General features: G+C 32.1%; 2 protein-coding genes across 2 annotated transcripts in view; both read right to left on the bottom strand.

Annotated features, from left to right (window-relative positions):
* LOC123262418 (ionotropic receptor 25a-like) overlaps positions 1-1,253 on the bottom strand; it is a 71,492-nt gene extending 70,239 nt beyond the window's left edge. The window contains exon 1 of the mRNA XM_044724611.1: positions 984-1,253. Coding sequence (XP_044580546.1) covers positions 984-1,095 — 112 coding nt within the window. The 5' untranslated portion in view covers positions 1,096-1,253. The remainder of the gene's footprint in view (positions 1-983) is intronic.
* A 26,369-nt stretch (positions 1,254-27,622) lies between these two features.
* Positions 27,623-71,757, bottom strand: LOC123262415 (ionotropic receptor 25a). The gene is made up of 5 exons (XM_044724606.1): positions 71,457-71,757; positions 51,939-53,098; positions 42,590-43,431; positions 35,582-35,920; positions 27,623-28,709 (listed from the first exon to the last, which is right to left on the bottom strand). Exons 1-5 carry the CDS (start codon positions 71,566-71,568, stop codon positions 28,349-28,351), a joined length of 2,814 nt encoding a protein of 937 aa, XP_044580541.1. The 5' UTR covers positions 71,569-71,757; the 3' UTR covers positions 27,623-28,348.
* Between the last annotated feature and the right edge of the window lie 332 nt (positions 71,758-72,089).

Genomic DNA, 72,089 nt, shown 5'->3' with positions numbered 1-72,089 from the left:
AAAAAAATTTTTTTTAGTTACAATTTTTTTCTCGAGTGGTCCATTATGCCCCACATATCACATATTGGCCCAAAATATCATAAAAACATTATAGAGGTCATAACTTGAGTGAAATTGAAAAAAAAAATTTTCACCTAATTTTTGAGGGGGGCCTTCGTGCCCCAGGTTCCCCTACTTAATTTCAAAGCTCAAAGTTGGAAATTATTTTTCACATTAGATTCGGTCGAACCTCTTTAACGTAATTATAAACTTTTAGAAGTTAAATCAATTTTATAGTGATTCGTCAATAATTTAAAGATAAATAAAAATATTTCTTCGTCCATTTGTCTGTTTTGATGCTGAGAATGAGGGAAATGACGTACATAGATGGCACATAAAGAAGGCGTGTGATTTGAAATTTAATTTTGGCAATATGGAAGATGGGCATCGTAATAAAATACCCAAACATAATTTGAAATTTAATGCTTGTTATTTAATCATGTTCAAAAAAATTTTTTTTCAATAATTACTACATAAAAATCAAATAAATATTTTTTTTACTTGTCTCTTAAGTTCTGATCGATAATTTTCTATAGATGAAAATAAAATTTCTCATATTTTCTTGAGAATTTATTAAATTCTTATTCAGAAATCGAGTAATTTAAGAGAAATTCCAAAAATGTATTATTTAAAAAAAAAATTTAATTTTCTTTATATAAAAAATTTTTAATTAAAAAATTAAATTTTTAAATAAAAAATTAAATATTTAAACAAAAAATTGAATTAAAAAAAAAAATTAAATTTTTAAATAAAAAATTAAATATTTAAGTAAAAAATTAAAAATTCGATTTCTTTTTAAATCTTATATGAACATTAAAATCCCATTAAATATTTTAATTTTTTAATTTGTTCAGAAGAAAAAAATCCGATGATAAATAATAAAAATTGGATCGCAAAAAAAAAAAATTTAACACAAAATACCAAAAATTCTAAAAAATACATACACAGATTTACTGGCCTGAGACCGGTTGACTGCTGGACAACTTGTTCGGTGAAAACGGAGCATGGCCAAAAGACCAAAGCTCCGAAAATGGCCCACCAGTGGAAATTATTCATGATGTTGGACGGATGAGTACATCAGGATGTTGTTCGTAGCACTTGGTAATACTAAATAGCTGTAGCAAAAGTCCTGGGTAACCAGATACCCGGGAAAATGGTGTTTGTACGTCGGTTGCCGCGGGGATGACCCTACGGATCCACCACATTACCTCCTATTTCCTTTGCCCGGGCGCATTTTACGACCGTCAAGCCTATCAGCGATAGTCCTTCCGTTGACGTGTCTGTTGCAATTGTTTTTACTTACCCGGTTATTGTTATTGATATATGACTTTGACGCATTATTGAACGACACGTATGCCTCCTCTGTTGCGCGTTCCGCAGGAAAAATGTCAAATGAACAGGGGAGCGCGTCAGGGGAACAAATTGATACTTTTCAAGGTTGTCAAAGCTTTGAAAGATTTTTTAAAATTTCAATAGTGAAATTAAGGGAAATTTTAGTATGTCGCGTTTCAAATGGCAAAAGTACGTATGTCTTAAATTGTATACCTTTTTGGGTTTAGAAATTAAAAAGTTTGGAAAATCCAAAAGTGCACGCCTCATAACGCTCATTCATTTTTTAAGAAAAAATAAATTGTGTAACTGATAAAAAAAATTAGGAAAACGGTTGACCCTGAAGGCCATCCCTGCAACTTCCCGCTAATTCCATACTTAGGCGCTTAAAATTGCACTCTTCGAGCTCAAAAATACAATTTATGGATTATTTTGAGCTCTCCGAGCTCAGAGATTGCTTTCTTATGCTTTAAAGCTCTTCGAGCTCAAAAGTCTGATAGAGATTTGATGACACTATTTTTTGAATTTTTAAACCGCAATAACTTTTAAATGAATAAACCGATTTTTACGCGGTTAGAAGCATTCGACGCAGTTTTTTAAGCCTCACAAAGAATCTTAAATTTTGAATTGATCGCGCTAGGAATTTTGGAGTTATTCCGAAAAAACACTTTTTTCGGTTTTCTTTCGTTCACGATATCTCTCGAACGAATCAACCGATTTTGACCGGACTGGTGGCGATCGACGTGGTTTTTTGAGGTTAAAAGCTGATTAGTTTTTGGAATTGAACCTTTAAGCCGTTTAAAAGTTTTTCCAAAAAAACCACATTTGGAAAACATTTTTTTTCAGTTTTTTGAAGATTTCTCAAAATCTATTGATCTGAATCGGTCCAAATTGTTTTCTAAATCTAAGTTTGGTCAAGCCCTTTCGAATGGCACCAACCGCGATGAAATCGGTCAAGCCGTTCAAAAGTTATAAGCGGTTCACATACTTTCACACACACACACACACACACACACACACACACACACACACACACACACACACACACACATACAGACACCGTGACAATGATCATCATCATTATCATCATCACCATCATCATAATCACCATCACCATTATCATTATCATCATCATCACCATCACCATCATCATCATCATCAGTATGCCACATTACATTCATATGTAACATCACTCATTTTTCAACTAGGGGGTTTCGCCCCCCAACCGCCACCGGGGCTCCACCCCTGGACCCTCTCGAAAAATATCATCAAAATCATCGTAACGTCAACATCATCATCAGCGTCATAACGTCGCGGATCTAATGGCACAAAGATATTATGGCATGGATATAACGCCAAGGATTTCATGTCGCGCGGATATAATGTTGCAGATACAGTATCGCGGATATAATGGCCTCGGATCTTATGGTATGTTTCCATAATGACCATGGATCTAATGACGTAGAACCAATGAATCTGATTTAAAAATGGTGTAAATTAGAAAAAATGTATTTTATTTTAAAAAATGTGTTGGATGCTTTTTAAGATATTAGTAAAATGATAATTCTTCTACTCATATCTATCAATAAAATATTTTCAACTATTGACACCATGAGGCCCAGGCTTTTTTAAAAATAAAATACATTTTTTTCTAATTTATACTATTATCAATTTATATTCATTAAAATTTATTTTCTATCATTTAGTTTGGTTTTCTATAAAAAGCCTGTTTTTTGTTTTTCTTATACTATTATTTTCATAAAAAACTGAATACCGCTCGTTTATGTTATTTTTGATAAAAAATACTTGTTATTTAAAAAAATTCCTGCGTATAGACGATACTTATGAGTATAAGTACTAAATATTTCAAAAATATTTTAAGAAAACGGGTTTTTCTCGGAACGTCCTTAAGTTATTCTAAGGAAAATTTTGGTTTCTTCAATTAAGAAACAAATTTGTTGAAAATTTTCAACAAATTAATCTCGTGTCACATGTTTTTCGAAAGAATTTTTTCTCTTAGTGTATAATAGAAGAAATATTTTTGTCAAATTCTATTCTTCTTTGACATAGAAAGCTCTGGATGCCATTTATTAACAGTTAATAAATCATTTGTTAAACACAATTTATTAAAAGTTAATATAGCTACCTATAGCTTTGATGTAAATCGAAAATTTAGTCTATTTATAAGCTTGAAATAATCTTACGTTGTGAAAAATTTGCGGCCTTGAAAAAGGCCATTTGAATTATATTAAAGTAGAACCACTGGTTCACTCTTCTAAGGACTCCATTTTATCGATGATGAACTTCAAGAGGGCGTCTTTGATGATCGCAAATTCCTCAAGTGATAATAGCGATATAATTTTCTCGAGATCGTCCAGTGTAATGTGGTCTTCTGGAGTTTGGTTTTCTTTTTTTGCCAAGTATTTTCGAACAGCAGCTGACGTCATTCTTGATGGGTGTTGATATGGTAATCGTTGAAGGGAAAACGTAGAGAATAAATTTGGTGAAGTTTTGAGTCGGGTTATCAACTCGCGCGGACCATGAAGAGAGCTTGTCCGAAAATACACAATTATTCACGTGTACTTAGAATTTTGTCTACTTATGATATAACGAAAATTAGTTTATATTAATTAGTTTGTTTTGACCGAGGTTTATAAAAAAAATATGTAAATTATTAAATAAACAAACTCTTAACAAATAAAAAGATTATGATCCTGATGATCCGGCATTACGTCGAGTAATATTTTGTCACTGGGATATTTTGTCATAGGATGGTTCATCTTGGGGATCTTTTTTCGGGGATTTTTGATTGTAAAATAAAAATCTACGGAATCGTGTGTGAAATAAGCCTTCCACAATATTCAAAAAAATTTTACAAATCAGTCAACTATGTATGGTGAGATGTATGATAAAATGTATAGCTACGCAGAATGTGCAATTTTTGTAACCTGGTGTAATGGACATACTGCATTAATATAATTTTTTTTAAACTCTGCCATTGGCCTTCTGGCTGTTGGGTCGATAATTGAGTAAATAAATAAATAAATAGAATAATTGATTTTAATAGAACAGTTGATTTAAATATTGTTATTTCATTATTTCATTCATTGCATTTATTAATATTGATAATACCGGTGTTATAGTAGAGTCCAGATGGACTCTAGGGGCAAAACCCTTATGGGAGTTGGAGGGCAAAGTCCCTCACTCTCGATAAATAAATTCTTTAAAGCAAATGATGAATTGATACTACTCTGATGAATTATAGGGTTGAATTTTCATTCGTTAAAATTACTATACCGGAGGGTGAATTTTTCGGAGATGAATCGACCTGGACCCTTAATAATTTATAATATTTCACGTTGAATTTAGGTTAAGTACCCAGTACTTGAACTCTTATAAAAATGGGACCAGTACTTGAACAGACTTTTCGAACTTGAACAGACTTTTGTTGTAATACAAAATCCGTATATTTATTATGAGCAATATGCGCATGTCATTATAATTATTCAGTAATACAGTAATTGATTTCTGTAAGTTTTTTCGGTTATAAATCAAAAAAATTATATTTTTTTAATTAAAAGTTGACATGTCGAGAATAGCCGATTGAATAATTACTGAAAGAGCGGAAAAGCGGGGATCAGGTTTAGGTCTGGATATCTCAATTAAAACGCGTAAATAATTATCAAAATTAACACTATAAATTTATTTACACTAAATACAAGTTATATTTAATATGTTAAATAGCGGATTGTTTAAATAAAAGCGGATTTATAATACACAGCGTGGTTAGCACAAGCGATACCGGTTGACACGTGGGTGAACACTCTGCCGGCACTATAAAAGCGGTGAAATAAATGCACAAATAACACAATTTATCTGTAACAAATTAGAGCGAATTATTAGCGGTTAATTTAAGCAATTTAAATTATAAAAATAGCGAAATGCGGTTAATTAACAATAAGCGAAAGTAAAGCGGAATTAATGGCGACTTGTTGCAACGAAAGCGTGGAAGCGAAAGATAATAACAATAGTTCGTCTTCTTCCTCGTTGAGTTGGGGAAGAAGGCTATTGCGCATGTCTAGCGGGAGCGATCAGCCAATAAAGCGGTCGATTCATGGCGTGATCGAGAGGCTGATTTTCTATTGGCGGTTCGATTTTGCGGGAACTAGCGGTGGACAGGTGCGTCTCTTGAATTTGGGAGTCCCCCAGGAGCGAGTTAATCGCTACTGGGCCTTGTTCACCGAACACCGATAGATGCTATTTTTTTCATGAAAAAGATACTAAACCGTTAACTAGGTTTATAGACTAGTGATCAGCATTGTGATTTGTATTAATTACTGTAACTCAAATAAGTTTTTTAGCTAAAAATTAGTGTAGTAAAGAATTATTGAACGTATTGAATTGAGTTTTTTTGATTTATAATTGAAAATTTGCTTTGTCTTTCATAAAAAATGTAATTGAAAAATTAAATACAAATATTTCTCATTTTTAACTTTCCGCTAAGAAAATTGAAAATTTTCAAAAATCGGGAAGTTCTCATCAGATCTTGACGTTTTGAGGTCCTACGAAGCTTCCCTAAATGTTTTCGCGAAGATGTCAGTATGTCTGTATGTATGTATGTGTGTATGTATGTATGTGACCCTCTTATAACTTTAGAACGGCTTGACCGATTTCATCGCGATTGACGCCATTCGAAAGGGCTTGAACAAACTTAGATTTTGAATACTCTCTCAAAAGAAATCAGTGGAATTTCACTGGTTCACCTGTGGAGGTCACTGATTTCAACCAGTGAATGCAATTTCACTGGTGAATCAGTGAAATCCACTGATTGAATCAGTGAACAACACATCTGCGCGCATGCATGCTGGTTTGTCCACTGGTTGAATCAGTGAAATCCACTGATTCACCAGTGACATTGTATTCACTGGTTGGAATCAGTGAACTTCCACTGGCGAACCAGTGAAATTCTACTGATTTTTATTAAGAGAGTACACTTCGGACCGATTCAAACCAGTAGATTTTGAGAAATCTCAAAAAAACTGTCAAAAAAAATTTTTTGAATTGTGGTTTTTTTGGAATTACTTTTAAATGGCTTCACCGATCAATTCCTAAATCTAATTAGTTCTTAAGATCAAAAAACCACGTCGATTACCGCAAACCCGGTCAAAATCGGTTGATTCGTTCGTGAGTTATCGTTGTCGAAAGAAAACCAAAAAAAGTATTTTTTCGGAATTCCTTCGAAATTCCTGGCTTGATCGATTTAAACTTGAAGGTTCTTTATAAAACTTCAAAAACTGCGTCGAATGCCGCCAACCACGTGAAAATCGGTTCATTCATTCAAAAGTTATTGCCGTTTGAAAATTCAAAAAATTGCGTTTTATTAAACTGCTATTTTAGAGTTTTGAGTAAGAATAAATATAGTAAAAAATGCTTTGACTATACTAATTCTTACTTAGTTCACTTAGAACTTAGTTCAACTGAACAGAACCATTGAATTTCGAACATAAAATCAACAAATTTTATTTAAATAAAACAAATTAAAAATTGAATGTCATAAAATCAGGCAGATGCACACAATTTCACAGGTGTAATCACTGATTTTTGAGTAAAAAAACGTTACTTGATGAATAAAAATTATAAGAAGGCACGTCTCTCACAAATTGAAAAAACAAGTAATATTTCCGGTTTTTTTAATAATTTTTAACAGGCAGTATTTCGTATGGAATGACCTACATATATTGTTTACTTATATGAATAAACATTATTGAATAATAAAATTTTAAAAGCATATGAATAATTGCTTAAACAATTATTGTACAATTTAATGTTTATTATATTGACCATTGACGAAGACAGATGGCGCCACAGTAGAACTTTCTCGCAAGTGCTTATGCACAGGGTAGTTTGAATATATAAAAATTGACAACGGGGACTCTCAAGGCGGTCCAACAAGTCATGGTTGGAAACCTGTAAGGGCTCGACGATGCGATTGACGTCTTCAGTTACGAGTGAATGGAGTACTCTAATGAATTGAACTCAACAGCCTCGGGGAGATGGGCCCTTACCGGGGAAGAAATAATGCATCTTCCATACCGTTAAGGGGTGTGCTTTGAATGGCTTTACAGTGATGTATCGCCGTCAACACATAAGTAATTACCGTCTCGTTCCTCGTCCCGTGAGGAATCCTTTTGTCATTTTCAATCATTTACTTAATCATTAACTTTTTTCTTAATTAATAAATTCTTCTTTGAGCAGTAGCGTACCTACTTTAGTGTTAAACAATTATAGGATTTGACAACGCTTTAAGTGGAAAATGTTTTTAAACGGGGAACCAACAGAACCCATTTTATAGCTGTTAGACAGTACTGACCTAGGACGAGTCCTGTAAACTCAGGTAGTGGGGACAATATGCTTTATGCCAGGATGCTTTACCAGTTAAGCTACCGGGTCATTCTCCACTTACTTTCTCTCAGTATACACTTAACTCTCAGTAGTTGTCAATATTACGCTACCTCCTACATGTAATCGGGGAGATCCAGGTTCGATTCCTGGCTTGGTTAATTTTTCATGGATTTTTTCAAAGTTGCCCTTTATTCTCAGTAGCTTTCCATCGTTAATACTTAACATATAGTCGAACAGATACTAGAATTCACCAGCTAACTAGTGTTCAAGTTCAATGGTTGCCCATCGACCTAACTATCCGAAGACGAATTGTCTCAAATTGTTAGTGAAGATGGAAATTTCCATCCACTTGAAATTAGATTTATACTAGCATGAAAATGACCGAATAGGTGATAACGGGTTAGAAGAATTATAATAAAATCACAGTTGATATAATTAATAAAAATTCTAGCTAATATTTATTGTAACTTTCAATATGCAATCACTATAACATTCCCGTGGCTATTTTCCAAAAATGAATAATAATTGACATGAAGAAAAAAATATTTAAATCGGTTGACCTTGAAGACCATCCTTGTAATTTCCCGTTTGAAATCTGTAGGAACTGTACTTGAAAAATATTTTGACAATTATTACTCCCGCTCTCCTATGTTGGGGAGGAATTTTGTAAGATCCTATTCGAGATGATTTCTACATTATAAATGAAAGGTTCCAACAAAACTTCGAGTGCATAGAAACTATTGTTTAAAAATGAGAGATTTTCATTGTTAACGCCCCTGCAATCCCTTTTGGGGTTAGAATTCGAAAAAATCCATTCTCAGCTGAACTTCACACTATCCACGAAGATTCCTACTAAATTTGGAGACTGTAGAAGTTACAGTTTGGAAATTAAAATTTTAGATTTTAACACACCTACTTCCGCAATCCCTATAGGTAGTAGAATTTTTTGAAATCCATTTTGAGATGATCTCCTCGTAAAAAATAAAAAATTCCTACCAAATTTACAGCTTTTAGAAGCTATATTTTAGAAATTAAGATTTTTTATTGTTAACCCACCCACGCGATCCTCATTAGGGATGATTGGTCGTAAATCCGCTCTTAGATCATTTCTGTATCACATATAGAAAAGAGAAAACTCCTACCAAATTTGGCGACAATAGGAGCTATAGCTTGGAAATTAAAAATTGCAATAGTTAACACCCACCCCCGCAAACCCCTGTAAGGTGAGCTATCGTAAAATTCTTTCCTATATTATTTCTACATCTCTCACAGAAAATTCCTATCCAATTTGTAGCCTATAGAGCTATAGTTTAAGATCGAGAATTTTTAACTTCCCGCTACGAAAATCGAAGATTTTCAAAAATCGGGAAGTTATTGTTTTCACCCCGTTTTGCAAAAACCGAGTTTTCATCAGATCTCGACGTTTGAAGGTCACAGGAAGCTTCCCTGACTATCCCCGCGAGGTTGTCACGGCGTCTGTATGTATGTGTGTGTGTGTGTGTGTGTGTGAAAGTATGTGAACCGCTTATAACTTTTGAACGGCTTGACCAATTTCATCGCGGTTGATGCCATTTGAAAGGGTTTGACTAAACTTAGATTTTGAAAACTATTTGGACCGATTCAGATCAATAGATTTTGAGAAATCTTCAAAAATCTGATAAAAAAAAATTTTTCAAATGTGGTTTTTTTGGAATAACTTTTAAACGGCTTAATAGTTCAATTCCAAAAACTAATCAGCTCTTAACCTCAAAAAACCACGTCGATCGCTACCAGTCCGGTCAAAATCGGTTGATTCGTTCGAGAGATATCGTGAACGAAAGAAAACCGAAAAAAGTGTTTTTTCGGAATAACTCCAAAATTCTTAGCGCGATCAATTCGAAATTTGAGATTCTATGTGAGGCTTAAAAACTGCGTTAAATGCTGCCAACCCCGTGAAAATCGGTTTATTCATTCAAGAATTATTGCGGTTTAAAAACTCAAAAAATAGTGTTTTATCAACCTTCTATAAAACTTTTGAGCTTGAAAAGCTCAAAAGCATAGAAAAGTTATCTTTTTGAGCTCGAAGAGCTTAAAACAACATATAAATTGTATTTTTGAGCTCGAAAAGCTCAAAAACGCCATTGGTGCAATTTTAAGCGCCTAAGTATGGAATTAGCGGGAAGTTGCAGGGATGGCCTTCAGGGTCAACCGTTTTCCTAATTTTTCATTGTTAACGCCCCCGCAATCATTTTCGGGATGGGATATCGTAAAATTCGTTCATGAATTATTTCTACATCACATATAGAAGATAGCTACCAAATTTGGAGCATGTAGGACCTATAGATTGGAAATTTAAAATTTTCATTGTTAACACCCACCCCCGCAACCCATATTGGAAATAGGTTATCATAAAATCCGCTCTTATAAGTGATCTATAGATCATTTCTACCTCACATATAGCAGATTCTTACCAAATTTGGAACCTATAGGAGCTATAGTTTGGAAATTTAAAATTTTCATTGTTAACACCCACCCCCGTAACCCCCTGTGGGTGTGAGATATTGTAAAATTCGTTTATAGATTATTTCTACATCTCTTACAGAAGATCCTTACCAAATTTGGAGTCGATGGGAGCTATAGTTTAGAAACGGAAATTTCATTCTTAACGCCCCCGCAAATCCCTTTGGAGGTGGAATTTCTTAAAATCCGTTCTTAGCTAACCTCTACATGGCAAAAGTAATATTCCTACCAAATTTAAAGTTTCTAGGTCCTATGACCCAGATTTTACTTTTTGTATTTGAGTATTTTGGTTTATTTTTTATTAATGACTTAAAAATTAATAGAAACAATTATTGTTATTAGTGCGGCGATTATTATTTAATTATTGTATTTATTTAGTTAATAATTTTATATTATTGTTACCGAAGGTATGATTAAATTAAGAAATTAAGCGTGTGAGAAATTATTACGAAGCCGAGCGAATTAATTGTAAAAGAAATTAAAAGACTGGGAAAATTATTCTAAGTTCCGAACAAGATTTAGTATGGGAAAGCGATGAATGGATATATAATGAAAGAAATTGCGATTAAAATAATGAAGAATTGTGAATTTGACGAAACGAATGGATAGAAAATGAAGGAAATTACGATTAAAATAATAAAGAATTGAGTTTCGAAAATAAAAACTTAGAATTTGGCGAGACGAATGGATAGAAAATGAAGGAAATTACGATTAAAATAATAAATAATTATTTTTGAATGCTAGTTCGAGGACACCGGACAGGTGTCTAAAACGACCCTTCCGGTTCGTTACAAGAGAGTTAGGGGAAAAATGATAAACGCCAAAATTTGGCTCGATAAGGCAAGCAGTTCTTTCTCGGAAGAATTACTCGGACGAATACTCTTCACCAAGTAATTCTAGAGGATGATACTCTACCTGGAGTCTGACCAAGGCCCAGGTAAGTATCGTGAACCGACCGGATGAAAGTGCTGACTTGACCATGTGGGGGAAATTTGGCCACCGCGTAGCTGGAAAGGGTTGCTTTTCAAGCACCCGAACGGGATTAGGGGTAAGTAGGGCCGGAAAGGGTTGCTTTCCAAGCCCCCAAACGGGATTAGGGGAAAGTAGGGCCGGAAAGGGTTGCTTTCCAAGCATCCGAACGGGATTAGGGGTAAGTAGGGCCGCGATTTAGGGTGTAACCGTCGGTAGGAATACTACTTTGTAAAGGTAGTAGACAGAGTTTAGCCACCAGGTGGCACCGAAAACGGAAAAACAAATGGTGTGTGCGGGTTATGTTCGAATATTGACATAAAGTTTGTACATATTATCACTTAAGCTTTTGATATTTGTTGAAAAGAGTGTTCTAATGTATTGTTTATATTGTTTAATTTGCTTATATTGATTATATCGTTTATTAATATGATCAGGCCAATAAAGAGGTTTCCTTTTTTTTGATTTATTTAAAATGAAGTGTTTTGTTTATATTTTGTTATTGATAATGTGATCCCCGTTTATGACTCTGGACTCCGGCGAGCAAATTTCGAACCGGGGACAAGTTAGAAATTTATATTTTGGAAAACGTGGACGTTACAGTCCAATGGTTCCCGAGATATCGTGATGAGTCAATCTATCTATATAACAGCTCCTATATATATATACAGAATAAACAATATCAAATAATAAATCGCACCGAAATCAATAATCAATAACTTTCTATTTTTTAAAGCTATTAATTTTCGAAACGAGAAGTTAAAAAAAAAATATAATAATTTAGTAGCAGTTGCTGAGAATTATAAATTTCAATTAAAAAAAAAAAAAAACTTTTGCTTGATGATTTTCCGATATTTTTAATCCCAAATACACACAGCAGAGTGTTTTTTTACGACTATTTTCTTTTTCGCTCCCGACTGAATATTTTGTTTGAAATGACAAAAAAAAAAAACCCTGAAAATTTGATCGCAATATTAACATTTAGTAGTTTTCAAGATCGTGGAAAGATTTCCTATTTAAAATACACGTAATCTTTGATTCTTTTTAGTGTTTTTTTGAGTATATATAACCCAGCAGCTTTTTATTCTATCATATTGTACGAAAGTGCAATTTGCTCAGGATTAAATGTTCTACAAAAGTACCCATTATGAGGTAGCTGTAATCCACACGTGTAAATGTGCACGGGTCACTAAACCTGAATTTTATATAAAAATTCTTATTTTTTCTACGATATTTTATAAACGACTGTATTTACAGAAAAAAGTTAACAACAAACTTGTAGAACATTTATTTTCCTATAAAAAAAGTCCTTTAAAACAAAATGCTAATATTGATATTTCTCTCAAATATAAAACGTTAACCTTTCATGAGATGAAATTTTTTCAGAATTATTTTTTTATTTATTCAAAGCTTATTGAAAGGAATTTTATCCTTACAGTCGTTAAAAACAATATTTTTGCAAGATACATTGTACCCAGTAAAAGCGAATAAAAGTCTGTGAGAAAGGCATCACTAGCAAGTAAAAAAAAAAAGAAAAAGAAATAGTACAAACTATCTGTCGTGAATGAACTACTTTAAACAGAAAGTACAATAGTATATTGTGCCACAAGGGACGAAAGTACTACATTCTGTCCCGCGTGTGTGATTGCCACCGAGCCGAAGGCGAGGGTGCAGTGAGGATGTAGTACTTTCGTCCCGTGTCCCCATACTATTTTTCTCCTGCCAAGCCGAAAGTTCGCGAATCTTTTAATGCAATAGCATCGTAGGTAATCATGGAAGGGGTCCAGGGGCGAAGCCCCTGAAGGGGGGCGGAGCCCCAGTCAAAAAATACAATTTAAAATTATTATTTAAGTAAAGATATTAAAAATAATTAGTGTTATGAAAATAACAGAATAATTTTATTATAACTTTAAATAATCATTTTGATAAATTTTAATAGTAATTATATGCATTCATTTAATAATAATTATGGATAATCTTAATGATAATATTAGATGATAATTTTAATATAAGAATAATTTTAGTGACTTAATTTAAAATTATCATAACTAATAATTTAAAATTATTATTTAAGTAAAGATATTAAAAATTAATTTTGTGTTATAACTTCAAATATTCATATTGATAAATATTAATAGTAATTATAAGTATTCATTTCATAATAATTATGGATAATCTTAATAATAATATTAGATGATAATTTTAATAAAAGAATAATTCTAGTGACTTGGTGATTTAACATATTTTATGTAAATCAACCTTTTATGGTACAATATGATAATTTTGAAATTTTCAAACTATACATTATCACTAAATTATCACTAAACATTATCATAAATCACATTATCACTAAATTACATTATTTTTATTATAATTATAGTATATTGCACTAATGACGCAACGTGAAGTGCTGACGGAAAAAAGTATGTGTTAAAGAGAAGAACGTACAATGCGTGAGAGCCGATGTAGGCACTATTGCGCGTGCGCGTTCATTTATTCCGAGGATAGAAACTGCTGCTTTATTCCGGCTGCAAGCGGAAGGTATTTGAACTTTCGGCAGGCAGGGAGAAAAATTTATTTTTTATTTCTCATGCGGGATAACTAGTATCTTAGCGCTCGCTGCTGCGGTTGAAAAAGAGCTGTTTGCCCATTTTAAAATTACGCGTGAGTTTTTTCGTAAATGAAACTGTTATTTGAGTGCGAAAAGTTTACTTGGCACACGAAAATTGACTGTGAAAACTGCTAAAATTAAAATAAATAACAAAAAAAAATTGAAAAAAATTAGGAAAACGGTTGACCCTGAAGGCCATCCCTACAACTTCCCGCTAATTCCATACCTAGGCGCTTAAAATTGCACTAATGACGTTTTTAAGCTTTTCGAGCTCAAAAATACAATTTATGTGTCATTTCGAGCTTTCCGAGCTCAAAGAAATGGCTTTCTTATGCTTTTGAATTCTTCGAGCTCAAAAATTTTATCAAAGTTCGATGAAACACGATTTTTCTTATTTTCAAACTGCTATAACTTTTGAATGAATCAACCGACTTTCACGCAGTTGGCGGCGATCGATGTAGTTTTTTGAGCTTTATAAATAATTCAGAATAAAAACATTAAAAAAACAGTGGACCCTGAAGGCCATCCCTGCAACTTCCCGCTAATTCCATACTTAGGCGCTTAAAATTGCACCAATGGCGTTTTTGAGCTCTTCGAGCTCAAAAATACAATTTATGGGTTATTTTGAGCTCTCCAAGCTCAAAGAGATTGTTTTCCTATGCTTTTGAGCTCTTCGAGCTCAAAAGTCTGATAGAGATTTGATGACACTATTTTTTGAATTTTTAAACCGCAATAACTTTTGAATGAATAAACCGATTTTTACGAGGTTGGCAGTATTCGACGCAGTTTCTTAAGCCTCATAAAGAATCTCAAACTTTGAATTGATCGCGCTAGGAATTTTGGAGTTATTCCGAAAAAACACTTTTTTCGGTTTTCTTTTGTTCACGATATCTCTCGAACGAATCAACCGATTTTGACCGGACTGGTGGCGATCGACGTAGTTTTTTGAGGTTAAGAGCTGATTAGTTTTTGGAATTGAACTATTAAGCCATTTAAAAGTTATTCCAAAAACACCACATTTGAAAAAAAATTTTTTTTCAGTTTTTTGAAGATTTCTCAAAATCTATTGATCTGAATCGGTTCAAATAGTTTTCAAAATCTAAGTTTGGTCAAGCCCTTTCGAATGGCACCAACTGCGATGAAATCGGTCAAGCCGTTCAAAAGTTATAAGCGGTTCACATACTTTCACACACACACACACACACACACACACACACACACACACACACACACACATACATACAGACATAGTGACACCCTCGCGGGAATAGTCAGGAAAGCTTCCTTTGACCTTCAAACGTTGAGATCTGATGAAAACTCGATTTTTGCAAAACGGGGTGAAAACAATAACTTCCCGATTTTTGAAAATCTTCGATTTTCTTAGCGGGAAGTTAAAAAAAGGTCTGTAGAATGAATAAAATTTTGCAACCTGAAAATATCGTTCTGCTTACGGTAAACACACTCGGTAGTCTGGCGCTCCGTTTACAACGGATTTGAACGGAACTTGGCGCCAGATTCTACCGAATCTGTGGATTACTTCTGGTTAGTATACATTTCAAGAAAATAACAAAATTACATATTCTTTCAAAATAATTTATTAATACATCAACTTTTTACAACGCATCACACAAAAATACATAATTTTTAATATTTATGATATTTTATCCTTTATTCAATATATCAATTGAAATCTACAACCTAATCCAAACAATTCTTTATATCTTATTCTTCAGCATATTCATCATCCATCATAATCATTATTACAATATACATTTCAATTACTCAATTATTAACAATTCCCTCGCTCGTTTCACTCTCACAAAAATCTCAATAGTATAAATTAAAACAATAAATTGTTTATTGAAACACTTTGCCAATAAAATAGTAATTTTTAATAAAGAATAATAACAAACCTATTAATTATTTTTATAACAATAAACATTTTTAATAAATTCACAAAGTTTGTGTTTTACTATAAATAACTATAATTATCATCGGATAATCCGTGCAACGGATTAGTCACGCCTGAAGAAATTTATTTATTCAAATATTTAGTATTCAACTATTCATGTTTATTATGAATAATAATTTCTGTTATAAAACTAGATTTAATGTCGGAAAAGGATCAGCTGGAAAACATAATATTGTGATTATTTGTTTGCAAATTAAATCTCTGTTAAATCTATCATAAAAGAGAATAACAAATTAAGTACTATTAAATTATGATATTAATACAGTAAAAAACTTCCCTAGTAAAAATGAAATCAATTTTTTGGCTAGTAACTGGCCAGTTCAACTAGACTCCCTAGTATTAGAAACTAAGAATACTCAAAGATTCTAATTGTAAATTCTTGGACTAAAATATGTTTAGTATCGATTAATTTATATGTGATAGTCCAAATCAAATACCGATATGATTTAAGTGCACTTTATTTGCTGTTGTTGTTTTTACTTGCTCAACTATGAGCGATTTGATGCTCATTGAAGTATTTTTGTGATGAAAATATTGTTTGAAAAAAAATTTTTACAAGCCATATTAAAGCAAATTTTAAGGGAGCTGGGAAAGAACGGATAGGGGAAAGGGGGGACCTACTCAGTGGGAATTTTTCCGTAATTGAAAAAATAATCAGACAGCCCAGACTGGGAATCGAACCCAGATCTCTCGGTTACGCGCCAAGGGCTCTACCAGTTAAGCTATCCGAGACAAGTACTGACTACTTTATTCAGTCACGTATATAATTTACAAGGCTACAAACAAACATGCATTAATTCTTTTTTATAGCTTAATTTTAAATTTTCTCCAATTCTGATAAGTAAATTTTTTGAAAATGAATATTCTCTTTTTTTTACTGTAAAACTGAATAAGTCTTATCAACTTTCAATAACCCGTTGGGAAAGTCCCAAATTGGAGGGGAAATTGACTTTTTAAGAGTTTTTTCAGAGAATTATTTCCACAAGGATTCTTAAAAGAAATTTTAATAACTCTGAATAACTCATCTGGCACACGGAAAGAAAATTGAAGGAATTTTTAGTATTTTACTATGGTAATTTTTATTGAATAAATTAGTAACGGTGGACTATACTTCTCATTTAGTAATTTTGCACGCCTCATAAGCGAAGCGTTATGCTCTAGTCTTGACATTTCGAAGAAAGCAGTTTTCTTGAAACTGAAATTGATTTTTTGTCATTTATATCGCACTTACAGGTTAATATGAGTACACTTATATCAAGTCAAATAATTTGTCAGGCACATAAAATATATTTCAATAACAATTTTTTTTTTAACATAGTAAATAATAACATTAAACATAATCTTTTCTGGACGTCCGTGAATAAATGGGTGTTTTCTTCACCTTAGAGTTATGGCGCCCCTAAACCATAGCAGTTTTCTGTTTTTTATCATTTTGCTTTTTATATTTTATCATAATCAATTTTATTGTAAAAAATGAGATTATGAGGCGTGCACTTTTGGATTTTCCAAACTTTTTACGATTTCCCGAGAAAAAATGTTTTTATATAATCATATATAATTGTATATAATCATATATGACTATATATGATTATATATGGAATCACATATATAATTATATACAATTATATATAATTATATATAATTATACATGATTATATATGGAATTGTATATAAGATTATATATAATTATATATGACTATATATGGAGCAATATACAGCCATGCATGATTATATATAGTTCCATATACAATTATATATAAGTATATATAATTATATATAATCATACATGATTATATACCGAATTGTATATGAGGTTATATATAATCATATATAATTATGTATGACTATATATGGAGCAATATAAAACCAAGCAAGATTATATAGTTCCATATATAATTATATACAACCATACATGATTATAAATGGAATTGTATTTGAGGTCATATATAATCATATATAATTATATATGACTATATATGGAGCAATATACAGCCAAGCAAGATTATATATAGTTCCATATATAGTTATATATAATCATACATGATTATAGACGGAATTGTATATGAGGTCATATATAATCATATATAATTATAAATGACTATATATGGAGCAATATATAGCCATCCAAGATTATATATAATCCTATATATAATTATATATAATTATATATGCTTATATATAATTAACATATATAAAAATTTTTTCTTTGAAAAAAAATTTTTTTTTGGTAATCACGAAAAGTGTAAAATAATGTTTATAATTACGTTTAAATAATTCTGAAATACAAAATTTGTTACATTTCCTATGAGATGTTTTGGTCTGCTCTGCTACTACCTAATAGTAAAATCATTATTTATTTTATTATTTAAATAAGTGTTATATTATAATGAAATTCGGTCAAATAAATAAATTATGAATTATGACTATCCAAATATATTATAAAATCAATTTTTATATTATATTTATGATAAACCCATATGATACATTATGTAGATCATAGAATCATTGTCATCTAAGACAGCAGCACAGCAGACAGAAACTTCAAGACGCACGGAGATCACTAAAGTTAAGCAGCATTGAGCAGGGTTAATAGTTGGAAGGGTGACCGCTGGTGTTATAGCCGTAAAATTATAGCTAGATATTTTTTTTTGCATTATAATTGGTTACAGAGAATTGCGTAGGACCATATTAAATACTATATCCATAAAATTAACCCAATAATTAATTAGATGTAATAAATATATAATTAAATATTGTTATATATAATTATATATGATTAGATATGATTATATTTGGCCATTTTTCATATATAATCATATATAACCAATTTATATATAAATATATATAAATATTTTTTCTCGGGTTACTATTGTAAATTTTATCTAACAAACATGACAAGCGAGAGACTTACAAAGTCGAATACTATATATAGAGCAAATTATACAATATGTGTTTGTGAACTTTACAATTCAACTATTGTAAAAATTGATAGTCGGTTTTGTTAAAAGAAATTTTAGGGAGGGGGAAGATAGGAGATTGGTAACTTTGCAGTAACCGAAAATACAAATCGGAATTTCGTCCGGGTAAAAAGGTTGGCAATAGCCTAGTCGGCTCGGTGCCCGCTTTTCGAAAGAGCGGGACCCGGGTTCGATCCCGGCACGCACCAATATTTTTCAGTGATTATAGATAAAAATATGTGCGTTACGTTGCCAGCCTCTGAACGTGGCAGAGATAGCCGGGCGGCACACGTCTGACTTGAGCGAACAACCCATTTTAAGCAACAACTTGAATGAGTGACCGCTCTAGTCAGCGTTGGCTAGCGCGAGGGATCTCTGTACACTAGGAGAAGGGCCTAATGCTTCAGTGGTCGATAAAGAAGAGTTTCTTATCAATCACTGTAGACTTAGCCCAGCTCCGACTGTACTATCATGGGTTTTCTCTGTGGTTTCCCCATGATTCTGTTCCAACAGCCTGAGAGGCAAGGTGCAGGGTAAATACGGTACAGAAAGCACAAGTCGGACCACAGCCGCAAAAATAAAAAGCAGAAAATTCGATAATAAAGCAGGAAATACAGGTTGAGGATATAAACAATTGTAAAATGTAACAGAGTTATTAAAAATAACTGTACATCTGGAAACAATAAAAAAAAAAAAAAAAAAAAAAAAAAAAATTTCGTCCGGGAATCGAACCTACACGGAAAGAAAAATATGGGAACTATTCCCATAATTTTATGGAAACAGTTCCCAGGGAATTATAGGAACTGTTCCCATGAATTGTGGGAACTGTTCCCAAAATTATAGGAAATTTTCCCAGAATTATGAGAACATTTCCCATAACGATAGGAATGGTTCCCATAATGGTATAGGAATGGTTTCTATAATTATAGGAATGATTCCTATACAATTATAGGAACCATTCCTATAATATTATAGGAATCATTCCTATAATATTATGGAAAAAATTCTCATAATGATATAGTAATGGTTCCTATATCATTATGGGAACTATTCCCATAATGGTATAGGAAGAATTCCTAGAAGATTATAGGAATTAAATAATAATAATAATAATAATAATAATAATAATAATAATAATTATAATAATAATAATAATAATAATAATAAAAATAATAATAATAATAATAATAATAATAATAATAATAATAATCTATATTATTAACAGAATAAGGAAAATTTTGTGGCCAGTGTATTTATGTGATAAAATGGGTTTTTGCTTGGAGTTGTGCCTTTTCAAGGTTTCATATCATTCTCACCGATAGTTAATTTATTATACTAAGAATTTAGGCTGCATTCAAAAATGCTCTGTGTCTAGATACATAATGAAGAAATTACCTTGTATCTGGTAAACTATTGACATTTTTGAATATATGAGCTCATCCGGATGTTACACTCATCAAGAGCTTTCATTTGAGTACCCACATGCATTTTGATATATATTTCATATTTACATATATATAATATATATAAATATATAAAATATATGAAAAATTGATGTGGGTACTCAAATGAAAGGTCTCAATGAGTGTAACATCGAGATGAGCTTATATCTTTAAAAATGTCAATAGTTCTGGAGATACAAAGTCATTTCTCAATTATATGTTTAGAGATAGAGCATCTTCGAATGCAACCTAAATATCTATTATAAGTTGACTATCATCATAAATTGACTGTGATTCTTATTTATCGAAACTTATTATTAAGTAATCAATATTATTAAAGTTTATTAATAATAATTTCCATAAATGATTAATTACTATTAAAAATGTAGAAATTAATTTATTGAATGAGAAGAGTTCAAACTCTTACAGTAAATTTTTTAGGTTAAAGTAAAAAAAGGCGTCATAGCGCTGTCGACTGGATGTCAATATGAGATTCAACTTAAAAATTATCAACTAGTTATTGACACCCATTGTTTAAATATTATAAAGCATATAAGTGATTTCGATTATTCAATTTAAAAAATTTTTCATATATTGCCCGAGGCAAGAATTTGAAGCTTGAATTGAAGCTGTTGAGACTGATTTCAAGCTTAGGTTAAACTGTTCAAGCTGAATTGAACTTAATATGAAACTGACTAAGCTGAATTGATACTGAAATCAAACTGTTCAGCCTGATATAAGCATTAAGGTTCAAACTGATTTGAAACTGAATGGAACCAGAGTATTATTTAGGCTTTCCAGTTTCAAACCAGCATCAACTTTTTGAGCTTTTTTGACACTGAACGACCTTCTGTACAATAAAATATGAACCTGAATTGATGCTGACCAAATTATTTGTTCGAGTCAGTCTGATAAAGTTGAAATCAAGCTCATTTCTTTTATCCTATCAAATTGAATATTCTGTTTTTGAACTGGAGAACCTGATTTTCTAAGTCAGATATCTTTGAGTCTTAAAAGTGAAGAATAATGGAAGTTTTTTAAATCTGAGAGCAGCCTTGTGGTTAACGTTCCAGACTTCGAATCCTGAGGTTCCACGATCGAGTCCCGTCCAGAATAAATTTCTTCTATTTGATTTTTCAGCTTTATTAATTAATTGTCTATAAATGGAATGTTCATACGTACAGTTCACAATTAAGTTCATTGATTATCGTTGTGATTTCAATTCATTAAAAAAAAAAAAAAAATTAATAAAAAAAATGTAAGCAGATATATAATATTTTTAGAAAATTTATTATAGAAGTTGCCATTCAATTTTCTAAATTCATTAATTAAAACTACGACATCAATAGAATACATCTCATTGATATCACAACCGCGAACACAATCAACTACACCAAATTATTATTAACGAAAATCGTTCTCCGACTGCCTAAATTATCAACCTGTTTTAAAACTGAATGACTTTTTTTTTATCATCAAAATGAACTTAAGTTCAACCTGATGCTCCTGAATCGTCGAATATTCGGAACTAGAAGGTTCAACTCAGTTTTATCTTCAAATACAGTTTTCTATACTAATTTTAAAACTGCAAAAATAGTAATCGATAGTTTTGGCAGTTTCATTCCAGTCTTCAAATTTTTGCCTCGGGTGTTAATTAAAAAAATTAGGATGACGGTTGACCCTAAAGGGAAGAATTACCGAGTGACATTGTAAACTCTAATAGTCTAGAAGTCTTCAAAAGTAAAGTGTTTGACTATTTCTTAAATGTAGATAATTAGTTGATCTTTTCTGCTCAAGGTTGAGCCTCTTTATTTACTTACTTATTTAATTATTATTAATTACTATCTTATTATTATTAGTTGAATCAAAATGAATATAAATCAAATCGAATCAAATCAGATCTTCACACTGTATTTCTTCGTTTATACCTTTTAGCTTTTCTTTTTACATTATCTTTCACTTTAAATGCATTTTAATTTTTATTGTATCATCAAAAGCAAAAAAAAAAAAAAAAAAATTTATATATTATGTATTCATGTTTATCACCTCATATATTCAATCATATGTAATATATCTGTATTTGAAATTGCCATTTGGCCTGTGCCTTGGCATAAAATAAACAAAATCTAAAAATCTAAATCTAAAGGCCATCCCTGCAACTTTCCGCTCATTTTGTTCTTAAGCGCTCAAAACTATACATTACGTTTTTGAGTTCTTCGAGCTCAAAATTATTATTTTTGTGTCAATTTGAGCTCATCAAGTTTAAAACTCTAATAGCAGTTTAATAAAACACAATTTTTTGAATTATCAAACGGCAATAACTTTTGAATGAATGAACCGATTTTCACGCGGTTGGCAGCATTCGACGCAGTTTTTGAAGCTTTATGAAAAATTTTCAAGTTTAAATCGATCGAGCCAGGAATTTTGAAGTAATTCCGAAAAAAAACACACACACACACACATACATACAGACATACGGACATCATCGCAAAAACAATCAGGGAAGCTTCCTTCCAGATAGCAAAATGACGTATTAAGTTATTCCGAATGAGCTCAGATTTCTGATTTTGACGTCAGAGTCTACGTCTAAAAGACGCCTTTAAAACCTTCTGAAGAGGTCGAATGCGCCGCTTATTGTAGACTTTAAGAACTCATCAAAACGAGCTCTTAAAGAGCTCTTTTTTCTGAACTCGCACAAATGAATGATTTTTTATCTCTATACGCTATTATAATGATAACAATAATAAGAACACAACAAAAATAATATTAATAATAATAATAATAATAAAAGTAAATTATGAAAAATAATTCAGAGTTTCATGAAGCACCGATGCTGATTTCGAATGTTTATTATTTTAGTTAGACCTAATATTGTCGGTTTAAAGAGAGAAAGTGAAAGTCGCAATTGCCGTAACTAAGATTCGAACCCGAGTCGCGCGCGTGCTAGATCGATACCTAACCCCCTACGCTGTTCAAACGATATGTCGTTACAAATCTCATTATTCTTATAAGCTAAGTTTATATAGTGATGAAATGTCCCGATCATTGTCTGTATTATTTATTCTATTTGATACTAGGTATCGATAGAGAAAAAGTAACTTTTACGAATATTTATATACTAAAAAATAATAGTTTAAAAAAACTAAAAACACGCTTTTTATAGAAAACCAAACTAAAAAATAGAAAATAAATTTAAATTAAGAATAGTGTTAAAAATTTCAATAAATATAAATTAATAATAGTGTAAATAAAAAAAATGTATTTTATTTTTAAAAAAGCGTGAGGTGCATGGTGTCAATAGTTATAAATATTTTATTGACAGATATGAGTAGAGTGATTATCATTTTGATAATATCTTAAAAAGCACCCCACGCTTTTTTTAAAATAAAATACATTTTTTTTTTATTTACACTATTATTAATTTATATTTATTGAAATTTTTAACACTATTCTTAATTTAAATTTATTTTCTATTTTTAGTTTGGTTTTCTATAAAAGCGTGTTTTTAGTTTTTTAAACTATTATTTATTTTTACTTTTTAGTTTGGTTTATTTATAAAAGCGTGATTTTTAGTTTTTAAACTATTATTTGTTGATTATCAAAAATATTCAGGCGCGCAAATTACCCACGGAGAGTTACATACTGACATACTGACATACTGACATACAAGTGAAGCTAATAAAAAATAATTATTTATAAATATTATAAATACGGGGAATCAGAGTTCGATTTCAGAGAGCGAGCCTGAGAAACGGCTACCAGAACCAAGGAAGGCCGCAGGCGCGCAGATTACCCACGGAGAGTTACTGACATACTGACAAACTGACATACAAACTGACAAACAAACTGACATACAAGTGAAGCTAATATAAAGCGTGTAAAAACAACAATATCCTTCATATTTATTTTTACTAATTTTTAGTCTAAGTTTATTTGTAATAATAAATTCGAGGCATCATTTATCTTTTATAAATTTTAATATTACGCTCAAACGATCATTTCGAAATCAATATATTTTAATGAGTATGTGTTAGACTTTAATTTTTATAATATTCAATAAATTAGAAATAATGTAAAAGTTAGTTATTTTCCATCAATAAACAGCATTAAATAACACAAATAATGTAAATAATAAATAATAAGCCGTAATGCTCAATCACCACATAGGATTAGCTTATAAGAATAATAAGATGTTTAATAACCTATCGGTCGTACGGCTTAGGGCGTTAGGTAACGGTCTAGCAAGCGCGCGGCTCGCGTTCGATTCTTAGTTAGGGTAAATATTATTTTCACTTTATATCATCAGAGTTGTAAAAATTAGGTCTACTTGAGGTGCAAAATCTAGTCAGTGCTTCATAAAAATAAAACGACAACAAATATTAAATCAAATCTTTCTTTTTTATTATTTCAATTAAAGTAAAATTCAAAGAAAGTATTGTAATTTTACAAACTTAGCTGATCTAAAAATATCTTTAAAATTACAAAACCGTTTTGTAAAATTAGTAACTTCACAGAGCCATATGTTTTTTGTAATATTACTATACCCGATTGTAATTTTAAATAAATGTTTTGCCTATTAGCTTCCAATACATTTCTTTTAAAATTACAATCGAAATTTTTAACAGTGTAATTAATACGGTTTTATAATTTCCGATTGAGTTATAATCAATGTTATCTACTCTAGCAATTGAAACATCAACCACACACACGAATCTTGATTAATCTCATATACGGATGATAATCTCAGATTAAATTAAGACCTCCTGTCATTAGGAAATTAGGTTTCCGATACAAATTTAATACTCGACTCTCTGACTATCTGGTCATTTGTTTGAGACTAAGTGTACACAATGATACTCGACTTAATCGAATTTGATTATCTCTAACCCCTAGGTATCTCATTTCTGTCAATACTATTTATTGCTCGCTTTCAGGATTAAGTAGCCAAGGCACTATAAAAATGTTTATCCAACAATTTTTATCAAATTATTTTTAATTTTTCAAGTAAATTTTAAGTATGTTGAATCATAAGGCAATTTCTTTTTCTTTTATTAGAACTTACACAAATTCTGATTATTTTTACCAAGCTCAGAAATAGTATATTACACTACAAGGGCAGAAAGTTTGAGATTCCTGCACTGTGAGAGATTCCTACACTCGGCTTCGCCTCGGGCATCATGGCGCACAGTGCAGGAATCTCAAACTTTCTGCCCATGTGGTGTATACTATTTTTCTTTATTTTCGGCCGAAAGTACGCTGACTTACAAATCAATTAACGTTACAGTTAAATGTTCTTAGTATGTTGTCGATGCCCGCCCGACATTTGCGATACGAGCGAAGCGAGTGCGGCTAGTCGGGGGCGGGCATCGACTTCATCTAAATAGACAAAAATAATAGTAACTTTTTAAAATTAAATTAATTCAATTGAATAGTCTTATTTTTATTAATTTTTGATTACTCAAATACATTAAAATCATTAATTTTATCAGAATTTTAATTATTTCGAGTAATTTGTCAACTATTTTTAATTAATTATTGCATATTTTCTTTTTCATCACAACTATTACCAGTACATGAACTATAAGAATTATAAAAATTATTAATAATGAATGAAAAAAAATGATTCAATATTATTTGATCTTCCCATTTGACATGTTCGTCAATAAAAATATTAATGAAAATTTATTATTAAGATATTTAATTTTTTGGAGCAAAAGAAAAATTTTCTCAAGACAAGAAAATTTACTTCTGTCAAGAAGTTAATTTTTTGGAACAAGAGAGAAATTTTCTCAAAACAAGAAAATTTTCTTGATTTAAATAAATTGTCTTGGATCAAGACACGTATTTCTTGAAGCAAGGGAATTAATTTTGTTGGAATAAGTGAAATTTCTTGTGTCAAGAAAATAATTAGGAAGAAAAATATTTTCTTGGTTCAAGTGAACCTTTCTTTCTGTGTAAATATTTATCTGCAGACTTTTTAGGTAACGTATCTGTTCTTATAATTAGATTAGCTTCCGTATCGAAATTCCTTAAAATTTCCTTTTGATGATGATAACGCATTCATTTTTTAAAATTTTTATTATTTTTCACTCGATATAATTTTTTAGATTATAAATTTCAACACACAACGACATAAGAACCTACAAAAGCAATTTTAAGGTTAGGCCTGAGTGCACAATAAACCGCGTCAGCTCTGGTGAATACTTTTTTTTCGCTGCCTCGTACATCAATTCAGTGCACAACTAGTTTCTTCCAGCGCACTAGAGCAGCGCGCATGCGCGCCCCTACCAAAGCATAAATGTCGGTCTTTCTGATTCCCAACAGAAGTAGCAAGTACGTGCTTTCGGCCGTGAATAAAGAAATAGTATATTACACACCTAGGGAAGTAAAGTAAGAAATGTCTCAGATCACATGTAATTGTCGGCCGAGGCGAAGCCGAGGTTGACAAACATGTGATCTGAGGCTTTCTTATTTACTTCCCGTGGAGTGTATATTATTTTTTTGCTCGACGAAGGCGGAAAGCGGCAACTTTGTTTAGCGCAGCGGGACGAAAGTTGCCACTTTCCGCCCGGAGGGCAAAAAAATAGTATACACTCCTCGGGAAGTAAATAAGAAAGCCTCAGATCACATGTTTGTTGACCTCGGCTTCGCCTCGGCCAACAATTACATGTGATCTGAGGCTTTTCTTATTTTCCTTCCCAAGGGGTGTAATATACTATTAATTTGCAGTTTCTTCTCTGTATTTGGCCGTAATTTGTTTCGTTCAAAAGTCACCGTTTATAAAAATATCTTCGGAATTATTTTATAAAAATATTTATCTAATTTCTTATGAAAATAGATTTTTTAAAAATGTTTTGTAAGTGTTCTGCCGTGCTAAGTACAAAACTAGTACTTGACATTATAAGAATGAGTTTTAGAAATTAGATTGTAAAATTTGAACATTTTTACTTTAAAATTAAACAAAAAAGTAAATTTTAAATTAAAAAGCGCCATTTAACCACACCTGATATAGATAGATAGATTCCTTGTTTGAATATTGAAAAAAACACGTTATTAAAAGGCAATAATGTCCATCATATTTTTGCAAATAACGATATGAGACCGACTACAACAAATAGATATTCAAAGACATCTACCTAAAAAATAAGATTTTTAAGAGATGAAAGTCATTTGATGATAAAAGCTTAAAATTAATTTATTCTTGATTTTTTTTTAATTTTTCCTACTACGAAATAAATTGAAAAAAGTATGAAAAGTCGACAAATAATTGCTAAAATTGAAGATAATCATGTAAACTTTGAAATAGATTTAATTCAATTCAACTTTGAAATAGATTTAATTCAATTTAATTGATTTAAGCTAACTCTTAAGGCTTAAAAATTATTTAAAGAAAAAAGGCGGAAAAACGATAATTGAAAAATTTTTTCAAATTTTCAAAATCATGGAATTGATTAAAAAAATCATCAAAACTAGACGAATAATAGCATCAATTGAAGGTAATTAAATGAAGTTTGAGATAAATTTAATAGATTTAATCTATCTTTTACATCTAGAAAATTATTTCCATAAAATATACGAAATTCCAAATTTTTTAGAAATAAAAAAAATTTTCGAACATTCACATTTCGTAAACTAACCGGCCGATTTTGCTCATCTTCAAACTTGATCTTAGTATTGATCCACAGAATAAGCCCACAAATTTTCGTAAAGATCAGTTGAGAACTGTGAGCGCAATCCTGCTTACATGGCGCGTTATAAGTGATAACTTTAAAAAGTTATTTTTTTAAATTGAAATCATCAATTGTTTAAAATTAAACTTAAAAAATAAAAAAACAATCTATTTTAGCAAATTACTCTTGATAGTCGGACTTTTAATTTTTAATTGGCAATTTAAATATCCCTCAAGTGAAAACCTGAACTTATAAATTGCTTAGAGTTTATTGTAGAAAAATAAGTATACTTTAAAAAGAAAAATTACAATTTTTCGATTTCATGATTATTGCAGACTACTTTTGTGCTTATCACAGCAGTATAATCAAAAAAATTCCATATCAGCCATATTGACACCAAGCTTGCCAATTGTAAGGCTAAAAACCTCCACAACTACACCCGCGGGAAATTCAAAAATTTAAAATCTCCCACGGAACTCAATACCATTATCTTCGAAAGCTTTCCGCGCTGGTTTCAAATTGTACCTCGTCGGCTTAACCCGCTGAGAAGAAATCTTAGTTCCTTCTTGAGCGTTAGCTTTTCTCAGTTTCTTAGCATTAACACGTGGCCTGTAGCGGTAATACCAGTACTCGAAGGCTAGAGTACAGCAAGCAAGTAAAATCCCGGCAAATATAACAATAAAGACTCCACCGATGTTTTCAATACTTATACCATCACTCTGGCTGCTTTCCTTCTCACAATTTCTTTTGTTGGGGTTTCTGCTCCACCATTTGCTTTTGAAGGACTCGAGCTTACGTTGGTTCAACAATTTTAATATCCTAAAACATGGGAAAAAAATATTGAATTGTTTTAAAATGAATTAACGTAAAGTACTCAGTAGTTGAACATACTTCAAAGTAAAACGTATTTGACCCTGCTTTTAATATATGGGTGATTCTCTGTAAGGATGTTTTTTGCTGTCCCAGGCATTTTTTTTATTAGAAAAATTGTTATTTTGTTCCTAAAATAAATTTATTACGAAAGTAAAAAAACATTTCTATTTGGAGCATTGAAAACTAAAATGAAATAAATTTTGGTTTTTTTGCTATAAATTCGTAAACCACCAAAATAACAGTCCCCTGAGCTGTCCCATTCCTAAAATTAAAACTTTAAGATTAAATTTTAAGTTATTTGTTCATAATATATAATTTGGTCCATAATGTTTATAAACTTAATTAGTTAACTAACAATCTTCTTCGATAAAAAGTACCGAAAATTAATTTGTTTCATTAAATTCATTAAACCAAAGTTTATCCCAGGCATTTTAAGAACAGTCCCCTGCCAGAAGTTCAAAGTCAAAAAAAAAAATTAGGAAAACGGTTGACCCTGAAGGCCATCCCTGCAACTTCCCGCTAATTCCATACTTAGGCGCTTAAAATTGCATCAATGACGTTTTTGAGCTTTTCGAGCTCAAAAATACAATTTATGGGTTATTTTGAGCTCTCCGAGCTCAAAGAGATTGCTTTCCTATGCTTGAAAGCTCTTCGAGCTCAAAAGTCTGATAGAGATTTGATAAGACACTATTTTTTGAATTTTTAAACCGCAATAACTTTTGAATGAATAAACCGATTTTTACGCGGTTAGAAGTATTCGACGCAGTTTTTCAAGCCTCACAAAGAATCTCAAATTTTGAATTGATCGCGCTAGGAATTTTGGAGTTATTCCGAAAAAACACTTTTTTCGGTTTTCTTTCGTTCATGATATCTCTCGAACGAATTAACCGATTTTGACCGGACTGGTGGCGATCGACGTGATTTTTCAAGGTTGAAGGCTGATTAGTTTTTGGAATTGAACCATAAAGCCGTTTAAAAGTTATTCCAAAAAAACCACATTTGAAAAAAATTTTTTTTTCAGTTTTTTGAAGATTTCTCAAAATCTATTGATCTGAATCAGTCCAAATAGTTTTCAAAATCTAAGTCTGGTCAAGCCCTTTCGAATGGCACCAACCGCGATGAAATCGGTCAAGCCGTTCAAAAGTTATAAGCGGTTCACATACTCACACACACACACACACACACACACACACACACACACACACACACACACACCTTTATCATCGTAAAAGGTCAACTACACTAAGCGCTGAAGAGCTCAGAACTGAAGAACGGCAAAACAGCTTCGACCGATGGCAGCTCCAGTGGGACGCTGCAGAAAAAGGAAGATGGACGTATCGTCTTATACCGAGGATCGACGACTGGCTGAACCGGAGTCATGGAGAGGTTAACTACTACCTTACGCAGATGTTGTCAGGACACGGCTGCTTCCGAGCCTATCTTCACCGCTTTAAGCACGACGATTCTCCGGAGTGCCCATCCTGCCCAGGTGTCGCTGAAGACGTGGAGCACGTGATCTTTGCATGTCCTCGTTTTAACCAACAGCGCGATGAATTAGAGAAGATTCTAAAAAAGAGAATTCAACCGGAGACAATAGTAGAAGAAATGCTGTCATCAGAAGCTGTCTGGAACGCCACGAGCACCTTTGCCACTGAAGTGCTTACAGAGTTGCGGTCCATCGAGAGAAAAAGAGCAGAAAACAGAAACTAGAAGGGAGATAGAAATAAAAAACATCTTAGCCACCAGAAGGAAGAGCGGCAGCTAATTCCTCCCCCCGCGAAGAAATGCCTTACGGCGGTACCATGGGGGATCAGAGGATAGAAGAAAAAAGGGGTTTAGGGTTTAGTGGGTAGGGGCGTTAGTGTCGAGTTAGTATGACGCTGCGTCGAGTCGCCACATATCCAGGCCAAACAGCTATGCCTAGAATCTGTAAAAAGGATTCCCCCCCCTACAAAAAAAAAAAAAAAAAACACACACACACACACACACACACACACACACACACACACACACACACACACACAGACACCGTGACAACCTCGCGGGGATAGTCAGGGAAGCTTCCTATGACCTTCAAATGTCGAGATCTGATGAAAACTCGATTTTTGCAAAACGGGGTGAAAACAATAACTTCCCGATTTTTGAAAATCTTCGAGTTTCTTAGCGGGAAGTTAAAAATTAGGAAAACGGTTGACCCTAAAGGCCATCCCTGCAACTTCCCGCTGATTCCGTTAATACATGGCCGTTTTTTTTGAGCTCTTTGAGCTCAAAAATACAATTTGTGTGTTGTTTTGAGCTCTCCAAGCTCAAAACGATACCTTTTCTACGCTTTTGAGCTCTTGAGCTCAAAAGTCTGATAAAAGTTTCATAGAACACTATTTTTTGAATTTTCAAACCGTAATAACTTTTGAATGAATAAACCGATTTTCACGTGGTTGGCGGCATTCTACGCAGTTTTTTAAGCCTCATAAAGAATTTCTAAGTTTCAATTGGTCAAACTATAAATTTCGGAGTAACTCCGGAAAAACACTTTTTTCGGTTTTTTTTCGTTTACGATATCTCTCGAACGAATCAACCGATTTTGACCAGATTGGCGGCGATCGACGTGGTTTTTCAAGGTTGAGAACTGATTTGTTTTTGGAATCGATCGGTAGAGCCGTTTAAAAGTTATTCCAAAAAAAAACCACTTCTGAAAAAATTTTGTTTCCTATTTTTTTTTTAGATTTCTCCAAATTTCTCAAAATCTATCGGTCCGAATCAGTTCAAATTTTCAGGAAATCTAAGTTTGGCGAAGTTCTTTCGAATGGCACTAACCACGATGAAATCGGTTCAACCGTTCAAAAGTTATAAGAGGTTTACATACTTACACACACACATACACACACACACACACACACACATACAGACATAGTGATACACTCGCGGGAATAGTCAGAGAAGCTTCCTAGGACCTCAAAACGTCGAGATCTGATGAAAACTCGATTTTCGAAAAACGGGGTAATACCCAATAACTTCCTGATTTTTGAAAATTTTCAATTTTATTAGCGGGAAGTTAAAAATCCAGCGTGTTATTTTACTTTTTGTAAGGTTTATAAGGATCTAACTAGCCTTGAGTTAATAACCATAGGGCTGTTAGCGCTTTATATATCGCCATTTTATTTAGTGTCAAAGCACCGTTTGTGCTGAAAATATGTGTCTGGGCTACTTCAAAACTCAGTCCCCTGGCAACTATTTTTATTTATAATTCATTTATAAAATTGGATCCATAAGTCTTAATATTATTCTAATTAATGTTAATATTCATTGAGAACTTGAAAAGTTGAATGCATTGAAATAGTTAGCTTGATTTTTTTCAATTTGATAAAAAAAAAAACAGTCCCCTTGCAAACAGACCCCTGTCATGCTATATAGCAAAAGACACACAAATATCGAAAAAACAAAAATTAATTTAGCTGTTTATTCATTATTCTTATTATTTATTATCATTAAGATTATTATTATTATTATTATCATCATTAAGAGCTTATTCTATATACATTAAGCCACACTGTCCATCTTACGGCAAGCATTTTTACAATATTAATAATGCTGTGAAGCGGGAAAGAATAGGAGTTACGGTAATTATTTCGTGAAGCGTTCCACATTCACGTAACAGGATATTGGTAGGAAAGGATTGAGAAAGGAATGTGGAGAGGATCATCTTAATGTGAGTTTATAAAATATGCGAGAAAAAATTATTAGATAGCTCGGACTGGGATTCGAACCCTGAACCTTCCGAAGACATGTCGGCTACTCTACCATTTGAGCTATCCGGTCTATACTTATTATTTATTATCATCATTATCATTAGAATTTATTATCATTAAGCTGATAGTTTTGTAGCCCTTGTTAATTTTTTTTCTAATAAAATCAAAAATAATTTGGTCGGACAATTTTGTACAGATTTAAGACGTCCTTACAGAGAATCACCCATATAAAGATGTAATTTTTAGTTCAAATAAGTGATTTTCATGAAAATATAAACAATTCTGAATTGATTGAAGCGCAGAATAACGCAGATAATTGAATATTTATATTTTTACAACGTTTTTAAGATAGACTATGAAAGGAGTAGAACACGGAAAGAAAATTGAAGTAATTTTTACTATTTTACTATCTTAATTTTTATTTCATAAAATAGTAACGGTGAACTATACTTCTCATTTATTAACTTTTACGATCTACTATTGTAAATTTTATTCAACAAACAAGACTAGCTAGAAACTTAAAAAGTCGAATACTATAGAGAAAATTATACAAGATGTGTAAGTGAACTTTACAATTCAAAAATTGTAAAAATTGACAATCAGTTTTTTTAAAAGAAATTTTAGGGAGGAAGAAGATAATAGGTTGGACTCATTGGTAATTTTGCAGTAACCGAAAATACAAATCGGAATTTTCGACCGGGAATCGAACCCAGAACTCTTAGTCGGTAGCCAGAGACTCTCGCTCTTCACTATCCGAGGTAAGCTACTATTGATGTCCTTCAGCACACGGAAAGATTAAAACCCGACTGGTTTGTGTTCTGCACCAGACTCAGTCGTGTGCAAGAAAAAATTAGTTTATACCAGACTGAGTCGTGTGCGCACCAGAGTGAAGCATCACTCACACTAATTGAAAAACATTCCAACTCAACTATTGTAAAATTTGTTATTTCTATTGAAAAGATATAAAGGCAGCACTGGAATTTTTTATCTCTTACTTTTTACAATAGTAATATTGTACTTTTTCTAATCGAATTTAATATAATAACTATTTGGTGAAATTACGATAGTAAGTTGTAAAATTTCGCAAAGAAATAGTAAATATTATTCTAAAACATTTGACAATTATTAGTAATGAAAGTATAGTCCAGCTTTACAATAATTGTATCGTAAATTTTCCCAGAAATTTTTTTCCGTGTAGTGAACAATCAATTCTGAAAAGCCGCAGCAGTTGAACGCTCCGGGAGCAGTAGTTGAACTAATAAAATATATGGCAATGGGCACACCAAAAAATTTCAACGTTTTATTGAAATATCCAAAGATTTGTAACATATTATTGAATAGTATTAAAAATAATACTGTGAATATTTAATATGTTCATTAAAAAATGAGAAATATTTGTATTTAATTTTTTAATTACATTTTTTATAAATGACAAAGCAAATTCTCAATTATAAATAAAAAAATTAGTAAAACGATTCACACTAAAGGCCATCCCTGCAACTTCCCGCTAATTCCATACCTGGGCGCTTAAAATTGTACTTATGACGTTTTTGAGATTTTTGAGCTCAAAATATAATTTATGTGATATTTTGGAACGTATTTAGTGTGCGTGGTTGCAAAATATTTTACTTTTAATGAAATTCGTAAAATCTATTTACTAGGACTTTAAAAAAATTTAAATAAACAATGACGCACACCAAGTACGTTCCAAAATTTTTTTCTTAATTTTTAAATTTACAACAAAATTTTTTTTAATTTCCGAAAATCATATACAATCATATCGGTTACTTGGATTTTTTAATTTTTCTATTTTATATCTTTTTGTAAAGAAAAAAATTTTTTTCTTAATAGTCTTATGAACGTGGACTTGGCGCGATTTTTTACAGTGAAACTGTTTTTGTTCGGATTTCAGTATTTTTTGTAATTATAATAAAAATTTGCAATTGGTACTAACTTAAATCTCAAGTTGGCTGCATTTTTTATAGCAAACTATCCCCTTGAAGCTACAGTTTATATAAAAATAATTGCAGCGCACCCTGGCGGGTGTAGATGCAAGCTGTGAAATTTATTTTTTTAACTGTAGTTTCCCATCTATTGGAGGATTACCATGCATTCTCGAATTACTTAGTCTGTGGCATGTCACTTTTTACATCGAAAAAAAGTCAGGATCGAAATTTTTGAGCTTGCTATAGTTTGTGCTGATAAAATTTAATAATTTCAAGTAAATTAATGGTTATAATTGAATATAATTAATTGATATCAGTAAAATAAAGTATGAATTACTGTTATAATATAAAATTTAGGAACAAGAAGTACCGTCGAATTAAATAAAATTTTGCAACCTCGAAATACCGTTCTGCTTACAGTCAACACACTCGGTAGTCTGGCGCTCCGTTTACAACGAATTTGAACGGAACTTGGCGCGAGATTCTACCGAATCTGTGGATATCATAGAATTGAAAAAACTGCGTGGAATTCTGCCAACCGCGTGAAAATCGATTAATTCATTCAGAAATTATTGCAGTTTGAAAGTTCAAAAAATACTGTTTTATTAAACTTCCATCAGTCTTTTGAGCTCGGAGAGCTCAAAAGCTTAGAACAGCTAATTCTATGAGCTTAGAGACCTCGAAATAACAAACAATTTATATTTTTAAGCTCGAAGAGCTCAAAAAAGTCATAAGTGCAATTTTAAGCGCCTAGGAATGGGATTAGCGGGAAGTTGCAGGGATGGCCTTCAGAGTCAACCGTTTTCCTAATTTTTTTCACTTAAAATGATGATGCACCGTTTTTTTTACTGATTGTTCGATTTACGGTTTAGTAACTTTTTCATGAAAAAAAAATAGCATCTATCAGCTATTCTCGACATGTTAACTTTTAAGATAACAAAAATATAATTGTTTTAATTTATTATTGAAAAACTTACAGAAATCAATTACTGTATCATTGAATAATTATAATATACGCATATGACTCATAATAAATTTATGAATTTTGTATTATAACATTTTTATGAGTGTTCAAGTACTGTGTACTTTACCTTATGGTTTTAAAGAACTTAAAATTGCTACTTACGCATTGTTTAGTTGATCTTTTAGAGGCGACCCTTGTTGAACGGCAATAGCGTATGGCTTGCGGGAAAACTCTTCGCCGATTGAAATCAAGTCACAGCTGGTCATTTCCAGGTACCGTATTTCTGTAGCGTCTCCAATAAAAGCGAATTCAGTGTTGTTGTGGGCTTCCAATTTCTTACGAACACGGTTGATAGCTTCTTCTTTTGTTTTAGGAAACCCGGCTTCTTTCATTTGTTGGAACATCTTGGTGTACTTGTCGCTTACTGGGTAATCCCAGACTGCTAATTTAGCACGTTCGATTTCTGATAGACTGTCGTTTAAGCTCATGTCTTTCCATATTCTGTAATAGAAAGTGAATTTTTTTGAAAAAAAAATATTTTGTAATTTATAAGTAATAGATTTCTGTTGAAGAAAATTAGGAAAACGGTTGACCCTAAAGGCCATCCCTGCAACTTCCCGCTAATTCCGTTAATACCTGGCCACTTTTTTGAGCTCTTCGAGCTCAAAAGTACAATCTGTGTGTTGTTCTAAACTCTCCGAGCTCAAAAAGATACCTTTTCTATGCTTTTGAGCTCTTTGAGCTCAAAATTCTGATAGAAGTTTCATAGATCACTATTTTTTGAATGTTCATACCGCAATAACTTTTGAATGAATGAACCGATTTTTACGCGGTTGGCGGCATTCTACGTAGTTTTTTAAGCCTTATAAAGAATTTCTAAGTTTCAATTGGTCAAACTAGAAATTTCGGAGTAACTCTGAAAAAACACTTTTTTCGGTTTTCTTTCGTTCACGATATCTCTCGAACGAATCAACCGATTTTGACCGGATTGGCGGCGATCGACGTGGTTTTTCAAAGTTGAGAGCTGATTAGTTTTGGGAATCGATCGGTTGAGCCGTTTAAAAGTTATCCCGAGTAAACCACTTCAGGAAAAGTTTTTTTTCCTTCTTTTTTTTGAATTTCTCCAAATTTCTCAAAATCTATCGGTCCGAATCGGTTCAAATTTTCAGTAAATCTAAGTTTGGCGAAGCCGTATTGAATGGCACCAACCGCGATGAAAGCGGTTAACCATTCAAAAGTTATAAGAGGTTTACATACTTACACACACACACACACACACACACACACACACACACACACACACACACACACACACACACACACACACACACACACACACACACACACACACACACACACACACACACACACACACACACACACACACACACACACACACACACACACACACACACATACATACAGACATAGTGACACCCTCGCGGGAATAGTCAGAAAAGCTTCCTAGGACCTGAAAACGTCGAGATCTGATGAAAACTCGATTTTTGCAAAACGGGGTGAAAACTAGTATATTACACACCTAGGGAAGTAAAGTAAGAAATGTCTCAGATCACATGTAATTGTTGGCCGAGGCGAAGCCGAGGTCAACAAACATGTGATCTGAGGCTTTCTTATTTACTTCCCGTGGAGTGTATACTATTTTTTTGCTCGACGAAGGCAGAAAGGGGCAACTTTGTTTAGCGCAGCGGGCCGAAAGTTGACGCTTTCTGCCCGTCGAGCAAACCAATAACTTCCCGATTTTTGAAAATTTTCAATTTTCTTAGCGGGAAGTTAAAAATTATATTTTCAAGTTAGCGCATTCTTCATTCGGAACTGAAATTATAATAGGTCATTGGTCATTGTAAATACATCAGGGAAATAAAGTCCATCGGTAATATGTACTATAGTAAAAAATTAGGAAAACGGTTGACCCTGAAGGCCATCCCTGCAACTTCCCGCTAATTCCATACTTAGGCGCTTAAAATTGCACCAATGGCGTTTTTGAGCTCTTTGAGCTCAAAAATACAATTTATGGGTTATTTTGAGCTCTCCAAGCTCAAAGAGATGGTTTTCCTATGCTTTTGATCTCTTCGAGCTCAAAAGTCTGATAGAGATTTGATAAGACACTATTTTTTGAATTTTTAAACCGCAATAACTTTTGGAATGAATAAACCAATTTTCGCGCGGTTGGCAGCATTCGACGCAGTTTTTCAAGCCTCACAAAGAATCTCAAACTTTGAATTGATCGCGCTAGGAATTTTGGAGTTATTCTGAAAAAACACTTTTTCGGTTTTCTTTCGTTCACGATATCTCTCGAACGAATCAACCGATTTTGACCGGGCTGGTGGCGATCGACGTGGTTTTTGAGGTTAAGAGCTGATTAGTTTTGGAATTGAACCTTCAAGCCGTTTAAAAGTTATTCCAAAAACCACATTTGAAAAATTTTTTTTTTTCAGTTTTTTGAAGATTTCTCAAAATCTATTGATCTGAATCGGTCTAAATAGTTTTCAAAATCTAAGTTTGGTCAAGCCCTTTCGAATGGCACCAACCGCGATGAAATCGGTCAAGCCGTTCAAAAGTTATAAGCGGTTCACATACTTTCACACACACACACACACACACACACACACACACACACACACACACACACACACACACACACACACACATACAGACGCCGTGACAACCTCGCGGGGATAGTCAGGGAAGCTTCCTGTGACCTTCAAACGTCGAGATCTGATGAAAACTCGATTTTTGCAAAACGGGGTGAAAACAATAACTTCCTGATTTTTGAAAATCTTCGATTTTCTTAGCGGGAAGTTAAAAGATTATGCCCGTGCAAAAAAAAATTTGTTTCGTTATGAATTTCATTGTGAATTTGATAATGAAATTCAGATTTTGAAACAAATATGAGTTTGATAATGAATTAGCTATAAAAATCCTCTAATTTTCTATTGCAGCTGAATCTAACAGCTAACCAACAGCTGAAATCTAATAATTTAATGGGTTATTTTTAAAAACTTACTTTTCACTTTAAACAAGTGATAAGTACATTATAAAAATCGTATATTTCCAGCTTTGAAGAAGATTCAAAATTGTTGAATCTAAAGAAATTAAGACAACGAAGAGGAGTAATTCATGATGAATTTGATGATAATGATTATCAATTTAGTACGAGAGTCATATTGAATTAATTATAAGATAAATATGTTTTATTTTATAATTGTATTTTTTGTTTTTACCCCCGAAATTTCAAAAAAAAAAAAAAAAAAAACTATTTTATTTAACTTAGAGGAAATGTATTAAGGTAAAAGCCCCAATAGATGATCACGTACCAGTATATGATCACTCCATGTATTTGTATACCTATATTTGTGAATATAGATATACAAATACATGGAGTGATCATATACTGGTACATGATCATATATTGGGGCTTTTACCTTACTAATTTAACAGTAATCAACAAAAATCATGGAACCATATAAAATTAATACTTGATTCATAATAAATTGATCATAAAAAGGTTATAAATTTTATATTAATTTGATCTTACCTTAATACTTGATTCATAATAAGTTTATTATAAATCATAAATAATTATCATAAATAAATAAATAAATAAATAAATAAATAAACTTAATTTAATAATGCAGAATGAAATATATTTTTTAGTTTATTTCTTTTTTAAATTATTCAATAAATAAATTTTTTTTTGTAATAGCACAAATAACGAACTGTAAACAATAGATATATATTTTTAAAAATAAATTTTAAATCTTGTTAACGCTTACATAAGAGTCACAAATAATTTTTTTTTAAATAGATTTATTATCATCAAATTCATCATGAATTACTCCTCTTCGTTGTCTTAATTTCTTTAGATTCAACAATTTTGAATCTTCTTCAAAGCTGGAAATATACGATTTTTATAATGTACTTATCACTTGTTTAAACTGACAAGTAAGTTTTTAAAAATAACCCATTAAATTATTAGATTTCAGCTGTTGGTTAGCTGTTAGATTCAGCTGCAATAGAAAATTAGAGGATTTTTATAGCTAATTCATTATCAAACTCATATTTGTTTCAAAATCTGAATTTCATTATCAAATTCACAATGAAATTCATAATGAAACAAATTTTTTTTTGCACGGGTGAAAAGTAAAAATTAATTGAAAATTTTCATAGTATAGTTGACCGATTTAGTACAAAAGTTATAATGAAGATTACAGTCGACGCTCTCTGTATTGGACCTCTCTGTATTTGACCGCTCTCTGTATTTGACCACATTCTTCCTCTGTATTTGACGATTTTACACAGCTCTTATGGACAAGGACGAGTCAAATACAGAAAATGGTCCTGCATGGGCGAGTCAAATACAAAGAGCGTTGACTGTATGGTTTAAATATTTACTTTGGTTAGAACTGCACTTGCAACATGCGTAATTCATAGCTGCATTTAATATTTTGCTGTGTTTATAATCCGATAAATAATTAATAAAAATGACTGGCAGTGTGATTTAACATAAATTATTCATTTAGAATAGCAGCGCTTCGGGGAAGTAATTACTTTTTTTAATCAATAAAATAACATCTACTGAATTAATTTAAATGAACTAAATTTTTTATATCATAAGAGGTTGTATAATGATTATATACACTAAATAAGTTTTTTATTTGATATATTCCAAAGCAGAAATACCTTGCTCACCGCCTCACATTTTTTTGTAAAGGAGATTCCCGAGTAGAAATTGTAGTGAGGAATGCCGAAGAATTAGTGAGGGGCAAGTTTGGCTTGCCTAACTTAGGCAAGCCTAATTTGCGCCTTCTTAAATCCACGTTAGGCAAAACGAAGATTGGTATGCCAAATTTGCATGTAATTTGGGACATCTATGATGTTCGGTGAACAAGGCCCAGTAGCGATTAACTCGCTCCTGGGGGACTCCCAAATCCAAGAGACGCACCTGTCCACCGCTAGTTCCCGCAAAAACTAACCGCCTATGAATGCTTAGCTTGACTGATCACGCCATGTCTCGGTGGTGTGATTGGCTGATCGCTCCGCTGACATGCGCAATCAGCCTTCTTCCCCAAGTCGACGAGGAAGAAGACGCATTATTATTATTATTATCTTTCGCTTCCACGCTTTCGCTGCAACTAGTCGCCATTAATTCCGCTTTGCTTTCGCTTATTGTTAATTAACCGCATTTCGCTATTTTTATAATTTAAATTGCTTAAATTAACCGCTAATAATTCGCTTTAGTTTGTCACAGTTAAATTGTGTTATTTGTGCATTTATTTCACCGCTTTTACAGTGCCGGCAGAGTGTTCACCCACGTGTCAACCGGCATCGCTTGTGCTACCCACGCTGTATATTATAAATCCGCTTTTATTTAAACAATCCGCTATTTAACATATTAAATATTTAATGTATTTATTATAAATAAATCCCTAGTGTTAATTTTGATAATAATTTACGCGTTTTAATTGAGATATCCAGACCTAAACCTGATCCCCGCTGTTCCGCTCTTTCAGTAATTATTCATATGGCAAGCCGAACTTCGGCGAACCTTTGGAATGCCTGACTAGCTGGAAGTAACGATAACCAAAGATTTGCCGAAGTTTGGCTTGCCATAAATGTCCCTAATTACCTTTAAGTTTGGTAAACCGAACTTCCGTAGACCTTTGGATTTTATAATTTCCTGCAAGTGAGGCATTCCAAACATTCGCCAAACTTCATCTTACCATAGATGGCCCCAATTATTTTCAAGTTTGGCAAACCGAACTTCCGTAGACCTTTGGATTTTATAATTTCCTGCAAGTTAGGCATTCCAAACGTTTAACGAACTTCAGCGTTTCTTGCCAAAGTACTCTAAAACGGAGTAGGAGAAGATTTTTGGCTTCAAATCTTTCCAAGGTTAAGCCTTTTAGTTCTATACATATAAAAGTGTGTATTTAAGAGAGTATTTGTGTATTGTACATATAAACATGGTGTCTCATGTACCCGACTAGAAATTTCAGTGAGGCACATGCCGAAGAACCAATTCGGGGCAAGTTTGGCTTGCCTAACTTAGGCTTGCCTAGGTTGTACCTCATAAAAACCAAGGTAGGCAGAACAAAATGTTTGGCTTGCCATATTTGAACGTAACTAGGAAAGTTTCATGGATTCCTTAAGTCTGATATATCATGGGAACGCCGAACTGGTTTCAAGTAACGATAACCTGAGTTTTGCTAGTTTGGAGCGAACTTGGCTTTCCAAACTTAGGCTAGCCCAATTCGAATCTTATTTGTTTTAAATTAGGCAAGCCGAACATTGGTTGTGCTTATAAGTATCTTGAAGTAAGAGGTCGCTCATCATCGGCGTAGCGTCGCGGTATGGTATAGGGCCCTCGTGCGTCGGGTACCGTGTTCGAGTCTCGCGTTCGACATGTACGATTTTTAATAATTAATAATTACTATTAAGGCGAGTGTGAAGTAAAGTTAAGTATTATGTGTGATTAGTGTATCTAACTCCTCCATCATCTCCTTCCCCCTTGACTTATCAAATCTACCAATCAAAAAAACCTCTTCACATTAAAAAACGCTCCAAAAAACAAAAAAAAATTACAGAAAAAATAAAATTAAATAATAAAAATAATATCAAATAAAAGCAACAAAGAATTTGTTTTTTTTTTATTCATGAAATATTTAATAAATTTAGTCCTAAATTTAATATTTATACTTAAAATAGTAAAAGAAGATAAAAAAATAAGCATTAGTTATTATTAATTTTCGCTTGATAATAAAAAAGCTAAAAATCAAGAAAGAATTAGATTTGGATTCTTCGTTGCGAATTTGGTTTCCAAACTGCAACCTAATCAGGAAGCCAAGTTAGGCTGAGCCTCGCAACTGCGTTACATCCCAAACTTCGGCCTGGTTTGGATGCCTCACTTACTGCAAGTTTGGAATTCGGCATGCCTTACTTGCGCCAAATCACTGCCTCACTGAAATTTCTAGTCGGGTTAATATTAAGAGCTCCGCTTTGAACAGGCTTCTGTTCTCACCTTCATGCAAGTTTTCAGCCTGTTTTTTCATTGAAAAAAAAAAGTCGCCTAAAATTGACACACCCTATAGTAAATAAATTTTCATAAAATTTTCTTAACTCAATTCCAAAATAATAAAACAAATAACTCACTCATAGAATTTATCCTCAATAGCAGCCATCCGTTTAAAGTAGGTGTAAGCTTCAGAGGGCTTAATCGGACTATACTGGACCTTATATTGTTTGCTGAGGTCATCAAGTGACTCAATAGGCTGCTCCAATCGTGCCACAGTCAAATAAGCCGCTAAATTAGCCGTGTAGGATGCAATAATAATGAACCCAAACAGCCACCAGGTGGCAGCTACAAGGCGCCCAGATAGATTTTTGGGGGCTTCCCCGCCGCCTTGAGGAGTAAGTGACGTCATACAAAACCAGAGACACTCTTTTAAATGGAAGACGCGTTTTTCCTCGTCATCCTTGTACTTTTCCCTGTTGTTCTGGTAGCTGTATGGGGACCATCGATCGAATATCCACATGAGAAAACTGGTAAAGAAGTAAGCGCCCAAAATACATAACCACACTGTTCGGTTAAGTACCGTCAAAAAGTTGAACAAAGATGTCTCTTCCTTCTTCTTACGGATCAAGATCGATATTCCAACGAGATCGTAGTACGGTACTGTGAAGTCAACCACGTTTTCACGCTCCGCCATTACAGAAAGTGTCCCTAATGCGATATCAGCACGCTTGTCAATCAGCTCCTTTATCATGCCGTTCCATTCCCCTTGTTCGTTCATTGCTCCAAAGTTTCCGTCAGGAGATTCGTACAATTCATATTCAAAATTCATTATGCCTTGGATTTCTGTTAACAAGTCGATGCAATAGCCTTGCCATTCATGAGTTGTTTCGTTTATGTAAATAAATGGCGCTATTTGCACTGTTACTATACGAAAACTAGTTATCGCTGTGTGGCTGTCGACTGTCTCATAGGCTGTAATCTGGATTTATGGACAAATAGTTATAAATAAATTATAGCTAGGAAAAAATTATTTTATTTTAATTTATAAAATTTCTTAGGTAGAAATTTATTGCTTAAGTTTTTAGTGAAAAAATTTGATGTCGGTTGGGCTCGAACACTAAACTTTAGTGGTTGATATTATATTACGAGACTGTGGTAAAATTTCATTAAACTTTACAAAAATTTTTTAGAATAATACGAAATTTTAAGAATTTTTGTAAAACTTTGTGAAAATTCGTTAAATTTTAACCCTTCAGCACTCACACAAGACGATTTAATATCATTATTCGCGCGAAGAGAAAAAATCTCACGCCTTTTGTGCATGCGCACGCATGCTTATAATCTTAAAATCTCAAACAAGATAAATTTCTTACAAAAAAAAAAAAAAAAAAAAAAATTGACTTATTTAAAAATAATATTTAATAACAATACATCCCAAATACAAGTGCACTCTTACGGAAACCTCTGAACTGTACCGATCAGACCCGATTTCTTAAATTCTGTCCCGCCTACTTTACTATTGCGATGAGAAAATATCTCACAGAGTTAATAAAATTTATTGTATTTTTAACTTCCCGCTAAGAAAATCGAAGATTTTCAAAAATCGGGAAGTTATTGTTTTCACCCCGTTTTGCAAAAATCGAGTTTTCATCAGATCTCGACGTTTAAAGGTCATAGGAAGCTTCCCTGACTATCCCTGCGAGGTTGTCACGGTGTCTGTATGTGTGTGTGTGTGTTTTTTAAGGGGGGAATCCTTTACGGATTCTAGGCATAGCTGTTTGGCCTGGATATGTGGCGACTCGACGCAACGTCATACTAAAACTCGACACTAACGCCCCTACCCACTAAACCCTAAACCCCTTTTCCTTCTTTCCTCTAATCCCTCATGGAAACCGCCGTCAGGCATTACTTCGTGAAGGGAGGATCTAGCTACTGCTCTTCCTTCTGGTGGCTAAGGTGTTAACTACCTTCCTTCTATCTAACTACCTTCCTTCTATCTTGTATGTGAGTGTGTGTGTGTGTGTGTGTGTGTGTGAAAGTATGTGAACCGCTTATAACTTTTGAACGGCTTGACCGATTTCATCGCAGTTGGTGCCATTCGAAAGGGCTTGACCAAACTTAGATTTTGAAAACTATTTGGACCGATTCAGATCAATAGATTTTGAGAAATCTTCAAAAAACTGAAAAAAAATTTTTTTTCAAATGTGGTGTTTTTGGAATAACTTTTAAATGGCTTAATAGTTCAATTCCAAAAACTAATCAGCTCTTAACCTCAAAAAACTACGTCGATCGCCACCAGTCCGGTCAAAATCGGTTGATTCGTTCGAGAGATATCGTGAACGAAAGAAAACCGAAAAAAGTGTTTTTTCGGAATAACTCCAAATTCCTAGCGCGATCAATTCAAAATTGAAGATTCTTTGTGAGGCTTAAAAAACTGCGTCGAATGCTTCTAACCGCGTAAAAATCGGTTTATTCATTCAAAAGTTATTGCGGTTTAAAAATTCAAGAAATAGTGTCATAAAATCTCTATCAGACTTTTGAGCTCAAAGAGCTTTAAAGCATAAGAAAGCAATCTCTTCGAGCTCGGAGAGCTCAAAATAACCCATAAATTGTATTTTTGAGCTCGAAGAGCTCAAAAACGTCATTGGTGCAATTTTAAGCGCCTAAGTATGGAATTAGCGGAAAGTTGCAGGGATGGCCTTCAGGGTCAACCGTTTTCCTAATTTTTTTATCGTTTAGAACCATTAAAATAATAATATTGTAATCTGAAATAATATTAATTTTTTGTCAGATAGAAAAAAAATCACATAGTCATTCCATTTGAAATTTGAAAGAAAATTTGAGTTATTGATGAGCGTGAGAGAAAATCTCATAGCGAGAGTGCTGAAGGGTTGAAATTTAACAAAATTTCGAGCAAACATTTTTCCTTGGTTATAATTTCATATTTTAGGAGATAACAATCAAAACATAATTTTTGTTATACTCGCTCCAGAAGTCCAACTTCTGAGCGCTGGGTGGCGTCCGTAAAGGGACTCTACCATACCGTCTTTTTTTCACGGCCTAGGCCGTGAAGTTTTACCCCCTCCTTTTTTTTTTACGAACTTTTCGTGTATACCCAGATGAAATTGAGAGAGATTGTAAAAAAAAAAAGTTACATTCTAGCGTACTGACCGATAATTTTTAGCCAATGTTAAACTTAGTTATTATTGAGTGGCGCTAATTATTTCTCTTCTGCTAGTTTATTACGAAGCGGAATTAATGTTAATAAAATAACAACAACGCCATGAATAAATACTAATAAAAAGTTATTTACATTTTCTGGACGTGAGCAAGATTTTAAGATTAATAAAAAGATAGTTAATATAAAATTAATTTTTTTTGCCCTTGTAAAACTTCATAAAATTTAAATATGTCATTATTTGCCTCCTATCCCTCAAAAGTTAACTTATGGAGCGATAATAACAAAAAATATTGTATGTCATTCGGCCATTTAGTGGCGATTTTGACAACGACTTTTTTTCGATATTCGCTTTAATGTTTGTGACGCGAATGTTCGAAAACGAGCGTAAATTTCCGTTAAAATTACGCCCGTTTCGAACCTTCCCGCCACAAGCCTTAAGCTCATATCGAAATATCGTCGCTGTCAGAAAACCGCCACTTCACGGCCTTATGACATAAATATCTATCATCTCATAGATATATAAATTAATAAAATGAAAAAAATTGTCTTCATTATAAGTCATAAGTCATAAGTAATATAGACATACACAGCTTAAATTACACTGAGAGAAAAGTGGATAGTTAGCTGAATTATAACGTCACAAGTATAAAAATATTTTTAAACGTTTTTTTAACTTCCCGCTAAGAAAATTGAAAATTTTCAAAAATCGGGAAGTTATTGGTTTTACTCCGTTTTTCGAAAATCGAGTTTTCATCAGATCTCGACGTTTTGAGGTCCTAGGAAGCTTTACTGACTATTCCCGCAAGGGTATCACTATGTCTGTATGTGTGTGTGTGTGTGTAAGTATGTAAACCTCTTATAACTTTTGAACGGTTGAACCGATTTCATCGCGGTTGGTGCCATTCGAAAGGGCTTCGCCAAACTTAGATTTCCTAAAAATTTGAACCGATTCGGACCGATAGATTTTGAGAAATTTGGAGAAATCTAAAAAAAAGTAGGAAAAAAAATTTTTTCTGAAGTGGTTTTTTTGGGATAACTTTTAAACGGCTCAACCGATCGATTCCCAAAACTAATCAGCTCTCAACCTTGAAAAACCACGTCGATCGCCGCCAATCCGGTCAAAATCGGTTGATTCGTTCCAGAGATATCGTGAACGAAAGAAAACCGAAAAAAGTGTTTTTTCAGAGTTACTCCGAAATTTCTAGTTTGACCAATTGAAACTTAGAAATTCTTTATGAGGCTTAAAAAACTGCGTAGAATTCCGCCAATCGCGTAAAAATCGGTTCATTCATTCAAAAGTTATTGCGGTATGAACATTCAAAAAATAGTGTTCTATGAAACTTCTATCAGACTTTTGAGCTCAAAGAGCTCAAAAGCATAGAAAAGGTATCTTTTTGAGCTTGGAGAGCTTAAAACAACACACAGATTGTACTTTTGAGCTCGAAGAGCTCAAAAAAGCGGCCAGGTATTAACGGAATTAGCGGGAAGTTGCAGGGATGGCCTTTAGGGTCAACCGTTTTCCTAATTTTTAACTTCCCGCTAAGAAAATCGAAGATTTTCAAAAATCGGGAAGTTATTGTTTTCACCCCGTTTTGCAAAAATCGAGTTTTCATCAGATCTCGACGTTTAAAGGTCATAGGAAGCTTCCCTGACTATCCCCGCGAGGTTGTTACGGTGTCTGTATGTATGTGTGTGTGTGTGTGTGTGTTTTTTTTTTTTTTTTTTATCTTAGGGGGGGGGAATCCTTCTTACGGATTCCAGGCATAGCTGTTCGGTCTGGATATGTGGCGACTCGACGCAGCGTCATACTAAAACTCGACGCTAACGCCCCTACCCACTAAACCCTAAACCCCTTTTCTTCTTTCCTCTAATCCCTCATGGAAACCGCCGTCAGGCATTACTTCGTGAGGGGAGGATCTAGCTACTGCTATTCCTCCTGGTGGCTAAGGTGTTAACTACCTTCCTTCTATCTTCTGCTATTTGCTCTTTTTCTTTCGGTGGAACGCAAGTCTTTAAGGACTTCTGTTGCAAACGTGTTGGTAGCGTTCCAGGCAGCTTCTGATGACAACATTGCTTCTACTAGTGAATCTGGTTGTATTCTCTGGTTCAGGATCCTCTCCAGTTCTTCACGCTGTGGATCGAAACGAGGACATACAAAGAAGACGTGCTCCGCGTCTTCAGCAGCTCCTGGGCAGGACGGGCACTCCGAAGAGTCATCGTGCTTAAAGCGGTGTAGATACTCTCGAAAACACCCATGTCCCGACAACATCTGCGTAAGATAGTAATTGACCTCACCGTGATTCCGGTTAAGCCAAATGTCGATCCGAGGTATGAGACGGTGCGTCCACCTACCCTTCTCTGCAGCATCCCATTGTAGTTGCCATCGGCCTATGCTCTTCTGCCGTTCTTCAATTCTAAGTTCTTCAGGGCTCAGTGCAGTTGATCTTTTTCGTTGGTAAAGGGTCCGCCTTTCCTCTGCTAGAACTCTAAGAGGTAGGGTTCCAGCAATGACGCACACTGCTTCTTCTGATATAGTGCGAAAGGCACTAGCTACTCGTAGGGCACTCAGTCGATATACTGGTCCAGCCTTTCTCCATGATTCTTGCGTCTTTAATGCGTCGGCCCAAATGGATATTCCGTAAGTGAGCACCGATATGACTACTGATGACAATAATAGCCTCCTGCTCTGTTTTGGGCCTCCGACGTTCGGCATCAGTCGTGCGAGACCAGCCCTCACTACTGACGCTTTGGCACTGATATGTTCCACTTGCTGCTTGAAGTTGAGTCGGGCATCAAGCATCACTCCCAAATATCGGATATAAGGTTGTGATGTGATTTCTTGTTCGCCGACTTTCAGCTTAATGATCTCTACCACTTTTCTGCTGGTAATAAGTACTGCCTCAGTCTTGTGTTGCGCCGGTTGCGGGTTCACTGCGTCCTTCCACCGCCCAACGCGCCAAAAAGTGAGATCGAACATATGGTTTATCTCGTCAAGGTGTTTGGCAACAATCACTATGGCTACGTCATCTGCATATGCTACGAGTTTGACGTTTCTTGGCAGAGTTAGTCTTAATAGACCGTCATACATAATATTCCACATGAGCGGGCCTAGGACTGAACCTTGTGGTACACCTCCAGTAATATCATACTCCCTCGGACCGTTCTTCGTGTCATACTTCAAGACCCTATTTTCAAAGTAGCTTGTTACGATCTTAAGAAGGTATTCTGGTACATTCTTCTCTTGGAGGGCCTGCATGATGCATTCCCAATTGGCGGAGTTGAATGCGTTTCTGATGTCTAGGGTCGCCACCAGGCAATACTCTTTCGTTCCACCCTTCCATCTGGTTGTGTGTGTGTGTGTGTGTGTGTGTGTGTGTGTGTGTGTGTGTGTGTGTGTGTGTGTGTGTGTGTGTGTGTGTGTGTGAAAGTATGTGAACCGCTTATAACTTTTGAACGGCTTGACCGATTTCATCGCGGTTGGTGCCATTCGAAAGGGCTTGACCAAACTTAGATTTTAAAAGCTATTTGGAGAAATTCAGATCAATAGATTTTGAGAAATCTTAAAAAAACCGAAAAAAAAAATTTTTTTCAAATGTGGTTTTTTTGGAATAACTTTTAAACGGCTTAAAGGTTCAATTCCAAAAACTAATCAGCTCTTAACCTCAAAAAACCACGTCGATCGCTACCAGTCCAGTCAAAATCGGTTGATTCGTTCGAGAGATATCGTGAACGAAAGATAACCGAAAAAAGTGTTTTTTCGGAATAACTCCAAAATTTCTAGCGCGATCAATTCAAAATTTAAGATTCTTCGTGAGGCTTAAAAAACTGCGTCGAATGCTTCTAACCACGTAAAAATCGGTTTATTCATTCAAAAGTTATTGCGGTTTAAAAATTCAAAAAATAGTGTCTTATTAAATCTCTATCAGACTTTTGAGCTCGAAGAGCTTTAAAGCATAGGAAAGTAATCTCTTTGAGCTCGGAGAGCTCAAAATAACCCATAAATTTTATTTTTGACCTCCAAGAGCTCAAAAACGTCATTGGTGAAATTTTAAGCGCCTAAGTATGGAATTAGCGGGAAGTTGCAGGGATAGCCTTCAGGGTCAACCGTTTTCCTAATTTTTTTTTTTAATTTATTCGAACTACGCATTTGTTAAAGTAACTATTGATAAATAGTTATATGGATTATATTTGTTCTGTTATCGTGTTGAAAAAAAAGTTATGTAACTGAATGGTTATTACGAATGATGTCTCAGATAGCTTAATTGAAAGAGCCCTTGGTGCGTAACCAAAAGTTCTGAGTTCGGTTCCCGGCCCGGGCTGTCCGAATTATTTCTTCTGTTTTTTAAGTTAAAGTTAATTAAGACGACTATTAAGCCTATATTTAACTAAAAATAGTATAAGTAACTATGTATTAAGGTTCAATGTAAGAAATAATTTTATTAGGTATGAAAAGTTCAATTAAATAGTGGTGATGCTATGTAACTAGATTTTCCTAGTTCAGAGAACTAAATTTTTCTCTCAGTGCATTTAAATCCGAAATTATTATTATTATATTATTCTTTTCAATAATTATTTAAAATATGGACCCAACACCTTTATAATGAAATCCAGGGACAAAATACGTGTTTGATTGTATCGTTTCAGGACTTATAAAATCTTGGATTCTAAATATATTTTAATTATATTTATTTGATATAAATTTATTTATGCGTGTATGTTCGTTAATAATTTCCAAATGAAAAACTAACTGTCGTTTATTCAAAAAATGATTTGTCGAAGCGTGTGATTGGTTGTAAAGGACAAAAGATTATTTTATTTATACATATTGATGGGCAGATTACATTTTGATTGAACAAAATATTTCAAATGCATAGTAAAAAATTTTGTGTCATTGCGTCAAAAAATTTTGTGTTAAAAATTTTTTATGTTAAATATTTAACACTTTTTTGTGTTGATTTAACAGAATAAATGTCAAATTTACACATAAAAGTGTAAAATATTTAACACAAAAATTTTTAACACTAAGTTTTTTGACGTAATGACGCAAAATTTTGTACTGTGCACGGAAAAAAATAAATAGTAAATGCAACATGATGCAGTCTTGGTAAATAAACATGATGAAATCATGTTGCAGATACATGATTTGTCATGTTTCGGCTACATGACAATCATGTTGCGGTAGCCTGAAAAAAATCATGTGGCAGCAACATGATTTTCATGTTTCGGCTACATGACAATCATGTTGCGATAAATAGTCACGCTAGTTGTGTAAGGAACCTTAATTTTTTACCTCCAATTGTACCTTGTCTATCGATAAAAAAAAGGCTTTAATTATGTTGTAACAAGACACTTAATTTGAAAATAATAACAATTAATAATAATTTAAATATTTTTATCACAAACCAAAGCTATTGGCAATAAAAATTGTATATAATTTGAATAAACAAAGATATAGTTCACAAATTGTATAATTCGATAATTTACTCTTATTTTCATCTGCAATATTATAAATCCTAAAAAACCTAGTTACTTTATAATAAATAATCTTTCTGAAGTATAAATATTTAGTTGTTGCAGCTTAATTTGTGCTATTAAGACTACATGAAAATCATGTTGCTGCCACATGATTTTTCTCATGCTACCGCAACATGATTGTCATGTAGCCGAAATATGACAAATCATGTGACTGCAACATGATTTCATCATGTTTATTTACTAAGACTGCATCATGTTGTATTTACTATTTATTTTTTTCTGTGTGTATAATTCATTTCTTCAAAAATAACTTTGAATGTATATTAAAGAAAAGATGCGATTTAAAGACTAGAAACCGAATTTTTCTACTTTTTGATAAATCACGTTTTGATAGTAAGCTCCTCAAGCGATAAATTTCCCTTTAATTTTTAAAATTATTTTTTCCTAGTCGAAATTAAAATAACCATGCAAAGGGTTATCTATTCTAATATAAAGTGTCTACTAAGTCACTTGGATATTTTTACAAGCACGGATACAATACTTTAACATCGAAATTCTTCCAGGCTCGGATGTATAATTATATCCATACCTCCAAAAGTCCCTATATTGAATATCGCATCCATGCCTGGAAAAATATCCACAGTGTCTCAATAACATCACTGATTCTAAAAAACATACTGTGAATAATTGCTTGTAATGACAATTGAAACCAATTGATTAGCGATAAGCAGCTTTCTAACAATTTTTCTAAAAAGCGGCTCAACATTTGGCTCTAGATGATAGACTTTAACAGTGCCTTGATGATCATTAACTCTATCCAAAAGACTTACATTCAAAGGCGAGTCAACGTTGGCGCTCCATGATCCCATCGGAGTAGTAGAGATAACATTCCCGTTGTCAATGACCTTCATGTTGATGTCCATATCAAAAGACGCATGATGTTCGCCATTCCGTTTATCCCAAGCAAACCCTGCAAAAGTGGGTTCAAATCCGGTTGTGGTTGCGTCTATCAACCACTTCAGTAGATTGAATCCATCTCGCGATGGCGTGTTGTTCCGGTTGTATTGATCGCAAGTAATATGAGAAGGAGCATTTGGCCAAGCATTTTCCTTTATTGCTGATTTCATAGCACTGACTCCAACTCGGACCAGGTCGTAGTAGAACGCGGAGGCTAGATACGGTTTCTGGATGATTCCTTGGTTGGTCAGGGAACTGAGATGTTGTTGATTGGAAGATGTCAATTTTGGTTCGAAGAGCAGAAGAGAGATGTTCTTGTTGTTGCACTTGAGTTCTGGCTGTTCAGACATAGTCAGAGCGTACCAGCCGAATTTCCGACCAGTGAAGTTTTTCATGTCAGCGATGTCCAGGTACTTAATCAAGGTGTTTTCGTTTCCCAGAAGGAAGAAGTTTACGATATCTAGGTCCCGGAGTCTTTGCAACTGATTGTTGACTTCCTTGTCGGTGGTCTTAGCACGAACGATTACGTGCCGGGTTGGAATATTCAGGAGAAGACTCTTGTACTTGTGGTCCATAACGAAGCCGTTGTCGAAGATTATTGCAGCGTTGGTGATGTTCATGTTGGAACAAAGTTGCCGAATTGCTTCTGGTATCAAATCTGCTGGAGGCATGATCTGGACCAGGTAACTCTGCTGATCGGGGCTTAAGTCCAGCCAGGGTCGCAGGTCGTTCTTCTGACCAAACTGGGCGGAGAATGTTGGAATCCCCACTGCTGCTGTGAAAGAACAAACTGTCTCTGCGCCGTAGCCTCCCCTTGTTACATCCAGGACCAAGTCTGGGACACCTGGACCTCCATCGCGAACTGCTGGGTCCCAGGCTGCGCAGATTTTGTCTAGAGCTGCTTTCGGGTCTGAGCCGTTTATCTGGACTACGATCACTTTGCCCAGAACGGTTGGGTCCTTGTCTTTGATTGTCACCAAAGCGTTTTTGACACTGTTGTTTCCGATGTCGTTCTCCTCGTCGTTGATTACAACTGGAATAGTTCGGAAGTGAGTATTAGTTTTTGGGGAGGATTGCTCGGGAATTTGATTGAAAATCAAGCTTGATGGAGTTTTATTTAGCGGTTAGAGAGAACAGGGTGCTAACGGGAAATTTTTAAATTCAATTAAACGAAATCGATTGGACGGCGGAGTTGTTTCAATGGATAACAATGGGGTAAGGAAAATAGAAAAATTGAGATATTGGATTTGAATGGAAATTTTATGAGGTTTGGATTGATCAATGTTTTTAATTTTGAGTTAATTTTTTAACTGATTATATAGAAATTTATAGGCTTGAATTTAATTGAATTTAATTGTTTAATTGTTCAACTCTGCCCTCGCAGTTTTGGAAATGCTGCAAAGATTTGATATTTATACGATATTAGAGCTGTATGTTTGCCGTAATACTTCAGTTATTTTAGTCAGTTTTTGCCGAATTATTACAAAAAAATACGACAATACAATAGAAAAATTACAGTATATTAACAACATTAAAACCGTAAATCTGCCGCATATTTACTGTACACTTATTTACTCCACCGAACTTGAAAAATCCTCCAATCCCTATGCTTTACTTCTAATGATTCTTTGATTAGAATGAAAAACGTAAAAGAATTAATGGAATAAAAATGAAAATTTTATAATCTGCACATTTTTTATAATATGACTTTAAATGCAGCAATGAACAAAAAATACTAAATTTCAGCTATTTTTTAATTATGTCCGTATAAACGCGGCAAAATTGCAGTATAACTTCGGTATCATTATCGTATACGGAAAAAAGTAAACTGTGAAATTCACTCGGATTCCAGTTAATTTTTATAGTTTCAAACAATAAAGCGGACATCGGGGTGGCAAAAATATAAATATTACAGAACTTAATATAGAAAATGTAAAAGTTACAACATATAATTTAATATTGAAAATAAGTGATTAGCAGCTGTTACTATAGTAAATAACGACTTTCTCATCTTAAAAAATTACAGTTTCAAACAGTAAAAATTGCAGTTTCAATGTATAGTCCATACTATGAGGAGAAGGGGAACTTAGCTTCAGACATAAACGCTAAATGCTTAACGCTTCAGACATGAACAAGGATGAACGGACATGGACAGTCATGAACAGACATGAACAGGGATGAACGGACATGGACAGTCATGAACAGACATGAACAGGCATGATTAGGCCTGAGCGTATTTAACGCTTCAGACATGAACAGGCATGGACAGGCCTGATCAGACATGAGCGTATTTAACCCTTCAGACATGAACAGGCCTGATCAGACCTGAGCGTATTTAACCCTTCAGACATGAACATGTTTGATCAAACATGAACAGGCATGATCAGACCTGAGCGTATTTAACCCTTCAGACATGAACAGGCCTGATCAGACCTGAGCGTATTTAACCCTTCAGACATGAACATGTCTGATCAAACATGAACAGGCATGATCAGACCTGAGCGTATTTAACCCTTCAGACATGAACATGTCTGATCAAACATGAACAGGCCTGAGCGTATTTGACGCTTCCGACATGAGCAGGCATGACCATGTCTAATTTCAGGCCTGATCATACATGAACAGGCATGGTCAGGTCTGATCATTTTTTTCCGGGATAGATCTGATCAGACTTGCATAGTCAGAGATGTGATAAAAATTTTTTCTTTAACGAAAATAATTTTTTTGCTCGACGGGCAGAAAGCGTCAACTTTCGGCCCGCTGCGCTAAACGAAAGTGCCGCTTTCTGCCTTCGTCGAGCAAAAAAATAGTATACACTCCACGGGAAGTAAATAAGAAAGCCTCAGATCACATGTTTGTCAACCTCGGCTTCGCCTCGGCCGACAATTACATGTGATCTGAGACATTTCTTACTTTACTTCCCTAGGTGTGTAATATACTATTTTTGGTCATCTCAAAATGTGCAAAATTATTTTTATCATTACATTTAAATAATTTTTCTTTATACCTCGGTCGAAAGTACGCATCTTTTGCACCTATTTCACGGCAGAAAGTTAAAAATTCGTGGATTGATTAAGCTACACATTCGCCTTCTATAACAGCGGGAGCAAATGCTTTTGCTATCGCGACTGACATTAGTCATTTGTTACTAACTATGTTTTGTTTACGTTGATCATTTACGATTGATGGTACAGTACAACTTGGTTATATTTCTTTCTTTTTTCTACTTACATGAAATATTTCATATATAGATAGAGATATAGATAAAAATATAACTGTCGTAAGAGTGAGTAGATCAGCCGATGTAACTTATAACCAGGTTGTACTGTACTGAGATTCAGTTTGACAGTGACGTATGTAAAATGGATCAACTTTATTTAATTAATGAATTATTTAGAAAAATGTACGCAGTAACAACAATTTAATTTGATTTTTATTAATTATTGTTAATTTTCAGATAATATGCTCGTTTTTTTTTTTCATTTTTAACCGAGAATAATCTTTATTATGTTTGTTGAATTCAAGAAATTTCAGTTTCATTTAATCTAAAAATTAAAAAAAAAATGTTTTTTAATTATTTTTTATTTGATTTTACATTAATTTTTTTTTATTTGATGCCTGCCCCCCCCCCCTCCCCCGATCAGCAGCACTCGCTTCGCTTGTGCCGCAAATGTCGGGGGCAGGCATCAATTTTTTTTCGATACAGTAAATGAAATATTTTACGTAGGGAGCCTGGGGCACGACGGCCCCCTTAAGCCAATTTTTTCATTTTGTGGCTTTTAACCATCAAATTTATTTATTTTCCATCTATTTCGAACAAATCAGTCGAAAATTCGCAAAAAATCAAAAAATTTTTTTTTACTAAAGCTATTACCATCAAAATCTAGAGATTCTCCTCCCAGAAAACGGCGTCGAGGGAAAACCACGATTCTTACGAGTCTTGAGTATCACCGAGAACTCGCAGAAAAAAAAATCAACATGAAGCAAAAAAAAAAAGACTTTAATTAAACAAAATAAAACAAAATCAAAATCAAAAATTTGAAAAAAAAAACATTTAAAACATAAAAATGATGATTGCCATTGTCTTTATTGCTATGGAATTTCCTCAGAGTCCTCAGAGTCATGGATTCAATGTAAAAATTGTAATAAATGGTCTTATGATTTTTGCGCAGGTATTGACGAAGATTATTCTGACGAATATGTCTGTGATCATTACGAATAATCGTATATTCATTAAAATATCTCGATGTGATTTCCTAATCATCGAACATTTATATTTCATGCTTTATTCAAAGTTTAATTTTGTTAATGTCTTAAAAAATTATTATAAATTTCATTTTTAAGCTGTTAATTAGTTTTAAATAGATAATAGTTAAAAATATAATTAATTTCTTTTATTGCACTCAAAGGTTTTGAACCCACGTACAAGAGAAAATATACATGTTCTTTAGCAATGAATTGGTTACATTAGTTTACATTGATTGAAATCACAGGTTGAGTTTTCAGGTTGGGCTTTTAAAATACGTAATATCTTAAACCAGGATTTTTATATTTTTGTCAAGTCAAAATTAGAAATATGAATTGCGTAAAAAGAAAAAAGACATTCTTGGAGGAATTCAAATAAATTTTCAAGATTAGGTTTCTGTCTGGTGCAGAGGATACCGTGATCAATAATTAATAATATAATTATTACTATTTTAATTTCAAAAATTTGTGTTTTCAATTTTTATAAGCTATATAATTCAACTTTTCATTAAATTTTTCAGTTTAATTAAATTCATTCTGATTCATTGACCTGAAAAGGCCTAAAATAATGAATTCTTTAAATTTGTCATTTTTTTAGAGTGATCCATTATGCCTCACGTATAACAGACTGGCCCGAAATATCATAAAAACATCATAAAGGTCATAACTTGACGGAAAATGGAAAAAAAATTTATACCTAATTTATGAGAGGGGCCGTTATGCCAGGGACTGTCGTGTAACATTATTCCCCTGTATGACTAAATTTTTGTAAAATTTTTCAGTTTAATTAAATTTTTTCTGATTCATTTTACCACAAATTTATCACAATTTAAAAAAAAAAATTTTTTCGTTACAATTTTTTTTCGAGTGGTCCATTATGCCCCACATATCACATATTGGCCCAAAATATCATAAAAATATCACAAAATATCATAAAAACATTACAGAGGTCGTAACTTAAGGGAAATTAAAAAAAAAATTTTTCCCTAATTTTTAGGGGTCGTCGTGCCCCAGGGGACCTTTGTGCCCCAGGTTCCCCTACTTTCGACCGGCTATAAAGAAAAATAGTATACACTACAGTCTAGGGTGTCCGTTATTTCCCAAGTTGACTTTTTTTTCGCGATCGCCCCCTGGATTTTTAGTTCTTGACCTAAAAAAAAATATCTTACCCAAATAAGCTCTTAATTACCAAATTGAACCGTGCCGAAGTCGAGTTACATTTCCCATTTAAATAACATGGGAATTTGGAACTTTTTGCAATTATTTTTTTTTCTTCAAAAAAAATGTCACCACGATTATGATCAGTGCATATTCTGATGAGAAATTGAATGCTCTACAAAAAAGTTCTCTTATAATTTTTCGATAAAATCATTCCTTTAGAAGTTATTTGTGGTTAAAGTTGTGTTTATAGTTATTATCATAGTTTTGCAGTCTTGCTATAAAGTTTTTTTGTCTTATAATCATTTATTTTATCTATAAATGTTCCAAAAATTTTATCAAAATGATTAATAGTTACAGTAACGTTAACAATACGATGTATTGAATACATTTTTAATAATATTGCCGCTTATTTGTATTTTTTCTGTCTCTATTCACATTTATTTGTTAAGCAATTTTTAGTCGCATTATGATAAGTATTTATGACTTTATTTGTTTTGTTTTCATGAATAATTTGCACTAAATATTGTTTTTGTTCTTTTTATGCGTTAAATTGTTGATGTATTTTTGAGTTCATCGAAGCGCTCTTTCGGCTACATCGTTAACAATTGTAGATTATTAACAATGTCTAATCCTTCCAAACAATCATTATTGGTGGCTCATGTCTCAAAGTTAATCTCTAGCAATTTTTTATTTATGTTGAATCAAAAAAAAAAATTTTCATCGAATTTGAATTAATAAAAATTAATTTATTTAAGAAAGAAATCAATATCTTTTTTTTTTGAATTGATAATTTCATTATCTGCATTAACTATATAGCGTTCAGGGGGAATCAAAATCGAAATTTTCATCACATTTTAATAATTTAACGTAGTTGGATCCTGCAAGACATATTTCAAGAAAATTATGATTTTTATTGAAAGATAATTATATTAATGATTTACCACCAAAATTTCAGATCAATTCACCACATTGTTTTTAAGCAATGAATTTTCGAAATCGCAACATTTACACGCAAAGGTATAGAAAGATCGTGAAGTTATATAACTTTTATATGTGAAGTTATATACTATAGTATGAAGTTATATACTATAGTATGAAATTATTTGCATCACTCGAGTGGTATGGAAGATTTCATACTAACTTTACCATCTCTCTATACCTCTGCGTATAAATGATGCAATTTCGAAAATTACACAGTAAAAAAATTTTCGTTAAATTTAACATAAAATTTTGTGTAGATGTTTTTTTTACATAAAATTTATGTTAATTCTACACAAACGGTTTGTATTAATCAATCCATCCATTTTTTAACACACTCAAGTGTTAATTCAAAGTAAAACTACACTTTTTTAATGTTACTGGCCAACCAACACAAAATTTATGTTAAAGAATTCTTCATATATAGTCACGTATGCCACACAAGATAGACATGTAAATGTGATAGATAAAGGGTAATTTATATTAAAACATCCGATAACAGAATTGTAACCTTAAAATTCATTACAAGGTTAATGTCCTTTCTAGTGCGAATCTAGAAGACAGAATAAATTTTAAATTATGAGGAAATAAATAAAATAAGAAAAATTATAAATTTTATAATTATGAATCTAGCAGACATGTTGATTTTTTTTGACAAATTATTTACAAGTTAAAAAATACTTAAAAAAAATTACACGAATAATTCTTCAAATTTTCTACAAGTGAAATTTTTTTTTTTTATTTTTTTCGTAATAATTTTTTCATTAAAAAAAATTGTAAAAATTTTCAGATGTCGGCTAACTTAATTTTCATTCATTTTTTTGAATTAGACAAAAAAATAAATAATTGAAATTAATAAATTATTAGAAAATAAACTTACAGTTTTTTTAATTTTCTACATGTGCATTTTTCCTTTAATTTATTATTTTCAATTGCTCATGTATTTTTTTAATCACAAAATATATATATATTTAAATTATTAGTAAAACTCACATATTTGACAGCTGATCTGAGTAACACAAAGAAAAAGTTACAATCAACACTTTATTTGTGTTATGGATAACATTTAAGTGTGTAGAAATCCGAGAATCAGCCAATGAAAGTTTTAACATATTTTTGTGTTACTTTTAACACAGAATTATGTTGATTTCATCAATACAAACAGTATGTGTAGAATTAACATAAATTTTGTGTAAAAAAATCATCTACACAAAATTTTATGTTAAATTTTACGAAAATTTTTTTACTGTGTACCGGTAGTATATGAGAAAAAATTTTATAATTTTATATTGTGTGGTAATCACTTTTATAATACTCAGAAATATTAATAAATAAAAAAAAATTCAAATGTGGCGAAAAAATGTTAATTAAAAATTTTCTAATTTTTTTTTCGGTATAAAAAATTCAAATTTTCAACCAAAAAAAATTTTTAATTTTGTAAAAATCAAAAAATTTATATTCATTTAATTTTTAAAACTAAGAAGTTTTACACCAAAATTATTGAATTATTGATTTCTCAAATTTTTAAAATAAAAATTCTTAAAGAGGTACCGTGAAAAATCACTTTTCTTACAATTTTCTTCAATTTTTGAATACGCGTACTTTTAAGTGTCCTCTATACGAATAAATTTTTATTAACATGTATTCCCTATCTTGACCGTAGTTATAGTGAACATTTTATTAAATAACAATCATACTTTTTTTAGGATTTTTTTGAAAAACTGAGAATATTTAATTAGAATTATAACAAGTATTTTTTATCAAAAATAACATAAAAAATGTTTAAAGTTAGCGACTTAAAACTAACGTTTTTTTTATTTTTGAACCTAATTTTAGAAAAAAAATATAAAAAAATTATTAGAAGTTATTATCATTTAAGGGGTTAGGGGTAGTCAGAGACAAAAAAATGAGAATTTTTAATAATTTTTTTTTGCCAGTAAATCATTTTACTTTATAAAAGTAATAGTATGGCATCATTACACTATGTTTTGACTTGACTTTACGAAAATTAAAAAAAAAAAAATTCATAATTTCAAAAGTTATGGATGTTTGTATTGACTCAGTCCTAATAAAAGGTACTTGCGGTGACCATCATAAATTCTTGGAGATTCATCTAAAATCAATCGAACAAAAAAAATAGTTTTATTAATAGATGATTATCTATGCCTTATTATGGCCATAATTTATAGCTAAGTTTGTCATTAAAGACAAATTTGGGAACTGGGGAAATAAAGGATAAAGGGGGGAGGAGGGACCTTACTCAGTAGGAATTTTTTCGGTAACCGAAAAAATAATTCAGACAACCCAGACCGGGACTGGAACCCGGATCGTTTGGTTACGCGCCAAAGGCTCTACCAGTTAAGCTATCCGAGACATTGTCCGTAACTACCATTCAGTCACCTAATAAGACCTACCGAGTAATAAACACCACCGTCTATCTTACGGTAAAGAGCCATAATATAATCTTGTGCCTGATCAAAGCTTTTTTTTTTTTTTTTGAAAATTAACAAAATGGCGGCCGTAGGAAAATTTTCTCTAGATTTTCGGAAAAAGACCAACAAATTTTTGAAAAAAAAAATCCTTCGATCAGGCACTAGTTTTTCATGTTTTTTAAAAGCAGTATAAATTTCATTGAAATCCAATCAGCGGTTTTCGAGTTACAGTGGTCACCAGTTCAAAAAACATAGTTTTGAGAAAAACGCATTTAAAATTTTACACTGTCGAGAGCTACCTACTCTCGAGCGTTCTGCTGCCCGAGCGCCTTTTGTTATTTGTCGAATAACTCGAAAAGTATTTTGTCGGATTCTCTTAAAATTTTCAAAAAATATTTTTAAAATATTATACTTAAAAAAAATTAAAATTTTGTCATTCTCATAAATAGTACAGTACTATTGAATTTTGCAACTATGTTATTAAATCATTCAGAATTATTAACTTCCTTAAAATATGATGATGTTAGTCTTGTATATTTAATATTGTTATACGAAAATTTTACGAAAATTTTTTTACTGTGTAATTTCTCAAAAACGGTGTGGTGAATCGATCTGAAATTTTGGTAGTGAATTGTTCATATATTTATCTTTCGATAAAAAAAATTTCATAATTTTCTTGGAATATGCCTTGCAGAACCCAACTGTCTTAATCATTTTTCGATTTACGTGAAGTTATGTATTTGAATCGAAAAAAGTCAAATCAGCTTTTTCACCAGTTAAACACCACAGATGGTTTTTGAATTTGTGCAATACTGCCTCAGAAATTTTCTTAACGGTCCTTCTGTAATGATACAGTCTTTATATAATTTATATCTTGGTATAGAGCTGATGCTGCAAGAGATGCCAAAAACCAAAATGATACATAAATAAATACTATGAATGAACAAATATCCAAAAGATTTTGTTGCGTTTCAAGATCTAACTCGAAAATGTCCCGAAAAATATATATTTTCAGCGAATAAATCGCTTTTGACATATAGCGTGCATGGTGAAATGCAACTGGTTTATAAAATTTGATTTCATTGGCACTCTAATAATGCAACTAAAAATTGCTTAACAAATAAATGTGAATAGAGACAGAAAAAATACAAATAAGCGGCAATATTATTAAAAATGTATTCAATACATCGTATTGTTAACGTTAATGTAACTATTAATCATTTTGATAAAATTTTTGGAACATTTATAGATAAAATAAATGATTATAACACAAAAAACTTTACAGCAAGACTGCAAAACTATGATAATAACTATAAACACAACTTTAACCACAAATAACTTCTAAAGGAATGATTTTATCGAAAAATTATAAGAGAACTTTTTTGTAGAGCATTCAATTTCTCATCAGAATATGCACCGATCATAATCGTGGTGACATTTTTTTTGAAGAAAAAAAAATAATTGCAAAAAGTTCCAAATTCCCATGTTATTTAAATGGGAAATGTAACTCGACTTCGGCACGGTTCAATTTGGTAATTAAGAGCTTATTTGTGTAAGACATTTTTTTTTGGGCCAAGAACTAAAAATCAAGGGAGCGATCGCGAAAAAAAAAATCAACGGGAAATAACGGACACCCTAACACTACACGGGCAGAAGTTTGCGAGCTCTGAACTGCGCGCCGTGATGCCCTCGGCTACGCCTCGGGCATCATGGCGCGCAGTGCAGAAATCTCAAACTTTCTGCCCTAATAGTGTAATATACTATAAATATCATTTAGACTAATTGTATTGAAAAAGTTAACATTTTTTTTTTTTTCAAATAATCCTGAAATTTTCTAAGAGAATGGCAAAATTTTTATTCTTAATGTTGATATTTACAAGTTGAGAATCTATACGGAAGAAAGTCCTGTCAAGACTACAAAAAAATCTGTTAAATTTATATTGCAAAAAATAAAAATTTAGTATGTGGAAAAAATGTTAAATTTACATTTTATTGGAAAAGTAGTAAATTTCACATGGCCAAAACTGATGAATTATTTTAAATAAACATGCCTTCATAATTTTGGAAAAATTTATAGAATTTTTTTTGAACGTAAATTAAGGGGTTAGGGGTAGTCAGAATTTTCAAAAAATCGATTTTTTTTCATTTATTTATTTATTCAATTTTTATGTCAAGGCAAACTAGCCGAATGACAATAATATACATAATTTTTATAATAAAGTACACGTATAACAATATTAAATATACAAGACTAACATCATCATATTTTAAGGAAGTTAATAATTCTGAATGATTTAATAACATAGTTGCAAAATTCAATAGTACTGTACTATTTATAAGAATGACAAAATTTTAATTTTTTTTAAGTATAATATTTTAAAAATATTTTTTGAAAATTTTAAGAGAATCCGACCAAATACTTTTCGAGTTATTCGACAAATAACAAAAGGCGCTCGGGCAGCAGAACGCTCGAGAGTAGGTAGCTCTCGAGAGTGTAAAATTTTAAATGCGTTTTTCTCAAAACTATGTTTTTTGAACTGGTGACCACTGTAACTCGAAAACCGCTGATTGGATTTCAATGAAATTTATACTGCTTTTAAAAAACATGAAAAACTAGTGCCTGATCGAAGGATTTTTTTTTTCAAAAATTTGTTGGTCTTTTTCCGAAAATCTAGAGAAAATTTTCCTACGGCCGCCATTTTGTTAATTTTCAAAAAAAAAAAAAAAAGCTTTGATCAGGCACAAGATTATATTATGGCTCTTTACCGTAAGATAGACGGTGGTGTTTATTACTCGGTAGGTCTTATTAGGTGACTGAATGGTAGTTACGGACAATGTCTCGGATAGCTTGACCGGTAGAGCCTTTGGCGCGTAACCAATCGATCCGGGTTCGAGTCCCGGTCTGGGCTGTCTGAATTATTTTTTCGGTTACCGAAAAAATTCCTACTGAGTAAGGTCCCTCCTCCCCCCTTTATCCTTTATTTCCCCAGTTCCCAAATTTGTCTTTAATGACAAACTTAGCTATAAATTATGGCCATAATAAGGCATAGATAATCATCTATTAATAAAACTATTTTTTTTGTTCGATTGATTTTAGATGAATCTCCAAGAATTTATGATGGTCACCGCAAGTACCTTTTATTAGGACTGAGTCAATACAAACAGCCATAACTTTTGAAATTATGAATTTTTTTTTTTTTAATTTTCGTAAAGTCAAGTCAAAACATAGTGTAATGATGCCATACTATTACTTTTATAAAGTAAAATGATTTACTGGCAAAAAAAAATTCTCATTTTTTTGTCTCTGACTACCCCTAACCCCTTAAATGATAATGACTTCTAATAATTTTTTTATATTTTTTTTTCTAAAATTAGGTTCAAAAATAAAAAACACGTTCCTTATTTTTGTTTTTCAAATTAATATTTGTTACGACCTTATTGTTAATGAAGGAGGTTCCACGGCAAGAAAAAAGTACTAATAGGTTATAGCTTTTGGTTTCTTTCTCATGCACTAGTGCTGCCTCTCTTTATAGACTACTAGCTGTTACCCGCCCGCTCCGCTGGGCACTTTATAGAATTGTATTTTTAGATCTAGACTTGAAATTTAATTGGAGTATTGTTTTGACTTGCACAGATTCCAAATTCCATCGGATTGGCCTGTATTTTTTATCCATGTGATTATTCTAGCTAAAATGCATTGTAACTTTCAATGTGCAATCACTATAACATTCCTGTATCTTTCTTCCAAAAATGAATATCAATTGACACGAAGAAAAAAATTTGAAATGAGCATTGAAAGTTTCAGTTAAAGTTATTGCAGGTCTCATAATTGTAGTTGAAATCTTTCTAGCTTAAAGTGCGACTAATTTTGCCTTTGATTAAAAATTCCTCCGTGACATCAATTATTCATAGAAAATTATTTGTGCATGGTTTTTATAAATTTTCTTATAATAAGTAGCCAAATTTCTTTTCCATACCTCAAGTGTTTAGAACATGCATTGATTTTAATCTGTTATATTCCTGCGATCCCGTAATAAGAACAATTTATCGATTATGTGATCAATAAAAATAAAATGTATGTAAAATTCTTAGTCCGTTGACCGAATAGCTACATGTAATATTAAATTTTGAAAACCTTACAATGACTTTTTCGCCGCTGCCAAAGAGACGATTGTTGAAAGAAAATATAATTATTAAGAAAGCAAAATATTTAATCCGTTGAACTTGGAGGCCATCCCGGTAATTGCCTGTTTCTCTTAAGATTCTATCAAATTTTATATCTGTAGGAACTGTATTCGAAGAATATGAATTTTTTGACAATTGTCACTCCCGCACTCCTATGTAGGGGAGGAATTTCGTAAAATCATATTCGAGATGATTTCTACATTATAAATAAAAGATTCCAACAAAACTTCGAGTCCATAGAAACTATTGATTGGAAATGAGAGATTTTCATTGTTAATGCCCCCGCAATCCCTTTTGGATTTAGAATTCGAGAAAATCCATTCTCAGCTGAATTTGACATCGTACAAAAAGATTCCTACCAAATTTAGAGTCTGCAGAAGTTACAGTTTGGAAATTCAAGTTTTAGATTTTAACACCCACCCCCGCAATCCCTATCGGAAGTAGAATTCTTTGGAATCTGCTTTGAGATGATCTCCTCATGACAAATAAAAGATTCCTACCTAATTTCGAGTTTGTAGAAGTTACAGTTTGGAAATGGAAATTTGAAATTCTAACACCCACCCCCGCAATCCCTGTCAGAAGTAGAATTTACTAAAATCCGTTTTGAGATGATTTCTACATGACATATAAAAGATTCCTATCAAATTTATAGCTTTTAGAAGCTATATTTCAGAAATTAACCCTGATAGCCACGCTTTGAGTAAAATAACCTGCACTGGCGGGATTTTAGCCAAGTCGTTTCAAAGTTCACTTAAAGTCACTCACTGCAGAATCCTGTATTGAATCTGTAGTGAAGTTGGTTAGGAAATTCAAATAAACCTACGCCGACATCTGAACTAAAGCTGTTGACAAGTTTTTATTTGCAGAAGGTTAGCTAAAAGTTGTAATGAGATTTGCGTAAAAAATAATGTCAAGTTAGACTGTAACATTTTTAACAAATTTTTAGCTGAAGTTGTATAAATTTTTAAACTTCAATTTTCATTTAAAATACTAACAAATATGAAGACATATTTAGCAATCAAGTTTTTAACTCAGAAAGTTCAATCTACAACACAACAAATTTTGAGGCAATTATTTCGATATGATTTTTTAAGAAAGATAATGCATAAAATTAAGAACCTACGATTTTCTTAGTCATTTGATGAAGTATTAATTACTTATAACTCATAAATAAGTAACTCAATGAAATTAAATAAAAATTTTTATATTTTAATTGAAAAGTATAAATTTGAAAAAGATAATTTTTTAACCTGATGTTTTTTCCTATCGTTAAAAACATTTATTCGAAGAAGTTTTTCACCTACGGCAAATATAGCACCAAAGTTATATTTATACGCAAAATAAATATGAAAAATAAATTTACTGTTAATTTTTTTTATTTGATTTTGTACAAATATATAAAATTGATTACATTGGTCTCAGAATTAATATATATTTCTTATAATTTATTAATAATTATAAAAATAGTAAAAATAACAATGATAATAGTGATCGTAATAACAATTATAATTGTAGTTGTAATTTATTAACAATTGGCCATAAGATTGAATTTCTCTGATGGCTATAAGGCTTATACCGACAAACTATCATCAATTTTCGGTAATTTACCGATCGTAGAATGCAAATGGTAAAATTTTTGTACTCTGCCGCATTAACAGACATTGTCTCAAAGTTCAGTGCAGGTTCACTCAAACTCCTTCACTACAAGATGTTTAATGAAACTGTCGTTAGATTCGAGTCGTAGATTTTTCACAACTTGGAGTCCAGTCTAAAGCCAACTTGTATTCTGCATGGCTATCAGGGAAGATTTTTTATTGTCAACACCCACCCCCGCAATCCTTATTCGGGGTGATTTGTCATAAAACCCGCTCTTAAATTATTTCTAAATCATATATAGAAGATTCTTACCAAATTTGGAGTCTATAAGAGCTATATTTTACAAACGGAAAGTTTTCATTATTAACGCCCCCGCGATCCCTTTTTGGGGTTGGAATTTGATAAAATTCATTCTTAGCTGAATTTGACATCATACACGAAGATTCTCACCGAATTCGGAGTCTTTAGGAGTTACAGTTTGAAAATGAAAATTTTAGATTTTAACACCCACCCCTACAATTCCTATCGGAAGTAAACATCATTGAAATCCATTTTGAGACGATCTCTAAACACCCACTCCCGCGATCATTATTGGAGTTGATTCGATCGTTGTAAAATCCGTTCTTAGATAATTTCTATATCACATATAGAAGATTTCTACTAAATTTCGAGCTTATAGAAGCTATAGCTTGGAAATTTAAAATTTTAATTGTTAAAACCCACCCCCGCAAACTTCTGTGAGGTGAGCTATCTTAAAATTCATTCGAATATTATTTCTACATCTCTAACAGAAAATTTCTACCTAATTTAGAGTCTGTAGGAGCTATAGCTTGAAAATTAAAAATTTTCATTGTTGATACCCACCCCCGCAATCCTCTGTGGGGTAGGATATCGTAAAATTCGTTCATAAATTATTTTTATATCACTTACAGAAAATTTCTACAAAATTTGGAGTCTGTAGGAGCTATAGCTTGAAAATTAAAAATTTTCATTGTTGATACCCACCCCCGCAATCCTCTGTAGGGTGAGATATTGTAATATTTATTTATAGATTATTTCTACATTTCTTACAGAAGATTCCTACTAAATTTGGAGTCGATAGGAGCTATGGTTTAAAAACGGGAATTTTTCATTGTTAACGCCCCCGCAACCCCCCTTGTCGATGGAATTTCGTAAAATCCGTTCTTAGCTGACCTCTACTCGGCGAAAGGAATATTCCTACCAAATTTCAAGTCTCTAGGTCTTATAGTTCCAGAGATATCGTGATGAGTGACTATTTATATCTATAGAAAGTCTCCTATATATATATATAGATTGCTCACTTACTTCCACTCACGTAAAACATCGAAAGTCGCTAACTTTAAACATTTTTTATGTTATTTTTGATAAAAAATACTTGTTACACTGATAGAAGGATTTATTTGTATTAAAAAAATATTTGTTAATAGTTAACAAATCATTTATTAGAGACCATTTTTTAGTATCAAACAAATATTTCTTAGTATTTAAAACGATTTGTTTGTATCTAATAAATCTGATATCCATTTATTAAATATTAATAAATCTTTTTAAATACTAAGAAATATTTGTTAAGGACTAAAAAGTGGTCTCTAATAAATGATTTGTTAAATATTAACAAATATTTTTAACTATAAACAAATCCTTTTATCAGTGTATAATTTTAATTAAATATTCTCAGTTTTTCAAAAAATCCTAAGAAAAGTATGATTGTTATTTAATAAAATGTTCACTATAACTACGGTCAGGATAGGGAATACATGTTAATAAAAATTTATTCGTATAGAGGACACTTAAAAGTACGCGTATTCAAAAATTGAAGAAAATTGTAAGAAAAGTGATTTTTCACGGTACCTCTTTAAGAATTTTTATTTTAAAAATTTGAGAAATAAATAATTCAATAATTTTGGTGTAAAACTTCTTAGTTTTAAAAATTAAATGAATATAAATTTTTTGATTTTTACAAAATTAAAAATTTTTTTTGGTTGAAAATTTGAATTTTTTATACCGAAAAAAAAAATTAGAAAATTTTTAATTAACATTTTTTTTCGCCACATTTGAATTTTTTTTATTTATTAATATTTCTGAGTATTATAAAAGTGATTACCACACAATATAAAATTATAAAATTTTTTCTCATATACTACCGGTACACAGTAAAAAAATTTTCGTAAAATTTAACATAAAATTTTGTGTAGATGATTTTTTTACACAAAATTTATGTTAATTCTACACATACTGTTTGTATTGATGAAATCATCATAATTCTGTGTTAAAAGTAACACAAAAATATGTTAAAACTTTCATTGGCTGATTCTCGGATTTCTACACACTTAAATGTTATCCATAACACAAATAAAGTGTTGATTGTAACTTTTTCTTTGTGTTACTCAGATCAGCTGTCAAATATGTGAGTTTTACTAATAATTTGAATATATATATATTTTGTGATTAAAAAAAATACATGAGCAATTGAAAATAATAAATTAAAGGAAAAATGCACATGTAGAAAATTAAAAAAACTGTAAGTTTATTTTCTAATAATTTATTAATTTCAATTATTTATTTTTTTGTCTAATTCAAAAAAATAAATGAAAATTAAGTTAGCCGACATCTGAAAATTTTTACAATTTTTTTTAATGAAAAAATTATTACAAAAAAATTAAAAAAAAAAATTTCACTTGTAGAAAATTTGAAGAATTATTCGTGTAATTTTTTTTAAGTATTTTTTAACTTGTAAATAATTTGTCAAAAAAAATCAACATGCCCGGGAAAAAATGAATTTACCTAATCATATATATTTATATATGATTATATATTGAATATATAGAATTATATATCATTAAATCTAAATTTTTATGTAAAATATATATAATCATATATAGACTAATATATTGTATGTATATTTTATATAAGACTGTATATAATCAGATCTGAGTTATCTAGGTCTATATATGATTATATATAATCTATATATAATTAGATCTGATTAGACCTGAGTTACCTGGGGCTATATATGATTATATATAAATCTATATATAATTAGATCTGATTAGACCAGAGTTATCTAGGGCTATATATGATTATATATAAGTCTATATATGATTATATCTGATCATATCTAATTGATATTCCAGCTGTCAGGTTATAAAAAATGTCAAAAGAAAATTGCTATTTTTGCTTTTGATTTTAAATAAATATTTGTTAACTGTTAACAAATATTTATTAACATTTAATAAATCGTATTTAATAAATAATTTATTAACTGGTAATAAATATATATTAAATCCCATTATGTTAAGAAATCACTTATTAACAGTTAATAAAGCTCATTAAATATAAACAAATCATTCTATCAATATCAGTGTAACTATACGGAAATCATATATAATTATATATGAATCATATATAACTATATATGAATCATATATAATTATATATGAATCATATATAATTATATATGAATCATATATAATTATATATGAATCATATTTAATTATATATGAATCATATATAATTATATATGAATCATATCTAATTATATATGAATCATATATAATTATATATGCATTTTGTGATTACTATAAAACATTCTCTGTTTTCATCTCAGAGTCTGCTACTCCAATGATTAATAATTTTTTAAACTATAGTTTTTTGTGGATGAAATAATGGAACTGTATTAATTAATTTAACTTATAAAAATCGATTATGTATTCGATTTGCATTAGTTGTAGGTATTTCAAGCTTTACTCTTCCAGTAAGTCTCGTAGGTAAACAGGTGGCGTGTTAGTCTTTAAAGCGTCAGGTCCCCGGTTCGATCCCCGCTCACGGTGAATTTTTTTTATTTTTATAGAAATAATTATATATAATTATATATGATTATATATGATCAGATCTGGCCAATTTTCAGGTCTAATTATATATAAGTGATTATATATAACTATATATAATTAGGCAAATTCATTTTTTCCCGGGTGTCTGCTAGATTCATAATCATAAAATTTATAATTTTTCTTATTTTATTTATTTCCTCATAATTTAAAATTTATTCTGTCTTCTAGATTCGCACTAGAAAGGACATTAACCTTGTAATGAATTTTAAGGTTACAATTCTGTTATCGGATGTTTTAATATAAATTACCCTTTATCTATCACATTTACATGTCTATCTTGTGTGGCATACGTGACTATATATGAAGAATTCTTTAACATAAATTTTGTGTTGGTTGGCCAGTAACATTAAAAAAGTGTAGTTTTACTTTGAATTAACACTTGAGTGTGTTAAAAAATGGATGGATTGATCAATACAAACCGTTTGTGTAGAATTAACATAAATTTTATGTAAAAAAAACATCTACACAAAATTTTATGTTAAATTTTACGAAAATTTTTTTACTGTGTAAAGATTATTTAAAAATTGATTTCGCGAAAACGACCTTGAAAGAAAATATATTAACATGTTTATAATTAAATACAATATTTATCGATCACCTGTTACTTATAAAATTTCAATATAAATTACATAAAAACACAAATAGCTCCATATAATTTTAGTTCCATAAAATGATTATAAAAAATCATCTACAATTATAAAAAAAAAATATTCTTATAAATTTTCTAAAGTTTTAAAATTTTTCAACTTCAACAGAATAAAACTTAGTGACCTTGAATTAAAGCAAGCTTTCACACGAAGGCTTAGCGAAAAAAAATCAATAAAGTTCCTCGAGTCGTAATAACAATAAAAAAAAGACAAACTAATTAAAAAAAGTAACATACACAGATTGAGCGGCCTGGGGTTTGTCGGCTGCTGGTTTTGTTGGGAGAGTACCACTGAACAATCGGCGACTATAAAAGTCAGAATAAAATTCCACCAATACCAATTACTCATGATGGTCAATAGACATGAGCATCAAGTCTCATTGAAATACTCGGCCTGACTGAGCATCGGAAACCAGAGTCCCTGCTGACAGGATGTCCAGCTTGATCGTGTTTGTCCATCGGTTGCCGCGGGGATGACCCAATCAATCCACCACTTCGCCTTCTTTTCCTGGGCAGCCTTCTCTGAGCCTATCAGCAGTAGTCCTTCGGCTGACGTACTGACGTGTCTATTACTACTCTCCTGTTTACCCAACAATTGTTATTTTATTAACGTATTATTAAATGACACGTACCTCCACCAGTACGCAGGAGCTCGTTTTTTTCCTTGTTATTTTGTCCTACTTTCAGCTACCTTTTTTTCTGTGAGCTTTTTTGTCTCGAAAATTGAAACTTTTTAAAGGAAAAAGTATCAAAAATATAATGTAAGATGAAAAAGTCTCTGATGTGTAATGGTATTTATTAAAGTTGAGAGAAGATTTAGGGAGAAAAAGATTCGAGCTTTTATGTTTATTTATGAGTTTTAATTTGCTC

This window comes from Cotesia glomerata, linkage group LG4 (assembly GCF_020080835.1).
Source record: "Cotesia glomerata isolate CgM1 linkage group LG4, MPM_Cglom_v2.3, whole genome shotgun sequence".
Taxonomy (NCBI): Eukaryota; Metazoa; Arthropoda; class Insecta; order Hymenoptera; family Braconidae; genus Cotesia; species Cotesia glomerata.
This window is presented reverse-complemented; position numbering and strand designations above follow the sequence as displayed.

Bases quoted from the DNA above. Each gene is read 5' to 3' on its own strand.
- LOC123262415 (XM_044724606.1), bottom strand. From the start codon at position 71,568: ATGAGTAATTGGTATTGGTGGAATTTTATTCTGACTTTTATAGTCGCC. The intron at 53,099-71,456 runs GTATGTTACTTT...GAACTATTCCAG, and splicing joins CCCCAGGCCGCTCAATCTGT to TTGTAATCAACGACGAGGAG. The intron at 35,921-42,589 runs GTGAGTTATTTG...TTTCTATTACAG, and splicing joins ATTGAGGATAAATTCTATGA to AATATGGAAAGACATGAGCT.